Source organism: Schistocerca cancellata, chromosome 5 (assembly GCF_023864275.1).
Source record: "Schistocerca cancellata isolate TAMUIC-IGC-003103 chromosome 5, iqSchCanc2.1, whole genome shotgun sequence".
Taxonomy (NCBI): domain Eukaryota; kingdom Metazoa; phylum Arthropoda; class Insecta; order Orthoptera; family Acrididae; genus Schistocerca; species Schistocerca cancellata.
In genome coordinates this window covers 435,598,235-435,670,323 of record NC_064630.1, presented here as the reverse complement: position 1 = coordinate 435,670,323, position 72,089 = coordinate 435,598,235, and the positions used below count along the sequence as shown (strand labels likewise).

Below are 72,089 nucleotides of genomic sequence, written 5' to 3'. Positions count from 1 at the left end.
TCAACAAACCTAAAATTAAACAATGGAAACTGCAGGTAGGAATTCAACAATGTAGGATGAGAGATTTCTACTTACTGTAAAGATAACATGCTAAGTTGCACACAGGCACAATTGAAAGGCACTTGCACAAAAGCTTTTGGTCTCAGCCTTCCCTGCACCATCCAAACTGCTGCTTCCATCCCATGTCATACTTGCATTCTGGCCTGAGGTGCCGGTTGGTGCGTGAGGTGTTCTTGCATATGTGAATGGAAGGAATGTGCTTTTTTTTCTGACGGAATCTAAAACTAGATATCCTCCTTTTCTAGATCTACATCACATTCTGCAAACCACTAAAGCGCATTGCTGAGTGTACTTTCCACTTTATCAGTCATCAGGGCTCCTTCTCGTTCCCTTCACATAGTGAGTGCAGGAAGAATGACTGTTGAAATTCCTCAATGTGTGCTGTAATTAATCCAATCTTGTCTTCACGATCATTACATGAGCAATACATGTAATATACCACCTAGAGTCATCATTTAAAGCTGGTTCTTGAAACTTTGTAATAGGATTTTACAGGATAATTAGCATCTATCTTCAACTGTCTGCCAGTTCAATTTCTTCAGTATCTCTCTGACCATTTGCACTGCCCTTCTCTGTATACATTCAATACACAGTTTGTACCACATGATATGAGTGTGTCACACTTGAGAAATATTCTAGGATGGGTTGCCCAAATTATTTGTAGTAATTTCCTTTGTAGACTGAGTGCTTTCTACAAATAACCCAAAGTCTGCCACCTGCATTACCTATGGCTGAGCCTATGTGGTCATACAGTTTCATATTGCTACAAAACCTTACAGCCAGATATTTATATGAGCTGACAGATTTCAGCTGTGACTCATTGACATTATAGTTGTAAAACCCTATGGTTTTTCTTTTTATGAAGACCTCAGTTATAGATTTCTGAACATTTGAAGCAAGTTGCCAACCTTTGAAATCTTATGAAGATCTGACTGAATATTTGTGCAGCTTTTCTCAGACAATATTTCATTACAGATAACTACATCATCTGCTCGGAGACTGATGCAATTATTAATATTGTCTGCAATGTCTTTTATATGTGACATGAACAGCAAAGGTCCAAACACACATCCCTGTGGCACACCTGAAATTACTTCCAAACCTGTCAATGACTCTCAATCCGAGATAACATGCTAAAACTCCCTGTCAAAAAATCCTCAAACCAGCCACAAATTTAAATTGATATTGCATATGATAGTACTTTGGACAAGTGTCGATGTGGTACCAATTCAAATATTTTCGGGACTTGTGAAACACTGCATCTATCCAACTGCCTTGATCCATGGCTTTCAGGATACCATGTGAGGAGAGTGTGAATTGGGTTCCACATGACTAATGCTTTCATAGAGGAGGTCATTCTCTTCAAGATACTTCATTATGTTTTGATTCAGAGTATGTTCTAATATTCTACAACAAACAGATATTAATAATATTTTACAATAGTTACTGATCCTGTAGACAGCCATGTCCTGTGCTTTCTTCCAACTACTGCACACAGTTTTTTGTTCATGGGATCTATGGCAGATTATAGTTAAAAAGAGGCTGACTCTTCTAATATGGAAACAGTCATTCACAGCATACAACTGTTAAGAGAATTTTAGCAGTGCATCAACCATAGACCGAATAGTGGCAATAGCAAGCTGATACAAAGTTACAAGAAAATAAATCTTGGATTCTAAAAAAAAGTGTAAGTAGAAAAAACATTTGATGGAAGTGGGAATGGGCACTTCCGAAGCCATGTATATCTATATTGTTAGGGATCAGCATGAATTGCCAAGTTCTGCTCAGGCTAACCATCAATTTATCGCGCCAAACCACAAATCTGCCCCCACACTCACCCGTAAACTTGTTCATATCCCCCCCCCCCCTTCCTCCTTTCACTCATTCTACACTCACACCTTCCTCGAAACAGAGTTTATTCTAAGTTCCGTCCATTCCTCCAAGGCATTTTGTGCCATACACAACTACCTTTGACTGTACCAGAGTAATTGCACCAGTGAAATTCCTATACTGTGTGTGAGTTGGCTCATCCTATTCACTGTTAGCTACTCTTCCCTCCAATCCTCCCTCTCTCCTCCCTTGCCCATTACACCCAACACAATCCCTAATCTCAGTGCAGCTACAATGCAACACAGTATAACTGACCAGGAAAATGTAGCCATGGAGGTGTGAGTGTTCTGAAGGAGGACCTAAAGATTAGCAATGTTTCCAGTTTTGTTCATGTGCTCATGAACCACTCAAAGCCTCAGCAATACAGTGTATTGCTACCTTTACTCCTGCCATTACCTATGTTACACCAAGGATACTAACTTAAGAATAATCTATATGAGCCATGCTGGCTCGTATCAATATCTGCTTCAGAGCCTACTGGCATGACTTCACCATTCTGGTGTGCCACGAGCGGATGCAACTGCGTGCCGTTGCGAGGGGATGACAGTGACAGGGGTGAGGTGGGGGGGGGGGGGTGGAAGGGGATTAATTGATTGACTGAGGGAGGTTATGGGACTAAACAGCACGGTCATCAGTCCCACAATTCAAAAGGTGCATCACGAGGCATCTGTTAATAATGGCCGTATTCAATTAGAGGAGTCAAACTATAAAGTGAGGAAGCTAAAAACGCATGCCGTAGGAGGCATAAAAGGGTAAGTCTAAAAATTGGAAAACCAGAGGGATAAAAGAGCGGTCTTTGCACCGGGAACTAGTCATCGCTCCCAGGCCCAGAAAACATGAAGAAGCCCCGACCACAACCACACTGCCCCTGCTCCAGGAGGAAAGCAAAAGAGCTTATAACCGAAAATAAAAACCACTTTCACGAAAGAAACTGAGGACAAGTTCATTCATCCATGAAATGTCTGCTAATATTAAAGACAAAGAATTTGGAAGGCCTTACTCAGTATGAAGGGGCAAAAGAAGGGGACATTCCACCAGTATATGGGATACAGTCAGTTTTGCTCCACAACCGCATTATGCGGGTGGCTCGTTACGCAAGAGAAGACAATGGGTGAGCCTAATATGACAGATGTGTAGACAGCATAAGACAGTGGTCTCCTTCTGAGAGGAGTGGAAAGACGAGTGCCAAACTGCAGTAGTCTTCTTGATTGTACAAAGTTTATTAGTGAAAGCAGTAGAGCACCAGTTGTCATTCCACGTATGGGCAAAAAGAGATTAGATGTGAATCTGCGTATCTGCACCTGGAATCATGGAGGGGAATGGGGATAAGTATCTGCCCCTCTAGCCGGACGGTCAGGCAGTTCACTTCCTGGGATTCCCAAATGACTTGGGACCCAGAGAAAGACAACTGGGCAGGTGGCTGGCCAAGGGCAGAGAGAAGTTCACAGATAGCAGAGGCCCAAGGGTGATGAGAGTAGCATCAGTATATAGCCTGCAGACTACTAATTGAGTCTGTACATATTGAAACACCATGGAGGTAGGCCTGAGTAAGAAAATGGAGGGTCCTGTTAATGGCTAACAGCTCTGCTGCGAACATACTACATGGTCCCGGCAGTAAGTGATGTTCCATACCAGTTGGAGATTTAAAGGCATATCCCACCTTACCTATCATTTTAAAACCATCAGTGCAGAAGATGGTAGCACCCTGGAATACCTCAAGGAAGGAATATACAAGACGCTGGTGTACTACCATAGTTGGTGACAGAGACCTTAGAATCCTGGAACAGGTTAGTCCTAATCCATGGTCGAGGAACCATACATGGAGGGTGGTGTGGGACAAAATACACAGGGCACATTCCAGTGGGTCGAGTCTGAGATCTTGACGGGGGGAAGTTAGACCCATTCCAATCAGCAATCCCACCTGAGGTTAGGTATCAGCAGGCAGACATCCCTCATCTGCAATGAGGACAGGGCACGTGGGATGGTCAACAAATCGTTGAATGGTAATTGCATAAGAAACCCGGAGTTGGCTCTGTCATATTTGTAGACGGGGAATCTCTGCTCCTGTGAGGAGGCTGTTGACAGGACTAGTGTGAAAGGTGCTGGTAGCCAAATGCACCCGATAATGATGAACAGGGTCAAGTAGTTTCAGAGTGGAAGTAGCTGCCAAGCCATAAACCTGATGACTGTAATCTAGTTTCGACAAAATCAGAGCACAGTAAAGATAGAGAAGAGTAGCACAGTCTGCACCCCAAGATGTGCAGGCCAGGAGGCGGAGAGCATTAAGCTTCTGCATGCATGTAGTCTTCAGGTGACGAGTATAGGACAGCCACATCAGCTTTTTATCAAAAAGAAGGCTGAAGAAATGGAGCTGTGCTACAACACCTATGCGCTGGTAGCCTAAATGAAGTTATGGATCGGGGTGAACTGGCAACCATGGGAAAGGGCCCATGCAAAGGCCCATTAGATGACACCTCGAGCTGGCATTCAACAGATGCTACCGAGGGGGAACTGCGTCAGATGCAAATATAGACATACAATGCTGGGGTTACCAAAGGCCCAACAGACAGTACAAGCCCATTGATGGATATGAGGAAGAGAGTGAGACTTTACACAGAACCTTGTGGGATACCATTCTCCTGGGTCCGAGTGTTGGGTGAAGTAGTTTTGATCAACAGGGAACCCGACAATCTTATTGAGAGACTCCACTTTACCGAGCTTGTCCTTGATATTTTCCACAAAAAACAATGGCTTTGTGGCAGTGAATGTGTACCCATCTGTCCTAGTACAGACCAGGTAGCGGGGAAAGAATTCATTCCAAAATGGCAAGACTGCTCCTCCCAAACCCAGGGTGTAGACTGGGAAGGGAACGCTGCAGGGTCATATGAAGCAACACTCAACGAACATTTACCCCATGGAGAGATGACCGTTGGAATATGGCCAAATTTTTGCAGCTTGATACGCTTCATGCGCGAAGCATCCACCCTGATACCACCCACTCTGATCAGTGGGGCTCTCCCCATGGGTACTACCCATGTACAGCAAGGGCCATTTGCCATGGCAGCGTTGCCAAGAGTTCAAATGCTCCAGGATAACAAGCAACCACTCTTTGTCATACATGGGTAGGCAACAGCTCATGTATCAGTTGTGTGATCCCTGTGTTGTCAGGGAGCTAAGCCAGATGGGTACATAATAGCCCCACCACACAGACTGGCTACACGTGCTAGTGACCTAGCACGTGGAGGGGCCACACTCAATCACATGGTTGCTGATGTTGCAAACTATTTTGAGGAGGGCTGCTTCTGCCTTCTACTTCATTGTATTGCTCTCTGGGATTTTATTAATGTTACTGTGTGTGTATTTGTTTCAATATAGCCTTAACGTCTTCCATGTGTCATTGTTCCCCTATTAACGTCTTTGTTACTCTACCCCATTAATTTGTACAAATTCCCCTGCAAGTCATGATCAGTGACTTCATAGTGTATTTACAGTTATTTTACTAAGCTAAAGCTATTGGGGCATGTTTCTCGTTTAATACTCTCCTCTCTTGGGGACTAGTATTGTACGAGTTTCTGCTCATTTGTGTGCTGTTCATTTAATGTACGATAATGTTTTAATGTGTGTTGGTTGTAGCTATCAAACAATGGAAAACCCGAGATGGAATAATGAAAATATTATGAAAAGGATTGGTGCTACTCCCCATATAGCACAGATGGGGAGTCGCAGATAGGCTCAACAGAAAGACTGTCAGCGAGTGAGGGCAAGGGGAAAAGTAAAAAGACAGTTGGTGTGCTTGTGGAATAGAAGGCTGTGGAGTGAGAACAGGAGAGGGGATAGGTGGGTGAAGGATGATGCCAAACAAAGGATGATGCCAAACAAAAGATGATGCCAAACAAAGGATGATGCCAAACAAAGGATGATGCCAAACAAAGGATGATGCCAAACAAAGGATGATGCCAAACAAAGGATGATGCCAAACAAAGGATGATGCCAGGAGGGCTATGGGAACATAGGGTATATTGCAGGGAGAGTTCCCACCTGTGCAATTCAGAAAAGTTGGTACTCGTGTGAAGGATACAGGTGGCACAGGCTGTGAAGCAGTCATTGAAATGAAGAATGTCATGTTGCATAGTGTGCTCAGCAACTGAATGGTCCAGCTGTTTCTTGGCCATAGTTTGTTGGTGGCCATTCATGGAGACAGGCAGCTTGTTGGTCATCATGCCCACAAAGAATGCAGCATAGTAGTTGCATCTTAGCTTGTAGATTGTATAACTGGTTTCACAGATAGACTTGCCATTGATGGGATAGGTGATGCTTGTGACCCGGCTGGAGTAGGTGGTGGTGGTGGTGGTGGTGGGAGCATGTATGGGGCAGACCTTGCATCTAGGTCTAGTACATGGATGTGAACCATAAGGCAAGGGGTTGGGAGCAGAGGTTGTGTAGGGATGGATGGGGATATTGCCAGTGGGCAGTGGAATACCACTTTGGGTGGGGTGGGAAGATAGAGGGTATGACATTCCTCATTTCAGGGTGCAATGAGAGGTAGTCGAAACTCTGGCAGAGAATGTGGTTCAGTTGCTCCAGTCCTAGGTGGTACTGAGTGATGAGGGGAATACTCCTCTGTGGCTGGACAGTTGGACTTAGGGAGAAGGTGATGATGATGATGATGATGAGCGTTTGGCGTCATTGGCCGGGAGGCCCCTCGCGGGGCAGGTCCGGCCGCCTTGGCGCAGGTCTTATTACATTCGGCGCCACATTGGGCGACCTGCACGCCGGATGGGGATGAAATGATGATGAACACAACACAACACCCAGTCCCTGAGCGGAGAAAATCTCCGACCCAGCCGGGAATCGAACCCGGGCCCGGAGGACGGCAATCCGTCACGCTGACCACTCAGCTACTGGGGCGGACAGGGAGAAGGTGAATGACTGGAGACATAAGGCACAGGAGATCTACTTTTGTACAGGGTTGGGAGGGTAACTACAGTCTGAAGACCTCAAGTGAGACCCTTTGATATTTCAAGTGGGACTGCTTGTCACTACAGGTGCAATGGCCGCGGATGCCTAGGCTGTATGGAAGGGACTTCTTGGTACGCAATAGGTGGCAGCTGTGGAAGTGGAGGTATTGCTGGTGGTTGGCAGGTTTGATATGGACAGAGCCATCTTTGAGGGTGGAGGTCGACATCAAGGAAGGTGGCTTATTGAGTGGAGGAGGACCAGGTGAAGTGAACGGGGAAGAAGGTGTTGAGGTTCGGGAGGAATGTGGATAGGTTGTCCTCACGCTCAATCAAGATCACGATGATGTCATCAGTGAATCTGAACCAGGTAAGTGGTTTGGGACTCTGGTTGTTTAGGAAGGATTCAACTAAATGGTCCACGAGTAGATTGGCACAGGCTGGTGCCTTACAGGCGTCCATAGCAGTGTCACAGATTTGATTGTAAGTGATGCCTTCGAAGTAGAAGTAATTGTTAGTGAGGATACAGTTGGTCATGGCGATTATGAAGAAGGTTGTAGGTTTGGAATCCATCAGACACTGGGAAAGGTTGTGTCAACAGTGGTAAGACCATGGGCATTAGGTATGTTAGTGTAATGGGAGGTGGCATCAATAGTGACGAGCAGGGCACCATGTCGTAAAGGAACAGGAACTGTGGAGAGTTGGTGGAGGAAATGATAGTTATCTTTTATATAGGAGGATATGTTGTAGGTAATAGGCTGAAAATACTGCTTTGTGAGAGCAGAAATTCTCTCTTTGGGGGTACAGCAACCGGCTGTGATGGGGCATTTTGGGTGGTTGGGTTTACGGACTTTAGGGAACACGTAGAAGATAGCAGTGCGGAGATCCTGTTGAATTTCTGGGATGGGCAGGGTTTGTAAGGGGATGAATCTGACAGCTGGCAGGGTCCTTCGTCTAGGGAATCCTTGCGATTCAAAACAATTGTGGTGGAACCTTTGTCAGAAGGTATGATTGGGATCAGTTTCTAGGTGGTGGATCGTGGACTTTTCTGTAGATTTAAGGTTAGTTTGCATGTTGAGAGATTTGGGGAATAATGGGGAGGTAAGGTTCAAAGGTTAAGAAACTCAGGAAAGTTAACAGGGGGTAATTTGGGGGCAGTGTGGATAGACCACAGTTGGATGGAGGAGAGAACCGAGGCACGCAGGATTCAACATTGGTCTTGGGTTGAATCTGACTGGTAGAGTTGGTGGCAAAAAAATGTTTCCACTCTAGGGACTGGCAGAAGGAGAGAAGGTCTTTATCAAGTCCTGCATGACTGAATCTGTGAGTTGGGCAAAAGGTGAGGCCATTAGAAAGGACTGATATTTTGTGTGGGGCTAAGGCTTTTGGAGGAAAGGTTCATGACTGTGTTTCTGGTCTGCTTAGGTCCTGGAGTCTGTATGGTGGTGGGAGGGGTAAATGTAGTAGGTTGGCGTGGCAATGTTCGTCAGCGAAGAGGGAATGTGGGGGAGGTTTGAAGGTTGTTGTAGACATTGTAGTGATTCAAATTCTGAAACCACTCAACCTTCACCACCTCGAACACGTGATATTTTAAAGATAAGTAAGAGAGAGAGCCTATTTACTGCGCAACACATGTCTGTGTGTGCAGGATGGACATTCATCATGGGAAGACAGGAGCTGTGTCAAACGAACGGGGCCAACAAGTATTTGCTGCTCGCGCCATAGAACCTGTATGGAAAGTACAAGGAGTAATTACGTTTTATTCCTTGGTGGTCGAATAATTGTTGTAGACAATTGAAACATGTTTTGAGGATGGGGGATGGGGTAGAGAGAGGGGAGGAGAGAGAGGGAGGGGGGGACAGGGAGGTGAGTGGGGGGACAGGGAGGTGAGTGGGGGGACAGGGAGGTGAGTGGGGGGACAGGGAGGAGGGGCCGAGGGACGGGGAGAGAGAGAGAGAGAGAGAGGAGGGGGAGAGAGAGAGAGAGAGAGAGGAGGGGGAGAGAGAGAGGAGGGGGGGGAGAGAGAGAGAGGAGGGGGGGAGAGAGAGAGAGAGAGGAGGGGGAGAGAGAGAGAGGAGGGAGGAGAGAGAGAGAGGAGGGGGGAGAGAGAGAGAGGAGGGGGGAGAGAGAGAGAGGAGGGGGGGAGAGAGAGAGAGGAGGGGGGGGAGAGAGAGAGAGAGGAGGGGGGAGAGAGAGAGAGGAGGGGGGGAAGAGAGAGAGGAGGGGGGGAGAGAGGAGGGGGGAGAGAGAGAGGAGAGAGAGAGGAGGGAGAGAGGAGGGAGAGAGACGACGAGTAGAGGGGGGCAGCGGGTAGACGAGGGGGCGGGCAGCGGGTAGACGAGGGGGGCGGGCAGCGGGTAGACGAGGGGGCGGGCAGCGGGTAGACGAGGGGGCGGGCAGCGGGTAGACGAGGGGGCGGGCAGCGGGTAGACGAGGGGGCGGGCAGCGGGTAGACGAGGGGGCGGGCAGCGGGTAGACGAGGGGGCGGGCAGCGGGTAGACGAGGGGGCGGGCAGCGGGTAGACGAGGGGGCGGGCAGCGGGTAGACGAGGGGGCGGGCAGCGGGTAGACGAGGGGGCGGGCAGCGGGTAGACGAGGGGGCGGGCAGCGGGTAGACGAGGGGGGCGGGCAGCGGGTAGACGAGGGGGCGGGCAGCGGGTAGACGAGGGGGCGGGCAGCGGGTAGACGAGGGGGCGGGCAGCGGGTAGACGAGGGGGCAGCGGGTAGACGAGGGGGCAGCGGGTAGACGAGGGGGGGGGCAGCGGGTAGACGAGGGGGGGGGGCAGCGGGTAGACGAGGGGGGGGGGCAGCGGGTAGACGAGGGGGGGGGCAGCGGGTAGACGAGGGGGGGGCAGCGGGTAGACGAGGGGGGGGCAGCGGGTAGACGAGGGGGGGGCAGCGGGTAGACGAGGGGGGCAGCGGGTAGAGGAGGGGGCAGCGGGTAGAGGAGGGGGCAGCGGGGTAGAGGAGGGGGGCAGCGGGTAGAGGAGGGGGGAGCGGGTAGAGGAGGGGGAGCGGGTAGAGGAGGGGGGAGCGGGTAGAGGAGAGGGGGGGAGCGGGTAGAGGAGGGGGGAGCGGGTAGAGGAGGGGGGGAGGGAGCGGGTAGAGGAGGGGGGGAGCGGGTAGAGGAGGGGGGAGCGGGTAGAGGAGGGGAAGGGAGCGGGTAGAGGAGGGGGGGAGCGGGTAGAGGAGGGGGGGGCGGGTAGAGGAGGGGGGCGGGTAGAGGACGGGGGGGGGCGGGGTAGAGGAGGGGGGGAGCGGGTAGAGGAGGGGGGAGCGGGGAGAGGAGGGGGAGCGGAGGAGAGGAGGGGGGGAGCGGGTTGTAGAGGAGACGAGGGGGCAGGCAGCGGGTAGACGAGGGGGGCAGGCACAGCGGTAGACGAGGGGGGCAGGCAGCGGGTAGACGAGGGGGCAGGCAGCGGGTAGACGAGGGGGCAGGCAGCGGGGTAGACGAGGGGGGCAGGCAGCGGGTAGACGAGGGGGCAGGCAGCGGGTAGACGAGGGGGGCAGGCAGCGGGTAGACGAGGGGGCAGGCAGCGGGTAGACGAGGGGGCAGGCAGCGGGTAGGACGAGGGGCAGGCAGCGGGTAGGCGAGGGGGCAGGCAGCGGGTAGGCGAGGGGGCAGGCAGCGGGTAGGCGAGGGGGCAGGCAGCGGGTAGGCGAGGGGGCAGGCAGCGGGTAGGCGAGGGGGCAGGCAGCGGGTAGGGCAGGGGGGCAGGCAGCGGGTAGGCGAGGGGGCAGGCCAGCGGGTAGGCGAGGGGGCAGGCAGCGGGTAGGCGAGGGGGCAGGCAGCGGGTAGGCGAGGGGGCAGGCAGCGGGTAGGCGAGGGGGCAGGCAGCCGGGTAGGCGAGGGGCGGCAGGGCAGCGGCGGTAGACGACGGGGGCAGGCAGCGGGTAGACGAGGGGGCAGGCAGCGGGTAGACGAGGGGGCAGCGGGGTAGACGAGGGGGGCAGCGGGTAGAGGAGGGGGAGCAGCGGGTAGAGGAGGGGGCAGCGGGTAGAGGAGGGGGGCAGCGGGGTAGAGGAGAGGGGGCAGCGGGTAGAGGAGGGGGCAGCGGGGGTAGAGGAGGGGGCAGCGGGGTAGAGGGAGGGGGCAGCGGGTAGAGGAGGGGGGCAGCGGGTAGAGGAGGGGGCAGCGGGTAGAGGAGGGGGCAGCGGGGGTAGAGGAGGGGGGGGCCAGCGGGGTAGAGGAGGGGGGCAGCGGGTAGAGGAGGGGGCAGCGGGTAGAGGAGGGGGCAGCGGGTAGAGGAGGGGGCAGGCGGGTAGAGGAGGGGGGCAGCGGGTAGAGGAGGGGGCAGCGGGTAGAGGAGGGGGCAGCGGGTAGAGGAGGGGGGGGAGCGGGTAGAGGAGGGGGGGCAGCGGGTAGAGGAGGGGGGGAGCGGGTAGAGGAGGGGGCGGGAGCGGGTAGAGGAGGGGGGGAGCGGGTAGAGGAGGGGGGAGCGGGGTAGAGGAGGGGGGAGCGGGGTAGAGGAGGGCGGGAGCGGAGGGTGAGCGGGTAGAGGAGGGGGGAGCGGGTAGAGGAGGGGGGAGCGGGTAGAGGAGGGGGGAGGCGGGTAGAGGAGGGGGAGCGGGTAAGAGGAGGGGGGGAGCGGGTAGAGGAGGGGGGAGCGGGTAGAGGAGGGGGGGAGCGGGTAGAGGAGGGGGGAGCGGGGTAGAGGAGGGGGGAGGGGGAGCGGGGTAGAGGAGGGGGGAGCGGGTAGAGGAGGGGGGAGCGGGTAGAGGAGGGGGGAGCGGGTAGAGGAGGGGGGAGCGGGTAGAGGAGGGGGGAGCGGGTAGAGGAGGGGGGGGCGGGTAGGAGGAGGGGGGGCGGGTAGAGGAGGGGGGGCGGGTAGAGGAGGGGGGGAGCGGGGAGAGGAGGGGGGAGCGGGGAGAGGAGGGGGGAGCGGGGAGAGGAGGGGGGAGCGGGGAGAGGAGGGGGGAGCGTGTAGAGGAGTGGGGAGCGTGTAGAGGAGTGGGGAGCAGGTTAGAGGGAAAGTGGGGGTGGTAGAGGGAGGGGGAGTGGGGTGAGAGGTAGTGTGGGAGGGGGGAGAGGTAGTGGGGGGAGAGGTAGTGGGGGGAGAGGGAGTGGAGGAGAGGGAGTGGGAGGAGAGGGAGTGGTGGAGGGAGGAGAGGGGAGTGGTGGAGGGGGGAGAGGGAGTGGTGGAGGGGGAGAGGGAGTGGGGGAGGGGGGAGAGGGAGTGGGGGAGGGGGGAGAGGGAGTGGTGGGAGAGGGAGAGGGAGTGGGGGGGGGGGGAGCGGGTTCGTGGGGGGAGAGCGGGGTAGTGGGGGGAGAGGGGGTTTGGGGGTGAGATGGGGGGAGAGGGGGTTTGGGGGTGAGATGGTGAGAGAGATTGGGAGAGTGGGGAGAGAGGAAGGGTGAGTGGGGCGGAGAGGGCGGGAGTGGTGGGGAGAGTCTCTCAACGTGGAAACTAACCTTACTTCTGCAGAAAAATCTGCAATAATTTCTTTTTGGCAGCAGTGGAAATAACGAAGTATCCAGCCAATTCAGATGACTTTTTTAGTCTCTGGATTAGTTTGAGACAATTGCAACATTTCTTGATCATTGAGGAAAGTCAGTCCATTGTACCGTTTTTATTTTTGAAATAACACTATTTCATGCTTTTGTGCTATCAGCTAATTTCGCCCTCTTGGAGCATCAAGCTACCCCTGTCACAGTGAAAAAATGTAGTCACATATCTTATCTTCCACAATTTATTTTATTTCAAGAATAAAAGTAGACTACACAGGACAATGACTTCTCTCAGTTAATTTGCCCAGGCAATGGACCCATACACATGAACAACATTTCTGTTGCAGTCAAAAATGAAATACCACACGATAATCCACTTTATCAATGGGGTGCACCAACTTTGTTTTAGCTGCTCTACTGGCACATTACAAGGGTTGGTGTGGGGCTTTCAGTGTGTGTACCAGGACTGCAGACATTTACTTGCGAATAAATATAAAAATTACGTAACTTCATTTTAACAAGACCCTGCAGAGCCAACCAATTTACATGGCCAGTAATTTACAATGTTTGAACACTGTTTTGATTGAATGTATAATTTATGGAGAGTGACAGTTGGTGACTAGCTGCAAATGAATAACTAATGGTGACTGCCTGAATGCTTCATGGAGACTGAGTAAGCTACTATAAAAAAGTGCACAATTTAAGATTGCTCCTGTTAGCCATGCACCAAGTCTCAGATAGGAGTGCACGAATAGTAGGAAATTTTCTGTAAACTAACTCCATATTTCATTTGACATACAAGACAGGGATTGTAGGCAATGTCTATGCACATTTTGCATGGTGGTTATTCTGTTTAACTATCGGCTAGGTATTGTTTACTGGGTTCTACTTTTATGAGCAAATTTTCAGATGCACATTTTCCTACCATGTTTTCTTATGAAATATTCCAAGTTTTTTTACAGAAACAAAATTTTATATATAACAATAGGAAGTCCAGGATAGTGTGACAACATTACAGGAGAGATGGATCACTATTCACCATACAGAGAAGATGAGTTGCAGACAGGCACAATGATAAATAATGCTTGAAATAATGCTCCTGAAGTAGAAAGAACAACAACAACAACACACACACACACACACAGATATGGCCAGTCACTGGGTGCAGCAGCCTGTCCACCGCTGCATCTGATGTGAGCAGCAATCTCGCTGGAGTGGGTAGTGCAGGTAAGGAAGGGGAGTGAGTGAGTGACTGACGGGCTCTCTGTTGTGTGTGTGTGTGTGTGTGTGTGTGTATGCGCGCGTGTGTGTGTGTGTGTGTGTGTGTGTGTGTGTGTGTGTGTGTGTGTGTGTGTGTGCGTGTGTGTGTGCGCGCGCGCACACACAAGTGCATACTTTTTCCTACTTCAGGATAAGGACTTTGTCCAAAACTTAAATATTTAGGGCATTACTTTTCACTGTGACTGACTCAAAGCTGCCTCTACACAGGGAGTAGTGATCCATCTTTTTCATACTATTGTAGATATTACAGTAACTTACACACTTTCCCAGTAATATTACTCCTATGATCTCTCAGGTTTACTTGACAGAATCGATTTTCACTGTAGTTTTGGATGTGCAGCCGAATTGTTGTTTCTATTTTTCTGTACATTTTTTCTGCGACAATCCAGTTTTCTTCAGGTGTTGTAAGCTGCATTATCATGCTTCCTGGATTCCAACCAGATTGAACTATTGTTGGTGTCACACTGCTATTTTGGTTCTTTCATGCTCATTTGTTTCTGAGAACCTGCACTGTTAGTCTGTGAAACAAACATTCTCTCAGCATTTTACAACTCTAATGGATTAAATGCCTAGTGAGATCTTAATAAATTGAGTGCCACATCCCACTTAAATTTAAGTCTCTGTAGTGGCTTATTAGGTTTTCTGACATATTTATTTTGACAAACACCTGATTATGATGGTCGTCTTATATTTCATTTCATGATTATATTCAAGGAAGTTCTCTAGAACAGCTGATTTGCATAGTAGTCTTAGTCAGATGTGTCATTCCTTCCACCTCTCCCCCATTGTTTCAAGAACCTACCTCCCCCCCACCCCCTTACATAAAAAACACCACACAGACTGAAATGTAAAATTTGGAGTGCAATCTTTCTTAAAATTCATCAAATCTAAAGTAATTTCTGCTCTCTGTCGGAGCCAAGATTAGATCTGCTCCAAACTTAGTGTAAAATGTTGAAGCTAGCCACACCTACCTCTAAATGGCAATCCTTCATGCAAATCCCATAGGGACTACTTACCCTTGGAGTACGAACTAGCCTTCCAACTAATAGCTGAGCAATGGAATGGAATGTTATGGTATGGTATGGTATGGTATGGTATGGTACAGTACGCAGGTGTGCATGGCATGAAGTATCATGTGTGTGTTGCATCCTGAGGATATGTTGCCTGATATGAAGTGGCAGCTCACCAGTCTCAACAAAGTATGGGGCTGGTTTGAAAGGCTCCAGTGGTCAGCCTAAGTCCTTCATGGTGCACCAAGTCCAACATCTTTAAATAAGACGGTCATGCAGACTCATAAACCGTGCACCCATAATCAAGCTGAGACTGCTCAAAGACTCTGTACAACTGGAGTAGACAAGTGTGATCTGCTCCCCATGTGCATGAACTGTGGATAAGACATTTGAAAATTTTGAGTGCTTTCAGGAAGCGTCTTTTCAGGTCCATAAGATGTAGCAACTATGCAAGTTCTGAGTGAAATGCGAGGTCCAGAAACCTCACCCTGTCTTTAAAATTCCTGCAATTCAGGAACATTTAACACTGAATGGTAACTGTTAAAAAGTATGTCGAGAATTTGGAACCCCCTCTTCCCTGCCCAGTTGCCGAACCAATGAAGTGTCAGCTGCAACTGATGAATTGTTGAGGCAAGGTTCGGAATGGGGAAAAAAGGCAGAAGAACACTGTACAAGACATTAAACAACAGACATGATACTAATAATAGCAGTGGCAAAGAGAGAGACTTAAAACACTACCTTGAAGGACACTGTTCTTCTGCTCTATGTAGTCAGAGAGGACGTCACTGACAATACCCGAAATAGTGGGATGAAAGGAAGGACTGCATAAACATGGGACAGCGTTCTCAGAAACACCATTCATGGAGCTGCTTGAGGTTAAAAGGAGTAAGGATGAGTTCTTTACTGTGCCCCGAGATGTGCCATAACATACTGTAATGGATTCCTTTCGTGACCAAGTAGCATGTCACAAGCTGCAGCTAACGCAGAATCCGGAAACTACACTGAGGAGGGGCAGCTGTATTCTTCATCTGTGGTGGAAGTGAAGCCCCAACTCCCCCCTCCCTCAGCAGCTACTCTTTAGTGCTGGTAAGCTAAATCCTGACTGGCAGTGGCGGTAACTGTGGCAGAAAAGTCAACACTTAAAATTAAGTTACATTATACAGAGGAAACACACATTATCTTGCATTAACAAGCAATTCAGTAGTCTTCACTGTTGGTTACACAACAGCTCTTTACTTACACCCCAGGGGCTCGGCATTCATTCGCCAACAACAGGCTTTGTGACCCTGAGTACCTGAGCTAGGGACTGGTAATTGCCACCAGTCCTCTTGTAACAGTAGGCTTTGAGCAGGCTTCAGCGACCACTGTACGGCACGGCAGTGGAACGTTGTGTGCCACTAGGAATGGGAATCTTGACTTGACAGTCCAGATCATGAGGATGGTAGAAACCTCTACAAAAAACCCTCACTCTCAAGGCGAGTTGCACATGGATGAGATGTGTGACTGATGAGATGGAAAATCCATTAGCAGTGAACCTTTGGGAAATCTGCTGCATCTAAGTGGTGTCAGGCATAGCCAGGCAATCGGGGCTCTGTCAGGTGGACTCTTATTTCTGTAGTCGCTTATGGGACTTCATGAAGCTTAAACATCTTTCTTCTACACCCAACATACGGCTAGTCAAGTTGAGATGCCTACACCTTGGAATGCATCCACTCTTAGTAACAGACAACATCTCGTGGTTAACAACATATTTATCATTGTAAAGCTTGTAGAAGGTTCATTTGGAAAGGTTTCTCCTTTCTACACCCATAAAGCTCTAGAGAGCCTTGCAGGACAACTTAAATCTATCAAGAGGCTTTGTAATAGCACAGTCCTCATTGAGAAACTGCAGGCTAACCAATTTAACAAGATATTGAATGAAACTTCCTGGCAGATCAAAACTGTGTGCCGGACCGAGACTCGAACTCGGGACCTTTGCCTTTTGTGGGCAAGTGCTCTAACAACTGAGCTACCCAAGCTTGGGAAGCTCAGTTGTTAGAGCACTTGGCGAATGGCAAAGGTCCTGAGTTCGAGTCTCAGTCCGGCACACAGTTTTGAACTGCCAGGAAGTTACATATCAGCACACACTCTGCTGCAGAGTGAAAATCTCATTCTGGAAGATATTGAATCCTAAATTACTTGGAGAATATCTTATCAGCAGTGAGTTCCACACTGGGATCAATTGTTGTAAAAGAGTTGTGATGTGCCAAGGCATTATCATTATGGATGCCAAAGAACTTCAACAGGAAAAGGCAAATATGAAGATCACTGAAGTACACAATGTCATGAAAATGGTTACTGTCGAACTCCAGAAGTCAGCATCTTTTATTCTGACATTCAATTGAACAAAGTTGCCTGAATATATTCCACCTGACTTTCTGTGCTTTAAAGTTAATCCATTTGTATCCAAACCAAAGCACTACTTTAAAACACTTCGGCCATACCACCATGGGTTGCAATGGTCAGGCTGTGTGTGGAAGATGCAACTTCACTGCCTATGAACGCAGCATCCAATGTACTGCCCTGCCCACCCTGCTTAGAGCAAAGGATTTCCTGTTTTTGCAGAAGAGAAGAAAATCCAGGAGATTAAAATGACAAAACACCTCTCCTATGTAAACATGAAGAATGTTTACTGGCCTCACAGCCTTGAGAACGCCTGTGCAGAAAACTAGTATCAGCATCCAGACCTGGACAGTTTATCAAGGCACCTCCACATGCACCTGTAAATGCAGCTGTAAGCCTGTATTGCCAGTCCAACAACCCAGCCTACCCACCACAGCAGTAGTTGTGGCTACAGAGCCAAGTGTCAGAAAGGAGAAAGGACCCTTATGGCAGACAGTAGATGAGACCAAGCAAACTGTTTGTGGTAAAACGGTTATGCCATCATCCCCAAAATCCAAGCTGGGAACGAAAACCATGAAGGCAGAATGTTCAGGTCAAAAGCCATCTGACTATGCGACCTTGATCCTGTTTGATGGATCACACTTTGACCAAACTTTTGATGGTACAGGTGTAAAGTCTGCCAGAGGGAACTGACAAGTGACAAGACCCTCATGAGCCCCCCCCTCCCCCTGATGCAATCCCCTCTCCACATAGGAATGACAAGGCGAAAAATAGAGGAACACTTCACTACGAAAATAGCTTCCATTCTGTGGCGAAATGTGAATGGTTTCAGGGCACAAGTAGAGGAACTACGTCTATTAGCTCAGGGTAGACCACAGTTTGTGTGTCTTCAAGAAAGACATTTTAAATTCTGTGATTCCCTGAGATATACAGCTATATTCTCTACAAGGACGACCTCAGTGGAGAGTGAGCTAAAGGCCAAGTGGCTATTTTCGTCAACAACAGCTACCACTCTTCGCTTCTCTCTCTCACTAAAGACTGAAAGCAGTCACTATATTAGTACACAGGCATCATCAGTTATCTGTGTGTGCACTTCACCTGCCCCCACATGAGGTGCTAGATGAAGAGGCTCTCTAAGACCAGCTTAATCAGCTCTCCCACCTCTTCATCCAGTGTGGTCATTTTAATGCACATAATGTGCTCTGAGGATGTGTACCAACTTGCCCCAGGAGTAGAGCAATTGAGAGCCTTCTCTTGTCCTCACATTTATGTCTGTTGAACATGGGTCAACATCAACATTGTTGCAAGGTCACTCACTGCCATCGATCTCTAGTATGCTCCCTAGCCCTTACACACACTTCACAATGGGAAGTGTGTCAACAACTTGCATTCAAGTGACCACTCGCCAATATGAATCTGAGTGATGCTCAAAAGACATCTTCCGTGATGAATGCTTTGTAGCCCAGAGTGGATGCTTTACAGTCAACTTGCTGTGTTCAAACACCACAACAGCTTTGAGGAATGGGATATCATGTTACCCAAATGATCCACCACACTGCTGAAGCATGCATTCCACAGTGTTTGCGCCAGCTGAAAAGGCAGTCTGTCCCTTGATGGAGCGACGAATGCCGCATTACAATCAGGTCTGTACAAGTGGCTCTGCACCAGTGCCAGCCAACTAGAGAGAACCTGGCAGCTTTTTGGACAGCGGGCTTGATATGCTTTCAAATTATTAGTGAGAGCAAGAAGAGATTGTTGCAACAGTTCATGACCACCATAAACTGTTTCACTAAAAGTACAGTTGTATGGAAGGCCATCATGACTTCTGGGAGAGGTGGGAGGTACTCAGTGACTGCTGTGATGAAAAATGGAAGTCTCCACACCACCCTTCAAGACATTGCTCAGACTATGGCAGCAGATTCTGAAACATTGTCTAAGAATTCACTGTTGCATTTCTTGTTTATCATCAGTTTATCATTTCAAATGTTTTTGAGTCTAAACAATTTTAGATCTTATTTTATCCAAGGTGGATTGAGAACTATGTTGTTGTTTCCAGAAATATTCTGCTTATTCTTTAAAAAAGTGTGGGTAGCTGGAGTTTTTTTCCTCATTGACAATTCCAATTAACCTTTAGAATTTGTAATAGTGGTTTGCAATAAATTGGAGGACAGGTTTTATTGAAGTCAACAAACAACCAGATTGTATTTTTTTCCAGTGCATCAAAATAAATTTTAAGTGCAGAGTTTTCTCTGAGCACAACCTATTAAGTCTAAATCCTGCCTGAAGTACTTCAGTTCCTCTACAAGATGTTAAGAAGAGTATGATGTTAATACAGTACAAATTTGCTTCATGTTTTATAGAAATATCGCTACTCATTTCTCAAGTTATCAGTTTTATTTCCATTTAGATACTGAATAATTTGATCTTCCTTTATGGATTAAAAGGAATATTTTGTGATTGATTTTAGCCATTTTACTCTTGAACTGCTTGTATGCTTGGTGTCATGAGTTAATTTTTCATGTTCATATTCTCAGTATTACACATGGTGTTTCACATGTTTCTGTTGCAACATTAGTTTTATTCATTGCGTTAAGTAATTTTACTTGTAATCATCACCAGTTTTTCCATTTTATCTCTGTCCAACTCTCTTATGAATGATGAAGTGTGTTAATTTCTTACCAGATTCTTGCATAACCTTGTTCACAAATAGTGATGTAACTGACTGTTTGACAAATGAAAATAAATAAATAAATATATATATATTTAAAAAGAAAGATGATGAGACTTACCAAACAAAAGCGCTGGCAGGTCGATAGACACACAAACAAACACAAACATACACACAAAATTCTAGCTTTCGCAACCAACGGTTGCCTCGTCAAGAAAGAGGGAAGGAGAAGGAAAGACAAAAGGATATGGGTTTTAAGGGAGAGGGTAAGGAGTCATTCCAATCCCGGGAGCGGAAAGACTTACCTTAGGGGGAAAAAAGGACAGGTATACACTTGCACACACACACACATATCCATCCACACATACACAGACACAAGCAGACACAATAATGTCTGCTTGTGTCTGTGTATGTGTGGATGGATATGTGTGTGTGTGCAAGTGAATACCTGTCCTTTTTTCCACCTAAGGTAAGTCTTTCCGCTCCCGGGATTGGAATGACTCCTTACCCTCTCCCTTAAAACCCATATCCTTTTGTCTTTCCTTCTCCTTCCCTCTTTCCTGACGAGGCAACCGTTGGTTGCGAAAGCTAGAATTTTGTGTGTATGTTTGTGTGTCTATCTACCTGCCAGCGCTTTTGTTTGGTAAGTCTCATCATCTTTCTTTTTATATATATATATATATATATATATATATATATATATATATATATATATATATATATATATATATATATATATATATATATCGACCTGCCAGCGCTTTTGTTTGGTAAGTCTCATCATCTTTCTATATATATATATATATATATAATAGAGGGAAACGTTCCACGTGGGAAAAATATATTTAAAAAGAAAGATGATGAGACTTACCAAACAAAAGCGCTGGCAGGTCGATAGACACACAGACAAACACAAACATACACACAAAATTTTGTGTGTATGTTTGTGTTTGTCTGTGTGTCTATCGACCTGCCAGCGCTTTTGTTTGGTAAGTCTCATCATCTTTCTTTTTATATATATATATATATATATATATATATATATATATATATACCTAAAAACAAAGATGATGTGACTTACCAAATGAAAGTGCTGGCAGGTCGACAGACACACAAACGAACACAAACACACACACAAAATTCAAGCTTTCGCAACAAACTGTTGCCTCATCAGGAAAGAGGGAAGGAGAGGGAAAGACGAAAGGATGTGGGTTTTAAGGGAGAGGGTAAGGAGTCATTCCAGTCCCGGGAGCGGAAAGACTTACCTTAGGGGGAAAAAAGGACGGGTATACACTCACACACACACACATATCCATCCACACATATACAGACACAGGCAGACATATTTAAAGACAAGCATGTCTGTGTATATGCGGATGGATATGTGTGTGTGTGCGAGTGTATACCTGTCCTTTTTTCCCCCTAAGGGAAGTCTTTACGCTCCCGGGATTGGAATGACTCCTTACCCTCTCCCTTAAAACCCAAATCCTTTTGTCTTTCCCTCTCCTTCCCTCTTTCCTGACGAGGCAACCGTTGGTTGCGAAAGCTAGAATTTTGTGTGTATGTTTGTGTTTGTTTTTGTGTCTATCGACCTGCCAGCGCTTTTGTTTGGTAAGTCTCATCATCTTTCCATATATATATATATATATATATATATATATATATATATATATATATATATTTTTTTTTTGAAAAATTATGTTACTGAGTAGTGTTAGACCAACAGATATGTGGCAAGCTCCAGTGATCACTGTACACAAATACTAGTACAAAAAAAGAAATTAATTAAAAATATTGAAATGGTATTTAAGGCCAGACCTGAGGTTTATTAATAACTACTATTTACAGGAAGACAAATTCTGACTGCTTCCTTTCTTATATACAAGATGTCCCTTAGTTCAACAAATTGAAACCTTGATTAAAAATCAATTTATGTTGTGTAGTTTAGACAGCTCTGCTTCTAACTGAGTATTTCTAATCAATTGGGGTTTATCATTCTATGAAGTTATACCATTGTACATTAAGACACAGTTATATAATTTTCAAGAAACATTCCACGTGGGAAAAATATATCTAAAAACAAAGATGATGTAACTTACCAAACGAAAGTGTTGGTATGTTGACACACACACACACACACACACACACACACACACACACACACAAAATTCAAGCTTTCGCAACCCACGATCAGGAAAGAGGGAAGGAGAGGGAACGACAAAAGGATGTGGGTTTTAAGGGAGAGGGTAAGGAGTCATTCCAATCCCGGGAGCGGAAAGACTTACCTTAGGGGGGAAAAAGGACAGGTATACACTCACGCGCACACACACACACATATCCATCCGCACATATACAGACACAAGCAGACATTTGTAAAGGCAAAGAGTTTGGGCAGAGATGTCAGTCGAGGCGGAAGTACAGAGGCAAAGATGTTGTTGAATGACAGGTGAGGTATGAGCGGCGGCAACTTGAAATTAGTGAAGGTTGAGGTCTGGTGGGTAACGGGAAGAGAGGATATACTAAAGGGCAAGTTCCCATCTCCGGAGTTCTGATAACTTGAGAAATGAGTAGCGATATTTCTATAAAACATGAAGCAAATTTGTACCGTATCAGAACTCTGGAGATGTTTGTGTGTGTGTGTGTGTGTGTGTGTGTGTGTGTGTGTGTGTGTGTGTGCGCGCGCGTGTATACCTGTCCTTTTTTCCCCATAAGGTAAGTCTTTCCTGGGATTGACTCCTTACCCTCTCCCTTAAAACCCACATCCTTTCGTCCTTCCCTCTTTCCTGTGGCTTGCTAAAGCTTGAAGAGTGTGTGTGTGTGTGTGTGTGTGTGTGTGTGTGTGTGTGTGTGTGTGTGTGTGTCAACTCTAGTAATTATTTTGTGATTTTATGTCCCCATTTTATGTTTGTTAGATTTTTGAATTCTGTTGTGTAAATTTGCATATGTTATCATGTAAATTCAAATCACATTATTCTCTCCCATTGGGTTTTGCTACTGCAAAGTAGCCATTTCTTCGCAGTGGAAATTTGATTTTAATTTCTGTCAGGCAGTACTTTGTAAGTTAGAATCATTTCTGTGCAAGCAAAGATGTCAACAGTAATGCTAGGAGGAGAGATGAAATGTCTGCAGCTGCCCTAAGCAGTGTGGGAGATCATCCAACAAAGAAGCTTGGACAACTGTTACCAAAAGTTGCAACAACATTTAGACTGTTTGTATCATTTTGTAAGATTATGAAGTATGCGACAGAAGTATTTACACAGTTTTCTGAAACACATGCAATCCAGTGCTAGCTATTTTACATTTTGTTACAAAAAGAGCTTTTTCATATCAAAGTGTAAATACCTAATAAATTATGAGACAAAACAGCTGACCAGTACTTACCTTCAGGTGGTGAAATGTTTAGTGCTGAAAGTAAAAGACATGACACTATCCTAGGGTCTGACACTATTAGTTTTTTCCTCCAGGAGGAGAGAGGGTTATGTTGGGGAAGGTTGAAAGTGAAAGGCAAGTCACTCAGACCCCAGGATGAGAGGGGCCGCCCTGTACTGAGGACATGGGTAGAGTGTACATGTCATCTAAATACATTACTCACACATAGATCAGTTGCAATAAAAATTATTTGTTCTGAAAATCTGAATAGGGCATATGTAAAATTCTCTTTTTACTACTGATCATTTCATTTCTCTCTCTCTGTTGGAGCAGATGAAAAGACAAATTAAATTTTAAAAATCTTAAATTCGAGATGCTGTCATTTTAAGCAAATTTCTCCTCTGTAATTGATGAGCTCAGTGACCTTCTATCATAGGATAATAGCTGTAATTATTTATTAGGAACTGGTTTAAGCGTATTACACTGAAACATCACAGCACTTTCTTTTGAACATTTTTACATTGTTGCAAAAGTTCCACATTCTTTCATTTTAGTGACTACAGTACATAACAAAAGCATGTAACATTATCATTTCTGTTGTTCTGTGTAGTTAAACTATTGAAATACTTTGGTACTTGATTGCAAACCTGGTTTTCAAGTGTCAGTTTTGTAATGAGATGATTTTTACAGTCTTATATTGAATATATATACATGCATCAATTGACAAAACCTTCTTTACATCACACAATTAAAAAAATGCTATTTCTATCTACAAGAAGGCATGCCAATTGTAATTTGACAAAATATGCACGACCATTCATTTAATATATGAAACAATATCAAATTATATATTCAAGTTTTTGGAAGAATGAATTCTTTTCACCACACTTATACACACATACTTTGCTTTTATGACAAAGCAACTTCATAGTAAAATATCAACTCTGTCCAGGAAATCCTTGTTAGCTGTAGAAACTGAATTGGTACAAAGTGGACAGCACCTTACCATTAACTCTGAGAACTATATATTCCTTAATAATAAATGCAGTGCACCAACCCCCCCCCCCACTTTTTTATAGTTTTGCTAATTTTAGTTGCTTCTAACAAACAAAACATGGTTATTGTGAACCTCATGCTTCAAACAACAACTATGTTTTATCACTGTCTTGCTCAGTAGCTCCTACTTTTATAAACAATGAGCAGATGCTCCATTTTCTTGCTGTCAACACAGAATATATGAGGAGCAGCAGCTCCCATTTAACAATTATATGGCAGTGGTTGCAGTTTTTGGAGTAATTTAACCTAATGGATTCAAGTATTTGTACCAAGCCACCTCTCACGGAAAACCCCCATTAAAATAATGCATATAAAACAATTAGCGTGAACAAATTATTTAAAAGTATACTGTCCACCTTTACTTAAGCGATCAAATAAGAAAAGTTGAAGCTCTCTAAAACAAGAATATCTTAGCAATGCTCCTGATGTAATAAAAATTGATTTTCCATACAATTATTCAAATTATACCCTTTGTTTATTTCTGAAGTCAGTGTTGCTTATTACCTCTTCTTCTAATAACAGAATGAGCTAATAGTTTAGATGCTAAATTCAGGACTGCTCTCACTTACACTCACATACCCATGCTCATGGACAGAAATTAGTAGCACCTGGCTAGACATGGTAGCTGCCTCCATCTGTTCGCTCATCTGAAAGCCACGAGACTGCCCAAGTGGCAGACTCCTGTGACAACCAGACAATATTGTAAATGAACCAAGTCTCAAACACACCCAGCAGCACACCAGCTGTTACATCCAAAATGTGATGTCGCTGCAACAGCAACCTTGACAGGCAGACACTGCCTGCCCATGCTAGAATAGGTCCCTGGAAAAGAAAATGCACAGGCCACACCCACAGGAAGAAACACGCAACCATTGTAGCTCGGGATGCATGTCCAGATGGAAATGAAAACTTATCTGGTCCAACTACTCCAAACATGTCCGATTTATTGGCCACAGGACGTCTTCGGCGTGTCACAGCTTTTAACACAGCTACCAACACTATGTCCAACAGCAGTCCTACAAAAATAAACAACAAATTAGTGATAAACTAGGAAATAACTTTTCAAATCAGCATATTTGAACTACAGTACTTTCTCCCCAGACACACAGAGTAACAAAATGATACTGAGTCTTTTTATTCATGTCTAAAGCTGTACTGTCAAGACAGCATATCTGCTCAACATTGTCACTTTGAAATGATAAGTGATACATTCTATATGAAGAACTGTGCATGTGGTTATTTACAGAAACTGAATGCTTAATAGAGAAAATGTATCCCATCTAGGACCATCACAAGTAGAATGGCCAACTGTTTTGCCAAGCAACTATTTACTTGGGACTGTTGGAAACAATAGAGTATGATATTACTATGAATTGTGTTAATGTTGTCTGTCATTTATTTGTGAAAACTATACAATATTACTTTAGTTGTGATGTTGCCGCCAGCTAAGATGACAGTCATAAAGTCTGTTTAGTAAGACAATCTGCTACATGGGAATGATAAGTGATTGGAAATTTGAAGGCAGTTTATTTTGGCTCAAACTATATAAATTTCTAAAGCTCATCAAAACAAAATGGAATATGGTAATCTCCAGGGAACAACAAAACAACAGGGTGAGCTGCCCAGATGTTGGATGGAAGGGAAAGTAACCAAATCACGGGACAGGAAGACTAATTTAGAAATGGTATATGAAGCAGCCAAGGATTCACAATTGTACTGTACATAAGTCACTTCAATACGCAAAGAATGAAATATACAAAAAGACAGGACAATTGGGAGAAAAATATAGTGGGTCAACTGTTATCCTTAAGGCTGTCTGTCCTTGTTTATATATAGTTTTCAAGTGGTAAAAGTAGGTATGGAACATGTGGTACAACTACATCAAGATATACGACCACAGGCAAATTGTTACATCTGCATTACTTGCCCTTTTACTGGTCATGCAACAATATAACAGCAGAGACCTGTGTCTTCCTTCATCTCATTCTGAACATCTCTTCTGAACTTCAGTGACAGGCACTGGATTTAAAACAAAACTACTTGTTACACTTAACATTCATTAAAATAATTTTTGCCTTTGCTTTTTTCCATCTCTTTGACAGTCTTCTGATCCCCTCTTTCCTATTTGAAGTTCTGCACCAATTCTTCATTTTCCCTTGCATTTGTGTGGTTCCTTCCACTTTGTATACTTTTAGTTTTGCCCTCATCTGTGACCTATTAATTACCTATGGGTAACAAGCAAGCTTACTGCCAGTTCTGTGTATGACCAAGTTCTGGTATACAGTTTCAAGCCAAAGACCCATGTGATAGCAATGTCTAATATGTGTTATTTCCAGTTTCAACAATGAGACTAATGATGCCCAGTTTCCACCAACTTTAAACACAGTGCACTGTTATTCATAGGATGATGGAAGAGAATTGCTAGGTATCTGGGTACTGAGTTTTGCCATTACAATTTTTGCCCTCTGGGATAACAATGACACACTCTGATAGCAAAGTGCATTAAAGCACTCATTCCATGACACTAGGAGGTGCGCTGGTACCAGATCGAATTAGCCTTGAGGATTAATGATGGAGGCCAGTTTCCCGCCCAGTCTGGATGTTGCTTCTAGTAAGTTTTACATATCCATGCCTCAGAAACACGATGTGTAAACATTCTGAGAAAAGATGTTGTATTTGACCTTGCACATACACTACATGCAGACAGAAGGGGGTACACAGATTACTTCCACCCAGGGGAATAGTTGGCAGAAGCTTTAAAATGTCTATGGGAGTGGCAACCTAATGATGATAATAGCCTGTATGTGGGTATGGTTGATTTTCTGTGAACTGGCGAAATGCCATAGCAGTTCTGACCCAGCATTGGATGGATAAGCGCATCAGAAAGGAAGGAAGTGGTACCAACAATTCACATTATCATCTGAAAATATGAGAAGTGCTCTGTTATAAAATACTGTGGAGTTTCAGTTACACCATTCAGTGCAACATTGTTAAGCCTTAGTGACATTTAATATCTTGTTTACTGATACTTAATATGTTGTTTAAAGTGTTGTGTATGGGATTAGCATAATTCTGCTGTAGTAAAATACAGTATGAAGCAATGAAATAAAGTGTATTTTGCAAAACTGAAATGAACTGGTGCTCTCACTTTGATCAAAACACGAAGTCACATCTGATGACACACTTGCAAAACTTTATGTACTGGGCCCATGGGTGGGCATTCTTACACCATTGATTACAGTAATAGCAAATGGCATGCACAACCAGACCCAACTAATGACATGCCAAATGATACTGTGCTGTCAAAAATGTACAAAATGTAGCATGTAATAACAGTTGACCTCTGCTGCTGCAGATAAACTTAACTTCAATTATGCCACCAATAATAATTAGCTAATGGCCCAAATCTACAAATTAAAAGAGTACTATAACAGTAAGATATTTACAATAGAAGACACATTTTTTTATATGGTGTTTTACAAATTCTTTTCCTAAGATGCACAGATTTAGTCTTCTGGCCACTAGTATAGTTTGCTAATCACTGGATTCTGGCAACTACTGAGTATGATAAAATATCTACATGAATAGATTTTACCAAACAGAGAAAAAGTATGAGCAATGGACAGGGACATCATCCACCAACTCCACCTGCTGTACTTGTAATGACAAGTGCACATGGTCAAAATTATTGTGGTGCAAAGTTTTTCCAGTCAAAGACTACCAGAGATATCATTCACTGATGTTTTTCTGTACATTATGCTCATTAAATGTTAATAGTAAATATCTTGTTAAATGAGCCAACACACTATTTTTTCCTATTAATCCTAATGTCCCCCTATCATATCCCCTGTGGCCCTACAGAAATGCTATCCACATCCTCTGTGTACACCTACATGGTACTCTACACCACAGTCTCATCTGTCACCCTATCCTCTGCTCTTGTTAATTAAGCTACTCTGCCATGTCCCAGCCAATCACCACCACCACCACCACCACCACCACCACCACACCACACCACCACCACCACCACCACCACCACCACCAAATGAAGACAATGAACAAATGTACTGTTTAAGTAATCTGAAGTTTCATTGTCAACATGTAAAGCAACAGCTGGTATCCTTGACAACATTTGCTTCATCAGTAAAGCCTTAAACAACAAAAGTAATTCAGCTTTCATAAACAGTCCATATTACATTTGTCACTTTGCTCATTTACAAATGTCAAAAATCCACCACAGCTGCTATTTTAGGTGAATTTACAAAGCCAACAATGGTTTAATTTTACACAAACATCCTTAGGTGATAAAGGTGATGTCCTGCACCCAATGCATAATGCTGGCTGTGTTTATACGAAGTACAATCAACGAATTCACATTGTACTTTTATTCCAACCAGTATCTTTTAATGTTTCACTGGGCAATTATGCATATTAAATCATGGCAGTGGTACATTTCTGCCATTTTGTCACCTGAAGAGTTTCATATAGAATGAAATCAGCTGTGGAAGCACAACATGATCAAGATTATTTCAGCCATTTACATTTTATCATTGGCTTTCAGTGCTACTTTGATTTCATTTACACAATGATTTTGAAGAATGACAACCTTTGAACATATAATGGCACAAGTATAGTGTTAAAACAAAAACACATTCAACACTATTCATGCTTACATATTTCTTTTAAGCATTAATTGCACTGTATCACCTAAAATCCTTATTTAGGTAGTACAAATGTTTCATTTTTATAAGCACTTTCTATGCCCTAGTTGAAAAATCTATGGTAAACACGAAGTATATGACAGAGAAGTGGTGTAGGTGATACAAATAACAAAGTAAACATACAAAATTTAAGCTTCTTAAAATCAGAAATGAATGTTGTTGTACTGGTTATTTATTATGTGGATGATTTTCAAAAGGAAGTGAACTTTCAAATCGAAAACATTACCACAAATGTAATTATCAATCATACATATCAGCCCTTTTCCTAAAAACCACATTTAAGCGCTCCACACTGGAAAATATCTACATCTACATACATACTCCGCAATCCACCATACAGTGCATGGTGGAGGGTACCTCGTACCACAACTAGCATCTTCTCTCCCTGTTCCACTCCTAAACAGAATGAGGGAAAAATGACTGCCTATATGCCTCTGTACGAGCCCTAATCTCTCTTATCTTATCTTTGTGGTCTTTCCATGAAATGTAAGTTGGCGGCAGTAAAATTGTACTGCAATCAGCCTCAAATGCTGGTTCTCTAAATTTCCTCAGTAGCGATTCACAAAAACAACACTTCCTTTCCTCCAGAGATTCCCACCCGAGTTCCTGAAGCATTTCCGTAACACTCGCATGATGATCAAACCTACCAGTAACAAATATAGCAGCACGCCTCGGAATTGCTTCTATGTGCACCCTCAATCCGACCTGACAGGGATCCCAAATGCTCGAGCAGTACTCAAGAATAGGTCGTATTAGTGTTTTATAAGCGGTCTCCTTTACAGATGAACCACATTTTCCCAAAATTCTACCAATGAACCGAAGGCAACTATCCGCCTTCACCACAACTGCCATTACATGCTTGTCCCACTTCATATCGCTCTGCAATGTTACGCCCAAATATTTAATCGACGTGACTGTGTCAAGTGCTACACTACTAATGGAGTATTCAAACATTACAGGATTCTTTTTCCTATTCATCTGCATTAATTTACATTTATCTATATTTAGAGTTAGATGCCATTCTTTACACCAATCACAAATCCTGTCCAATTCATCTTGTATCATCCTACAGTCACTCAACGGCGACATCTTCCCGTACACCACAGCATCATCAGCAAACAACTGAAAAATATATTTTATAAAAGGAAAGTGTTATTATCCTGATGAGTCATTATCACTGGGAGTGAGAAGCATGGTCGTGACTGACATAGAAATGCTACTGCAACAGAGACTGAAGAACTGTTTATACATCTTACATCAAAACATGGCTGAGAATGGCTGAAAAATTGGTGTACCCTTCAGTTACTTTTGAATCACCAGTATACGGTGGGCAAAATAAAACTGGCCCAAAAAATATTTACAATAAGATTGACAAGGGATTGACCCTTGATGAACATCACAGAAAATGCTGGAACTGGCCACCATTGACATCAATACAATGCTTTGCTTGATTTATCAAACTACAAGAAATGTAGCAGCTCTTCCTGAAGGATAGCAGCAATAACATTTTCGATGTTCTTCTACAGCTCTTCCAGTGTGTGTGGAGTATTTGAGTAAACCTGACCCTTCAACTCACCATGTCTAAAAGTGACATGAAAAGAGATCAGATGATTGAGATGGCCAGGACCTTACACTACCTCTGCCGATTGTCCTCTCCTTCTTGGACAACTCATGCATTCATGACAAGATTGTCAGGGTGCACACACAGAGATAGTGTGTGTGTGTGTGTGTGTGTGTGTGTGTGTGTGTTATGCACACATGCACGCTGTTGCTCCATTTTGCTGAAAATGTCCATACAGCTGTTCGTCTTCTCTGAATTGATCTACAACTGGTTTAAACAGTTTCTGTGCATACAGGTTAGCGTTCACAGTTTGGTGGAAGAATCATGCCATAATGTGGACAATAGATATTGTGCACCAAACACAAATCTTAAGATTATGCAATGGCTCTTCAGAGTACTAATGGGTATTCTCTGATGCACGATGGCGCATGTTCATGTTCATTGAGTCTACATACCCTAACAAACTGAACCAAGGCTCCTCTGAAGAAAAAAAAAACTGAGTCCCAGACAAGCACAACAAAAAGACTGTTATACATTTAAGCTTTCAGACAAAAGACCTCCTTCTAAAGTAGGAAACACACATACACACACATGCACACTGTCTCTAGTTGCTGAGCCCTCAGCAGTCACAGACAGTGGTCATGCAAGTGAGAGTTGTGCTTGTGTGAATGCCTTCTAGTTGAAAGCTAACATGTATAAGTCTTTTTGTTGTTCACGTCTGTGATATAATGTCTCCTCTACAAAGTGAAGAGCTATTTATCCTTTTCCTATACTGTCATTATACCAGCAATAAATTTTATAATATGTTATTGATCATGTCTTTACACAGAGAAAACGTTTGTTTTTTGCGTAACTGCTTGCTAGTCTCTCTGAGAATATCTCAATGAATATCATCACTAAACTGATTAACATATTTAATCAGATAATCTTCATAGTTGAACATATTATTTAGAAGGGGAAGCTTGGAAGGACTGACAGTAATAAAGCAGATATACCTACTTCATACAAATGGAGAGCATTTTCCACACAGTCTTATGATGAACACTCACAATTTTCACTCTCCAAAGATGGTACAATGTTCATCACTTCATAAACCACTAAATTCAAAATTAACCTCTTCCTCACTATCCATTCTTGAACACACTATGTAACCAACATACAAGACTGAGAAACTACTTTTTACTGTTGACTTCCAACGGGTGACGATTAGTAGCCACAATTGGAACATAGCAGACAAGCTAGTGAAGTACAAACATGGTTTCTTGCCTAAATTCTCATCTAAAAGCATTTAATAAATAGAGTTTTAGTTTTAAGGCGTCTTGTTACATGAGTGACACTGTGATATTAAATCTTGGTTAAATAAGAAACTTGAGGTAACTCATGACATTATGATAAAAACTTAAAATTCAACAACATACCAATGAGAAAGTTCATCTGCATTTGGTAGAGTGATGGGTGATCCCACAGCCAAATAAAGGCTAGCCATGCTGCTATCCATGGTACACCGTGGCATGATACCTGCAAATCATATATACCATATATCTTCTGTAGTTGACAGGGAATGTGAAATGTATGATCTTCTGACGTCAGTACAAAATGTGAAAAAAGAGGCACAAAGCTGTGACCTTTTTGTGTATGTTCTCTTCCTCACTAGTTAGTTATAATAGTAGCTTACATGTAATCACTGCATGCCTGCATATTTAGAACCACATATACTCAATATGAAACTGAAATATAACAACAAATAATATAAAATTGTGGGTCTTACTTGTAAGGAAAGAAGCAACTCCAATGACATCATCAAACAAAAATCTTTAAATCAGCTGACTAATTTTTGAACTAACACAAAAAGAAACACGGGGAAAGATAGGGGCCAACTATGACTCAGTAGGTCATAGAAGTTACTCAAAAATTTGCTGAATGTAATGTAAATACAACAGAGGAATCTTAAAAAATTTCTTGTCAAGGGTGTCACAAAAATTTGTTGTATTTACTTTGTAACTAGCATGTGAAGAGTTATTTCTGCTTTTCACAAATTTATTCCTTTTGTTTCAATTGCTGCTCATTGTATACTTCACTAAAGATGTGAGTAGTTTTAGTATCACTGATATGTCCCAGACTATATAAAGTAAGACACTCCTGAATCATCTTTCCAATATCTAATCACTGAAGTAAATTTTGTAGTACCTCCTGTAATCAAATAATTCAGCTTCAATTTCTTTACAACATTTCAGATACAGTCTATAACATAAAAAATGATGCTTTAAATACTGGAGGTCTGGGTAGTATAAGGAATTACTGTTTTACTTGAGTATGCTACAAATCATGTCCAGAGCTGATTTTAAAGTACATGCTGGTCATAAGCTCTGTCACTAAAGTCAACATTTTTCCAAATTTATTCAACACATGCTAACCAGTGAAGATACAAGATCAGTTACAAAAGCTTTCCACCTGACTGATTTCTTGTAACAACTGAATTCCTGAACACCATCATCGTGTGATTTTACTTTGTGTGGCATTAAACGTGTTGGTCTGCATGCTAGACCTTGAACTGAACCATGTCCTTGCCTTCTGCATGTGGTACTCTTGCCAAATGAGCCACACTGACATGACTCACGACCTTCTTCCAAAGCTTCCATTCCTACTTTGAAAAACTTGCACAAGCCCCCAGTATATTTTGATAAACAGGAAGTGCAGAGTGAAATGATTTTCTGGTGAGATGTCTTACAAGGAGCGTCCCAGACCCTGTGAATAATCAATTTAGTCACGTTTCTGCCTACTGATTGGAGTTTGCTTGACAGTAACTTCACTTAAAGGGCTTAGGTTCCTACACTTTCATTTTTGAAAGAAAAAAAAAATGTTTCAGAACATGTAAAATCACTAGAACACCCAGGAAAATATGCACTGCAAATACTGAGCAAACATCAGAAGTGCTCTGCCCTAGAGTGATGGGGAGGAGGTGGTGGGAGGATGACACTCATTGCACTCTGAAGTACAGTATTAACAGTGTTACACATTTTTAGTCAGCACTACTACACTTTCTTAAAAACTAGTGCCGAAAGAATTTCTGCTAGCAGATCCAACATTTCAGTGTTACAAAAATTATAGGCTGATAGAAATGTGTAATAACACATACTTTGAGGTTTCAAAATCCAGTAAATTTCAAAATACTTTTTACAAGTTGTATCTCCAACATGTTTTGAAACCTGATGTCAGAGACTTACTAGTGTACTCGTGGGGAGAGCATACTACCATAGCTTAGTTATGAATTTGCAACACTGTCACACACTTCTTGAAATTCACTGAGAACAGCATCATCAAGCTGATGCAATAAATATCTATACCCTCATAAATTATCTGTTGTCAGCCTGTCCTCCTGTTATAAATGTGTGCACTTCCCAGAGCAGAGAGGGCAAACTGAAATCTTTCCTTCTCAGTATGGCATGATTGTATAATTTTCAAAGCTTTCTGTGAAGCATTCTACCACACTGCTACTTTATGTAGGTGGTTGATGAAAAGATCTAGTTAATATTTTAGGATTGGTTTTGATGATCATCTTCACACAGATTATCTTAGTTATTATGGATTTTCCTTATGGCAACAAACATGCTGCTACAATTGGTGGTCAAGCAATCCTTGTAGCATTTATTCCATTCAGAATTTATTATTTTGCTGTTATTTATGTACAGATTTAAAAAAAGCTTTCTGTACCAAGTCTCCTGTGTACACTGTCACCATTAACAAGTAAGGGGAATTTTGAGATCTTACTCTGAACATTTCTGCCATTAATTACAGTAGCTTTAAATTTCTGTTTGTAACCCTCCATAATACAGGGTGATATTCTGAAAGGACTTAACAATTTCATTTATGCACAGAATTTTACTGAGATGACACAGACGTATGATTAAGGTGCCATCTTGTAGCGAAATTTCATTCACCTGCAATCGTAGTACTGAATTTTGCCATTAGGAATGACAAAGTTGAAAATCAAAATTGCAGACTTCGCGTGACCTTGACATGCTAACTGTGTTGAATGAAAGAAACATCAGCAACAACAAGGGTTCTTGGAGCTCCTCAATCAACTTTCTGGATGTCTCGAGAGTGTCACAAAAAAGTTACAGCTGAGACCATACAAATTGGCACTGCAGAAGTGACACTGGATATTCTGAATAAAGTGTGGCAAGAAACTGACTTCAGATGGAACATTTGCTGTATGACCAATGTCAGTCATATCCAACTAAAGTGAAAGTTGAAGTGAAAGTAATTGCATGGGACAAAATCTTTCAGTAATTTGCTGTGGCACCTCAACTACCTGTATATGTCTTTCTCAATAAAATTTTGTATGTAAATAAAGTTGTAAAGTCCTTTTAGAACCACCCTATATTTACAGTGGAAATGCTCATGTCTCTAAGATGTACAACACCTATCTGCACTTCCAGTAAACAAACCCTCATGTGCATGGCACACATACTCCACTATCACAGTAGCTCCTGCTGGAGTGTAGTATGCATTCTGACATAGTGGAAGAGTGCCCTACAATTCTTAATTTGATAATACAGGTCAAGAAATCTACACAGATTTGATAGAACTTCAGAGCTAAACTGCCCAACTGGAGAGTGTCATTGTCAGTTCTGAGGCCTAGGCTACAAATTATTTTGAATTGTGCTTTCACCCCATAAGTGAAGTTAGCAATCTGCACAACTTCAGTCAAAAGAAAAAAACACCTGAGAAGGTCCTCAGCTGCAACAAATGTGACTGGCAGTTTATATCGGAGCTTATTCCAAAGTTCAGGTGAGAACTCCAGCAAGAACGTTTTTTAGTTTTGTAGTCTTCAGTCCAAAGACTGATATGATGCAGCCTTCCATGCTAATCTATCCTGTGTAATGATAATTAAATGGACACCCTAGCTGCAAGCAGGCGTTGATATACTTCATTGGGGACATGTTGAAAATGTGTGCCCCGACCGGGATTCGAACCCGGGGCACACATTTTCAACATGTCTCCAATGAAGTATATCAACGCCTGCTTGCAGCTAGGGTGTCCATTTAATTATCATTTCATTTCTAGCAAAGCTGCATGGTCATTGACGGTAACTGTTCTTTCGGGAACAGATACTACCGTCATATATAGTATCCTGTGTAACCCTCTTCATCCTGCTTACTGAATTAATGCCTAGGTCTTTCTCTACCAAGTCTATATTGAACTTCTGATTCTTCAGTTTCTCCCAGTATATTTCTTGCTTGGAACAGTCCACAGGTGTACTGCTGGTCCATAGTGTCCAATGGGCACAATATTTCGGCAATCAGGCATGTCGCCATCATCAGGTGCGCTGACAAACTGAGCTCCTGAGGGCGGGCGGCCATCTTAAATCCCCTCCCCCTGCGAGGCGTTCTCTTCGTGGTCCGCACCCGTGGCCACGCCTCGGCAGTCGCTGAGAAACTGGCGTCGGTGTCTGGTATGTTGGTAGTCCATTTCGTGATTTTTGGATGAACAGTGTTCTGTGGCCGCTGACTTGTTGGGGTATCTAAGTCAAGTGTGCCTCTGGTGTTCTTGACAACGATCTTTGATGGTGCGCATTGTTTGTCCAATATAAGTCTTCCCACACTGACACGGAATCTGGTATATGCTGGCCTTCTGCAAACTGACATCGTCTGACACTTCCTAATAATGCTTGTGTTTTATTGGGCAGGCAAAAGACAGTTCCTATTTGGTGTTTCCTGAATATTTGCCCTATTTTTCCCAATAGTGCACCAGTATATGGTATATAGGCAGTGGCTATCTCTTCATCCTTGACTACTTCCGTCTCCACACACTGTACTGTAAAGGTGGGGCGGAGAGTGCGTCTAATCTGCCGTTCCGAGTTTTGGCTGAATACAGTTTTGAGGTGTTCCAGCTCATGGGGCAGACACTCTGTGTCAGAGATGGTGTGCACACTGTGCACCAATGTTTTTAGCACCCTATTCCTCTGCAAAGGGTGGTGGCAGCTATCCGCATGCAAATACAGGTCAGTGTGCGTTTTCTTCCTGTATACCCCATGGTCCATGGTGCCATCCACTCTTCTTTTGACCATGACGTCCAGGAATGGTAATTTTCCTTCTGCTTCGGTCTCCATAGTGAATTTGATGTTCGGATGTATGGAGTTCAATGTGTAAGGAAGTCTAGGAGCTCGTCCATTCCATGTGGCCAGATCACGAATGTGTCATCCACATAAGAGAGAAAACAAGTATGTTTCCATTTGGATGACGCCAAAGCTTCTTCCTCGAAGAAACTCCATATAGAAATTCGCGACCACAGGCGAGAGTGGGCTCCCCACTGCGACTCCTTCTGTTTGTTTATAGTATTCTCCATTGAAGAGGAAATATGTGGAGGTCAGAACATGCCTGAAAAGGTCAGTCGTCTTCTCGTCAATTCCTGAGCAATAAGCTCCACTGACTCTTGAAGAGACACCCTGGCGAATAATGAAACAATGTCAAAACTCACCAGGATATCAGAGTCTTTCAGCTTGAAGTTGTCCAGACATTTTACGAAATCCACAGAATTACAAACGTGATGAGGGCATTTACCCACATAAGGGCTTAGTAATTCTGCCAGGTATTTGGCCAGCAAATATGTAGGTGCCCTAATGTTGCTGAAAATGGGGCGTAACAGTACCCCTTCTTTGTGGACTTTAGGGAGTCCATAAAGTCTTGGTGGTACAGGTCCTTGAGGCGTCAATTTCTTGGCAACACCCTCTGGTAAATCCATGTCTTTGAGAAGCGCCCTAGTCTTGTTCTCCACCATCTTTGTGGGGTCAGAGTTGATCTTCCTGTAAGATTTGCCATTTAGCACGCTCTGCATCTTCTCAGTGTAGTCCGTATGGGAACTAACAATTGTAGCATTGCCTTTGTCAGCTGGTAAGACAACAATCTCAGGGCTCAAATGTCTGCCCTCTCTCTGCTGGTAATATTCGACTTGATTGGTTTAGTTCTCGTCAGAGCACAGCAGGTTTCCTGGCATACTGCTTCAGGTGGTAGTTGTGCAGCAACCTATTCAACTACACTGATAATGTCCGCTACCGGTGTGACCTAGGTGTGGGAGCAAAATTAAGTCCCTTCTCCAGAGGGGATTTAAGACGGCTGCCCGCCCTCAGGAGCACAGTTCATCTGCGCACCTGACGATGGCAATATGTCTGATTGCTGAAATATTGTGCCCATTGGACACTATGGACCGGCAGTACACCTGTGGACTGTTCGAGTACATTGGACTTATTTCCCAACCTAACTTATTTCCCTAAGAGGAGGGGGGGGGGTGGGGGGTAGGGGGGGGGGTGTGGGGGGATGGGGGGCAAGGGGCTCCAAATTACAAATTTTTTGATTATCATTATCTTTACAAGCCGACAACATTTTACATTTCTATTACATGCACATTCCGAATAAAAGTTGATAAAAATTCCTTTAAATCAGTGTGTCTCGAGCAATTAATTTGTCGCATGTGAAAATCAAATCAGGTTTTTTTATGTTATTCTTGATCTGTTACCTGATAAGTGAATGGTGGAAACTGGCATGTCCAAATATGCCCTAAAATATTTTTCACTGCAAAATAAAATTACGGATATACACTGTCGGAGTTTAATTGTTAAAACACACTGAAAAGATCTTTTTTAGACATTGTCCAACTTTTGCTATATGCAGAACTACTACTAACATACAGGTAGGTCTCTACAGCCTTTCCTTGCTAATGGTAATGACAATTTGAGTAGGATGTACAGCAGGCCTTACTGCAGGGGTAAACAGATAATATTTCAAATGGTTCAAATGGCTCTGAGCACTATGGAACTTAACATCTGAGGTCATCAGTCCCCTAGACTTAGTACTACTTAAACCTAACTAACCTAAGGACATCACACACATCCATGCCCAAGGCAGGATTTGAACCTGTGATCGTAACAGCCGCACGGTTTTGGACTGAAGCACCTAGAACCGCTCGGCCACAGCGCCCGGCAGATAATATTTCACTTCTTAAGATTTTGTTATAATGCACATATGTATGTATTTTTATAATAATTCCTTTCAAGAACATGTATGTGTTTGGTTAATCTTTCCTCTTAAGAATAATTTACGAGTCTAAAATAATGCCCAGGATTGTGCGCAGAAAACTATTATCAATACACAGTTTTAGAATTAATCTAGCTCATCTAGAAAGTCAGCATTCACTAAAAATGCAACCTCAAATTGATAGATAGTATTTAAAAAAATGCAGTTACATACTTGATGGTACTTATAAGTGAAACTTGAAATGATATAGCCAATATATAAAAACACCACTGTATGAAAATAAGCAGTTGCAATCTCTGCAAACATTGTATTTAAAGGGGCAGCTATAGAATTGTAATAAAAACTATGTACGAGCTATGTCAGTATCATTATTGTAAGTGTTGTAGGGAATAGCTAATGAGGACTCAACCATTTCATGGTATTTTTGTTCCATACAATTCAAGGAAGAATATGAACAAATTACTGAAAATAGTGGCAGCTGACATTTTGTGACAGGTGTGTGCAACATACACGATACTCTGAACATATGAAACTGAACAGGTAAGGACAGGTAAGGCAATTCGGCAATTCTGCTTACAAGGAAGCACTCCAGCAAAGAGAAGACAGGTAGTGTTTGCTAAATGTATTGTCATATTTCAACTAAAATCAAGATCAAATTCCAAAGCAGAGTCGTCAATGAAGTAAAACACTTACAAGGAGAAGTCCAAAGTGGTGGGATCATCTCTTGGGAACCATCTATATTGTGATGTATGTTAAGGTCCCAGGTATCTCACCTGTAGCCATTCACACAGCCATTCACTCCTCGTTGGGCTCTCTTTTATGAGTAATTAAAAAAAAAGGAAGGAATTTCCCATGGTCCTCTACAGCTTTAAAAAAGAAATGCTATACAGACTGGATATGTGGCGTAACGGTTAAGGTGCAGTCCTTACACGCAAAACGTTGCAGATTTGAATCTTGTCACGTGTTTTGAAACTTTTTATTTTTAAATCTTTAATGAAATGTCTTTGATCATTATTTTGATTTGCCTGATTGGTTTAAATATAATTTCTTAAATTTATATTCCTCTGTCACATCATTTTAATCACTTGACAACTTTTTCAATTGCTCTCATTCTTTCTCCAATCATTCTTTCGCCACTTGGAATCCTTATTTATGTGATTTTATCTATTTTTATGTATTAACTTTGATTTAATTTCTTCTGTTTTATCATCCCATTTTTGTATATGTTATTGCATTTATTATTTCTCTTCTCATTTTGCTTGAATTTTGTTTTACTATAATCCCTTCTGTCGTTTAAATCTTCATCTGTATTATTTTCTCCATACTACAATAAGAATTTATGTTTTAAAACTACATCTTTTAACAAAAAATACATTTTAGACAGTAGTGCACAGTCAATATAAATAAGTTATTTTGTATTTTTTTTAACCAACAGATTGGCATTTTCAAACATTTAAATAAATGGGGCACAAAAATAATTCACATGCACAAGTGGAAAAAAAATGGTAGGACGAAATAAAAAAGAACACTTGGAAAAGTTAACACAATGTTTAAAATGATGTGAAAAATACATTTACAAGTCAATTAATTGAAAAAAAGTAATAATCAAAGTCATTCCGATAAAGTTCTGAAAATGAAAAATTTCAAAGCACCTGACAATATTTGAAACCACAACCTTTTGCAAGTACCTTAACCATTATGCTATGCACCTAGTTAACACACTTTTTTCAAAAAGACGTAGTGTTATAAAAAATACCTGAACTTTTGTTCATCAATTTCTTGCAAACAAGGTCTCACTGGGGAATATCTGGGATCTTAATCTACAGCACTGTATAAGGGGGTGTTGCCTTGGTAGCACTGATAGCAAGTTTATAATAAACACCAATGTAAAGCCAGAACAGAAATGAACACCTGGCCAGATAGTGCTGCTAGTTACACAAGCACAGAAAACTTCAGAATATACAAAAAAAAAAAAAAAAAAAAAATACAAACATAAGACATTTCGAGAACCTTCCAGAAATGATAAATACTAAATAACAATTTCTGGTGGCCAGGCTTGAACTGGCAACCTGCCACCCAAGAATGTTAACCACCATGCCACACTGCATGCACCACAACTCACGGCATTGCTCCCTCTTCTATAGCAACAGCAACCTGCTGTTTCAGGAGTTTTAAGTGGATCCGACAAGAGATGGTCCTCTCTATGGTCATGTTGTCACCTTCCCTTCACTATGATGAGCATTGGAGGTAAACCCTTTTGTCATAGTTCAGTGACTGTCAAGTGTGTCTTTTTCCTAGAACAAGAAACTCTTGTCAATTTATACTTCAGGACCACAGCGAGGCCTCACAGGGAGTACATGGATAACATCTCTGCACTTTTCTCTTCTTGATGAAGTTTCACAGTCCTCGACTTCATATATGACATCCAACAAGTGATGAACAATAGGATATGGACCAAAGTAATGCTTTAGTAATGTTTCCGAGAACACCATCCACACAGGTGTAAAAATCCTTACCAAGTTTCCCAGAATGTATCTAACTGGCTGGTGCATGGCATTATAACGCTCTTGTTCCTTCTTCTGAGCATCCAGCATCTGTACGTGAGCAGCTGTCTTGTTTCTTTCATCCTGATGATAAGATGTTTCATGTAGTCATTCTGAGTGCCATCTGGTTGAAATGGGAACATTGTATCAATTGTCATTTTTGGCTGGTGATCGTGGAGCGGAAAGAATGGTACGGAGCCTGTTGTGTCATGGTTCACTGTGTTATAAGCAAATATCACAACCGGCCGTATTTTATCCCAATCTCTCTCTTCAACATCAACGTACATCATGAGCATATCATCTAACATCTTGTTAAGTAATCTGTGGGTGGTAGGCAGTTGTCATACTGTGGATGATGTCACAGTGTGAAATTTCCTCCAGTACTTGTCTGGACTGGAAAATTTTTCCATGGTCACAGATCACATGGTGTGCTCCACACTTCAAAATAATAACTTTTACAAAAAACACACTTAGCAATTTATGCAGCTTGTCAGTCGGCACAGCTGTGGTGACAATGTAGCTTGTGAGGTAGTCCGTGTACACAACTATTCATCAATTCCCATTTCTCAACTTCATGAACCTTCCCATGAGGTAAATTACAGTTCAGTAGAATGGCGATACTGCTGGCAGAATGAGTACCAGATGCTCCGAAATAATTACAGCATGTGTTTCCATTGCTGATATTCCTTACAATTGCTACATAGGATCTAATGAGTCGAAGATCTGATGTCTGATTCTGCTGGAGTCTTCACTAATTCCAGGTGACTAGGTGTTGGGACATTGTGGAAAGACATCAGAGGATTCCTTGAAAGGCAGTTGGCATACTTGTGCTTGCATTTCCTTCTGTATACCATTGTACATTGTACTCCTGAAGCCTAGTGCACCCCCTCACCAGACAACTCTAGGGATCCTGTAGGCTAGTCTGTCGCTTAGAGAATGATGGTTCATTACAACTGAACGGTTTGCCCAATAAATATGGCTGAAAACTGTCAAGGGCCCAAATAACTGTAATGCTCTCACTCCCAGGTTGTAGGGCATGTCATTTCACAGAGTACTCTGGAAGCATAAGCTGTCAGCTTTTGTGCATCTTCTGAACTTGTACTAGAACTACATCTATACCATAACTGCTAGTGTTGGTGTGAAGCACTGTGTGTGCATTATCATCATACAATGCTAGGACTTGAGAAGACATTACTGCCGCCTTAAGGATAAGGAGAGATCTTTATTGCACCTTGTTCCAGGAAAATTTGGCATCTCCCTGCGGCTGTTCTTGTAAGGGATATGCCTTGGTACAAAAGTCCTTTACGAATCGCAATGGTACAAGCACATTCCGAGAAATCTTTTAACATCACGAATGTGTCGAGGAGTCAGAAAATCTGATTACTCTTATTTCTTCTGAATCAGGATAGCCTCTATCCACCATTCACTCCATGCTCCACGGTCTTAATTTCTTGGACAGCAGAAAGACACTTTCTAATTCAGGCAGAGGCCTGCAGTCTGAACACACTTCAACATGGTTATCAGGTGGCTTCAAAGTTCTTCAAATGTCTTAAAAAAATGTCAATGTCATCCAGATAGTGAAGACACATCGCCCGCTTAAGGTGTTGAAGCAGGACCATTTGTTTGAAGACAGCTGGATCGATACACAGTCCAAATGGCATAACTTCGAACTCAGACACTATCAAGTGTTATGAAGGCAGTCTTTTTCATTTCAGCCTCGTCAACCTTGATTTGCCTGCGGCCTGTCTGCATATCCATAGCAGAGAAATACTTTACTCCTTTCAATCAGCCTAGGGTGTCATCAATTTGCAGCAATGGGTAAACTTTTTTGCGATTTTGTACAGTCATCGGTAGTCAATGCAGAAACGCCAAAGTCCTTCTTCTTCCTCTTCTTCACAAAGAACTCAGGAGAGGATGCAGGTCTCTCTGAGGGTTCAATGATGCGATCTTGCAGCACTTTTCCTGCTTCCTCCTGGATTATCCGTCATTCAGCCCGTGATACCCTACAGCAGCACTGGATAATTGATGGATGAACCTCAGTGTGGATATGGTGATTTAGCATGGGCCACTTGGTCTGTTGTCTCTACAATTCAGAGCTGAAAACACTTTAAAATTAGCGTAAAACAGCTACCAATCACGAAGTTGTTCCTTGGTCAGGTCAGAACCTATTAGTTTAATAGAACCTTTGTCCCCTGCATCGTCTGTGGTGGCAGCAGAGCACGACTGTTAATGTTCTAAGCTGCCCTCCCTGGACTGATCTGGCTGACCTGACGCACTTACTTTTAGGGATGAGTTGTGGCTGCTCATGTCTATTAGGGAACCAAAGTTGTCCTTGGCCACCTTGAAAGCTCATGACTGTACTGGCATGCAGATTTCTTTTGTGAGCCTTAGTACTTTTTTTGCAGCTGACAAAAGCTTCATGGTTTACCCGAGCACCTTGACTGATGACAAATTATTCTTGTTGATAACAGTGGAATAACAATCTTCAATGGCAAATACACTGAACAGCCAAAGAAACTGGTATACACAGGCGTATTCAAATACAGGTATGCAAACAGACAGAATACGGTACTGCGATCGGCAACGGCTATATAAGACAAGTGTCTGGTGCAGTTGTTACATTGGTTGCTGCTGCTACAATGGGAGGTTATCATGATTTAAGTGAGTTTGAATGTGGTGTTATAGTTGACACACGAGCGATGGGACATAGCATCTCCGAGGTAGCGATGAAGTGGGGATTTTCCCGTACAACCATTTCACGAGTGTACCGTGAATATCAGGAATCCCATAAAACATCAAATCTCCAACATTGCTGTGGCTGGAAAAAGATCCTGCATGATCAAGGCCAATGATGACTGAAGAGAATCATTCAACATGACAGAAGTGCAACCCTTCCGCAAATTGCTGCAGATTTCAATGATGGGCCATCAACAAGTGTCAGCACGTGAACCATTCAACAAAACATCATCAATAGGTACTTTTGGAGCTGAAGGACCACTTGTGTACTCTTGACGAGTGCGCAACAAAACGCTTTACGCCTCGCCTGGGCTTGTCAACACCAACATTGGACTGTTGATGACTAGAAACATGTTGCCTGGTCGGACGAGTCTCGTTTCAAATTGTATCAAGGGGATTGACATGTACGGGTATGGAGACAACCTCATGAATCTGTGGACCCTGCACATCAGCAGGGGACTGTTCAAGCTGGTGGAGGCTCTGTAATGGTGTAGGGAGTGTGCAGTTGGAGTGATTTGGGACCTCTGATATGTCAAAGTACAACTCTGACAGGCAACGTGCACGTAAGCATCCTGTCTGATCACCTGTATCCATCCATGTCTATTATGCATTCTGCCGGACTTGGGCAATTCCAGTGGGACAATGAGACACTCCACATGTCCAGAAAGGCTACAGAGTAGCTCCAGCAACAATCTTCTAAGTTTAAACATTTCCGCTGGCTACCAAACTGCCCAGACTGAACTTTATTGAGCATATTTGGGATGCCTTACAACATGCTGTTCAGAAGAGATCTCCATCCCCTTTTACTCTTACATATTTATGGAAGTGCTGCAGGATTCATGGTGTCAGTTCCCTCCAGCACTATTTCAGACATTAGTCGAGTCCAAGCCATGCCGTATTGCGGCACTTCTGCATGCTTGTGGAGACCCTACATGATATTAGGCAGGTGTACCAGTTTCTTTGGCTGTTCCGTGTAGCTGCCCACAGCAATCATTGTCGTGTGCTTGTTGGAATAACTCCACCAATTTGGACCTCTGACCTTGCACAGTCCATGACTGCTTGTAATGCCTGTGAAAAATCCCATTTATGACTAAATTCTGCTAAAATTACAAATGGGAAGAGAATTTTGTATGTTATTGACAGTTATTCTTGCAATACATATCCCTGTCAACTGGACAAATTTCCTATTTGTGACCTTCAGCACAATCAATTTGTATCACTGAACATAGTCTCATTCAGATGGCGAAGATATAGGAAACAAAGCACTTGAGGTAACTAACACCCAGACATGTTGCCAACAGCGATGACATCAAGGAGATTTCCTGACATCTTGGAGGATTTTCATCTATTGTGGCTTCACTCTCACCTCACTTACCTTCCTTGAATTTGGCAGCTAAATGAGCAGTTAGTACCTCTGCATGGCCACGAGGAATAATTACAGTGTGTTGGAGTGTGATCTTGTCCAGGGTATGGCAATGGACTTTGTCACAGGTTGACTATAATCCTATTGCAGTTGACTGGCATGAATATAACTGTTGTGACAGTTGATGTCTGGTAGCATAGTACTTGTCAAAAACTCACCTTTCTTTTTCTGCAATAATGTACAGTGTGTTCTGAATATCCACAGAGGAAACATGCTGGTGTGTTGCCCTCTGTCTTGCAACTGTGTGTTGTTCTGTGGGATATTAAACTTGGTGGAGGAGTTAGTTGTATCTGCATTGGTCAGGTGCAGGACTCATTTAACGGCATTTAATGGCCACGTCCATTCTTCCTGGTGTTTTCAACTGGTGACAGAGATTGATGCTAAAGAACAACACAACTCCCATTCAACATTCTCTGTTACCTCCTACACATGGGATCAACATTCATAGTTACTAGCTCTTGCATACTGGTCCAACAGTTCTGGATGCCACAAAATGCTGTGCATCTCCTTTTACGACCTGGTGTATGAGGGAGGAGAGGTTGTGTTAATCTTCCACAGCTGCCATAGAGGCCACATTCAGGAGTTGGCTATACTCCTTTCTTCTCACTATTTTCTATTCCATTCTCTCGATGCACTGACAGCACTTCACAAATACCACAGTTTGTGACATCCATTACCAGAATAGCTTGGTACATGTCTTCTGTGACCCCCTTTCATAAACTGTGAGATGTTTTGTCATATGTGCACTCACAATGCGATGTAGGGCCAAAACATTCTGTAATGTAGGACTGTGTCCTTTACCCGTGATGTGGGGCTCTGTTCTTCAATTATTCTTCCACTAAATGGACTTGCTGCTGATTATACCAAATGATTTCCTTAGTTTGGCCTGCAATTTATCCCAGCTATCGAGCTTCTCTTCATTTGCATCAAACCACTGCTAGGCTCTGCCATCTAGTAAAAGTACACATTTGCCCAACATATCAGGTCATCCTACCTGTCATATTGCGACTTAGTCGACTTCTTTCAGCCATTCTGTCGAGTCCTAACCAGTATTTTTGGAAAACTCTAAAGAGTTGATGTGCAGCTGACATCTTGTTGTTTAGGAATACATTGGTATCCTGAATGTACGGACCTTAGGAACAATGCACTGCTTGTATTCTACTTCCTGTCTGTGTAGGCAACAGCTTTTACACTGCCTAACTGGAGCCATAGTGATGTAGATGTTAGGGTACACGGTGTACCCTCCACATGTAATGTGATGATGTAACCAGAATCAAGGCCAAATCCAAAAGCAGCCTCATCAATGACAGGGAAGAACCTGTTGCAAATAAAACCATGTTTGTTACAAACAGTCAAAATAGAACTGAACTACTGGCAGGAGAGTGCTGCTGTTTATACAAACAGAATGTTTCAGAATATAGAAACATTACAAAGATAACAAAGTTTGAGACCTTCCAGAAATAACAAATAATATACAACAAATAATTGGTGGTGGTCCTGTTTGGACTAATGATCTGCTGCAGACCAGCCAGCAATATTAACCACCACACCACACTGCATGCACCAAAGTTCATGGAAAAATTTTCAAGAACAAGGATGGACATCTCAATTACCAATTCAATGAATACTAGATCATGAAAGATCTTTCTAAATCTTGTCTGGAATATCCTGCTCTATGGAGATTTGGATAATAGAATGGAAAAGAAGAAAGATTAACATAAGTGGATGCAGCGGGGTACTTCAAAACATCTACGCATTGTGGCTCCAGTTAGGCAATATACAGCAACACTGAAATCAGTTGCGTCATTTTTTAAGGAACCATCCTGGCATCTGCCTTAAAACCTAAATCTATGTGGTTGGACATGGATTTGAAGTGCTGTCCTCCTGAATGTTAATCCAGTGACTTAACCACTGTGCCACTTTGACAGTACCTGGACAGTGACTAAAACCACGAAATTGAAATGATGAAAATCTGGGTATCTGAGAGAGTCATTCCAATGATTTTGCTGGAGACAAATATAAAGTGCATGTCCTACAAGAAACAGATGAAGAAAATCATGGAAAGGAGATTTTGATAAAACTTGTGAACCAATACTGAGATATAATAAACTGATGATGATTTTGGATATAAAATACTGGGTAAAAGTATCTAGGTAGAACCAAATAATTTTTTTTAACTTTTTCAAGACACTAAGATACCGAAACTAGCAAGCAAGTAAAAGTAAAATATAACTAAAATTAAATGATACTCTGTAACACAGTACTTACCTCAAGAAATTTGTAATGTATTCTCAGTGATCTAAGTGGTAAAAAGTGATTAGCCCAGATACAAAACTGATTAGTAAGATGAACATCTAAGGCCAGGAGCTTTTGCAGAGCTGGTGGGATCTCTCGCTTCTGGCCCATGTTTGTGAACTCTGAAAATACAAAGGACATAAAATTAGTTATAATATAAGAAACTTCTTATGAAGAAACAATATTACAATAAAATTATGGTCTCAGACAACAATGCAACATTTATCTTCAGTGGTTTAGGGAAAATATGGAAATTCTTAATTTGGATGGCTGGAAGAGGTTTGAACCAGTCTTCCTGAATGCAAGTTTAGCATGTTACCTCTGCACCAATTCACATGGCATCATGATCGAATACCACTGCTGTAAATGTTATAATACACATATCTTGAAACATGTTAATAAGTTGCTGGCATCAGAACTACAATATGCCAAGGTCTTTCATTTGTATTTGTTTTATGTTTAGTAATATCAGTAATTTTTAGCTAGATATTGTGTGAATAATGTTTGCCTTTGTGCTGCAAGGACAATACCTCATGTTACTAGGAATGTGTACATTATTCATTACGCTGTGGACAAATTCAGGAAATAAAAAAAGCTGGAACACAGATATTTATTTAATTTGTTTTCTGTGTGTTTAAAATTGTATACCTTTATTTTTGTTTGAGGAGATTCATAATTTGCTAGTGGACAATTACGAGTGTATGCTGAAAAGTAATGCTCCTAATTAGTCAGCGCCAGTTCGAGAACATTTTACCACACAGCTCATAATGTGCCATCCCCCCACTCCCTTTTACCCTCTCACGCTATCACCCATGTCAGTTTCTGCTACTAATTGTGATACATACTGTACGTAAATCTTGCACTTGGTGCCCCTCTCAGATTGGTACCTCATGTGGCTGTTACTACCTACTACCTGTGATGTTATCATATACCGAAATCTTGTGCCTGTGTTGCATCTAGCCTCCACCCCCCCCCCCTCCCCCCACCTCGCCCCCTTGTCTCCTGTATATCATCTGGTACTCCAAGCGGCAGTTGATTTTGGCATGGACCATAAATCAGTCCTCATTACAGTACTTCATTTTGAGTTTTATCTTATTAATGTAAATAGTGAACATTTTTCTACAGTACAGTATTTCAATTATTTTCTTTTCTGGATATCTCACAGTTAAAATTCACTTTTAGACAATAATAAGTTTCAGATGTACACAATAACACACTTTTTTCACAATTCCATAGCACAAGAACACTTTTCTTGAACAAAGCTTTTGTCACATGTACCAGCTTACTACTGATAACTTATTTGCTTCAGTCACGCTGCATATACCTTCTTCATACAAAGAGAATTCTTTCCTTACTACTGGAACTGTCTTTTACAATGCTGACAAAGCACTCACTACTATTATCTATTATTACAGTTAATTTTGTCTAGGTTTGCTTTGTCTTTGCACCCTCACAGAGAAGACTATTAAAAACCTAATGATCAACTAGTGAAGCATTTACAACAAAGTCCCAGCATTTTACGCATTCCTAAAAAGCAGTAGGACTTTCATAATACTGGGTACAGTGTGAGCATACCATACTCACATTAGCATTAGTTACTGTTTTGTTTATTTTCTTTATTTAATTATAGCTGTATGTTCGTTAATGTTGGACAGGAACAGTAATGCAACAGCAAAACCAATAACCTCAGGAAATAATACTAGCAATTTTTTTTTTTACTAACAATGCAGGACGTGCAGGGTGAGAAAACGGTTGTCGTTCTCTATCTTGTGTACATTCATGATCACTATTGTGCACATAGAAGAAATTCTGATCTCAAATGATTTCATATTGTGTATTAGTCAGTGATACTAATCAATTATTTTTCATTCATATTATTTTTTACTAAAAATGAACTTCATAGAAGTCCATCATTTATTAAATCAACATGGCTAAGATAAAATTTTGTTCATAATTTTATTAGGAACCTTTAGTGATCATTATTCAGAACCTCTAGCTTCAATTCATAATAATTAGTACAGTCAAATAATTTTGGTAATAAAAGTAACATTAGTCACAGTTATTAGGACACCAGAAGACAGACAGCTAAGCGACAGGTGCTTCAGGATGTTATTCCACGAAAATCTTTATGTCCCATCTGACAATCTTCACAACAGCACAGGGTGAGGTTCAACAGAGCTTACAGCATGTAGAGTTGGGTTAAGTGTGCTGGAGAATTGTAGAAGAGTGTGTGGATTGAGCTTTCCTATTGTGGTACACTACAGAACTGTTCAACATTATTAGCACTTGTTATTTTGAACTGCCTTATGCCACCAAAAATATTAGTGTGATTGAGGATGTAAAACCAGCTGTGGAAAAGGTTGTGAACTTTGACACCAGTAACAATTTTGAAGTCAAAGCAATGAACTTTCAGATCTATTTCAAATCGCAAAGCCAGTACCAAGCTCAACACTGGAGATTGCAACACCACTGTCTAGAGGTTCAGCAGCAAGTAATAATGACATATTTTATTTTCTGCAAGAAGTAGATTTTTGGTTATGTTTTAGGGTGCAAAAACAACTGAGTTCGTAAGCGTCTTATATCATAACCTTACAATACTAATAAATAAAAGAAGTTAAAAGCGAATATGTGTTAAGCTCAATTGTCGAAAGGTTGGTTGGTTGATTTGGGGGAGGCGACCAAACAGACGGGTCATCAGTCCCATAGGATTATGGAAGGATGGGGAAGGAAGTTGGCCATGCCCTTTCAAAGAAACTGTCCCAGCACTTGCCTGAAGCAATTTAGGGAAATCACAGTAAACCTAAAACAGGATGGCTGTATGTGGGTTTGAACCATCGTCCTCCTGAATGCAAGTCCAGTGTGCTGACCACTGCGCCACCTCGCTCTGTCAACGAAAGAAAACAGCTAAATCCAAGGACTTCTCCTTGGAGGAAGCTCCACAAAATATGCCATAAAGACAGCGGAAGTCCTGAACCAAAAATTAAATGTCCTTTGCCATATTGATACAATGGACAAATAGTAAAACGTGGCCAACAGCCTGCACGTCGTTCGCTAAAATGTCTGATAACTCAGACAGCAAACATACACTAGAATGTAAGCAATTAAAAAGGGCATTCAGTCAGAAAATGGCAAACAGTCAAAGGTTGATGAAAATGAGCATGAAGTGGTAGGGGATCACCACTCAACAAAGGCAATAGCTAAAAAGACAGTGTCCAGTTTGCAACCTAGTTCAAATGACCTCTTCATAATGAGAGGGCTGAGAGGAGGTCAGCCACGCCGCTGGGAGAGGTTTAATTCCCCGCAACCTGTTCCTGTGAAGAGAGGACCAGCGGTGATGCCAAAGTGACACTATGTACTGACAGACAGCAACATGGAGATCATCCAAAAGAATCGAAGAGCTTGCAAGCCGAGGTAGGACTGCAGCCTTGGCAGAAGCCTCATTTCCTGTCAGACTGACAGGACCAGGAAGCCACATGAATGTCATGGTGGTTCCCTCAACAGCAAGCAAGTGGTAGCTTTCTTGCACCTGTTGCACTAAGGGATGGACTGTGTACTGCTCTCAGAGTTTCTGAAGGGCACTGAGAGAATCAAGAGCATATGGTAATTAAAAAGCATGTGTTGCTGGATGTAATGGGTGGCCTTGGTAATGTCCAATTCCAGCGGGTCCTTACTGGTTTCAGTACTGGAACCATCACACTTTCTCACCAATGAGATGGAGACTCATCCTCATTCCAGATGCGATTAAAAAGGGCAAGAATGTGACACTGGCAATTCAATGACAGATGCTTCAGCATTTGGTTGTGTATGCGGTCTGGTCCTCAGGCTGTATCGGCGCAACGAGCTAGGGCACTGGAGAATTCCCACTCACTGAATGAACTGTTGCATGGCTCCAGGTAGTGGGGTAGTCAAAGATATGTGCAATCGCTCCACCCACTGTTTATGAGCTGAAAGGTGGGATGGTGGTTCTCAGACGCAGATGCGTGAACATAATGTTCTGCAAAATGTTGGCGACAACGCCTGTATCAGCACAATGGCACCATCTAAGGAAATACTTGGGACAACTGCAGGGGACTGAAAGCTGCAGAGTTGTCTGATCTGTGTCCACACCTGACATGGAAAGGTACGCGATCCAATACTGGAAACGTACCATTCCCAAGATTCTTGCTCACATCGTTTCATGAGGCAGCAGATTTGGGCATGGAGCCATTTAAAGGCAATGAGATGCTCCAGTGAAGGGTGCCACTTACAGTGTTGGAGAGCCTGCCTATGATCTCTAATGGCTATAGCAATCTCTACAGTCCACCAGCATACCGTCTTTTGACCGGAGGGGAGGGGAAGGAGGGGGTGGCTTGGTTGGCTGACAATGGAATGGCTGCTGTTGTATGCTGAATAGCCACATCGATATGGCCTTGTAATCAGGAGCTAAGAAGGACAGCACAGATAAACCCATCCCAGTCAGCTTTATGGAGAACCCATCTGGGTGGCTGTCCAGGGAAGCAATGCTGACAAAGGGACAGGAAGATTTGGAAGTTGTCACTACCACACAGGTCATCATGGACTCTCCAGTTGGTAGATGGTAGAAGATCAGAGCTGTAAAAGGAAAGATCAAAGGCTGAATAAGTTCTGTGTGCCAAACTGAAGTGTGTGTGTGTGGGGGGGGGGGGGGGGGGAGGGGGAGGGAGGGGGGGGAGGCACAGAGTTTAAGAGGCAAACATCGAGCTGTGACAGTAAAGTTTTGATGCCTTCACCATGGAAAGTGATCATTGCTCCACCCCACAGAGAGGTATGGGTGTGGGAAATTGCCGAAGACTAGGAACGGTGGGGGGAGCTGAGAAAGTAATGCAGCAGTACATCCTGGGACATGACACTGGGAGGGAGATAAATGTTGCAGATGGTAAAATCCTAATGTGCCCTTACCCAAACAGACATGGCCTCCAAAGGCGTATCATGAGGCACTAGATCACTATATACAGAATCCAGGACGTATGCTACAAACTCCACCCGATAGCATCTCACAGTCAGTTAAAATAACCTTGGAAGCCACAAAAGGCAGTGGCACGAATTGCTGGAAACCATGTTTCTTGGATGGCAATACAGAACACAGGGTAACTGCTTAAAAGTTGCTGTAACTGAGCCAGGTAGTGGAAAAATCCATTACAATTCCACTGCAGGATCAGACTGTCTGAATACTGTGCTGGCACCGGTTGAGATGTCAGGGAACCACTGACACAGGTTCTGCAGTACACTGCCTGTTGAGATTTGGTGCCTCAGAGGCCACCTGAATCTTCACCTTGGACACAAAGGAGTACATGTAGAGGAGGAGTACACAGGGGGCCACCAGAGTTTCCTCTGTCTTAGACATCTTTCTTTCGTCGTCCTTGTCCTGCTCCACAGAAGACAAGAACTGGGAAGGTTTCCCTGAACTGGTTTCAGGGACAAAGGAAGAACAAGAATTCCGACAGCCAGTGGTCTGTGGTTCCTTCAGCCATCGGCCAATGTCGGGAAGTGAGGGTCCCCACAGGATCTCTTCCTAGCTAGGGAAGCCAGAGGAGAACGGGGCACCTCTGGCTGGGGGTGGGGACTAGTGTCCCTGGAAGAATGCTTCTGAAGAGGTGGAAGCGGGGGACAGAGGTTATTGGGCAACTTTAAGGGACCACTGTCAGAGGCGCAACTGAGTAAACCATTGTCAACAGAGAAGGTGCCGAAGTTGCAGCTGTAGCATATGACTGTCGTTTATGAGATGATCATACTTTTTTTCTGGCCTCCTGATATGTGGACTTGTCCAGAGTCTTATACACCTGGATTTTCTCCTCAAGCTTAAAAATGGAGCAATCTGGTAAGCAGAAAGAATCTAGCTCATCACAGTTTACACACACGGAATGTTCGGGTGCAATGTATGTTCACAATTTCTGAAGACAGGGCAATGGTCCAATGGGAAGTAATACGTCCAAACTTCACACTCTTTAAGCATCTCATAGGAGGATGAACATTGGGTTCCACATCACACTAGTGATAATCACCTTGACCTTCTCAGGTGACGTGTCACCCTATAAAACCAAGATGAGAGCCCCAGTGGCAACTCTATTTTGTTTTGGTCCCCTATGGACATGGCAGATGAAGTGCACACCCTGTCCCTCTAAGTTGGTCCATAGCTCATTGTCAGATTCCAAAAGAAGATAATAGTGAAAGATGATGCCCTGGACCATACTGAGACTGTTGTGGGCAATGACAATCACGGGGGATTATTCTCTCATTTTCTCCTAGTCCTACATTCCACAGCAAGGCATGGGAAGGGAATACACTGGGATCATATTTCGTTGCATCACACGAAGCCTTTCCATTCGATGATACTGCTGGGGCCATCTGAACCCCCACCCCCAACAGGATGGTTACTGTGCTGGGTCTTGGGCATACTATGACAACAGGAAGCAAGGGTGCCATAATGGAAGGGCACAGAGGTGGAGCATACATCACAGTGGGTGACCTTCCCTGCACAACCCATACTTCCTTAAAAATTGAAAAGATGGCATGTCAAATCCAATAATGGAGACCATATAATTGTTAATGGAAGGTGAAAATAATGCCACGAGTGAAACTGGAAATCAACACTATAATAGTGAATTAAGTCCAAGCTGAGTCTGCACAAAAAGGACCATCCAATAGATAGGCAGAGGAGGTAAGAGATTAAGTTTAGGTCTGCAGTACAGAAAGAGGAAGTAGTGCTGTGAAGGCTGGGGCCCCATGTTAGCCAGGCGCTACTCACCAAAGAGTGGTGAGGCCCCTAGGCAGTGTGGTTGTAGTGTTGACACTGGCAGCAATGCATCAGGTTTGGAATTACGGTCGGACCATGATGACTTCACATTCTGCCTTAATTTTCGATGAAAGAACTAATCAACCAAATGTGAAAAAAAGAGTGAAAGTAGGCACTATGTTTGCACCAACCTTTTTCATTACCCGATGACTGCAGTGATGCCTTGATCAGAGAGATAAGTTTGGATTTCTCCCTCGGTCAGACCATCAAGCAGCCAAGTGTATATAACAGCACGTGAAGAATTCAGTGTACAATAGGACTTGACATAAATAGGATAAATGGAGGAGTGATGCAGTAAGCAGTTGCTGGGGTTGAAAATCACAATTGGTCTCTAGAAGCAAGGACCCACTATGTAGGCTAGAGGAGGATTTCACAGGGCCTGCAATTGCATCAATACCTTTCTGAATAATGAACGGATTAACCGTAGCAAAAGACTGATCTCATTCGGTACGCAATATCATGAGGAACCAAGTTACAGTTGAGAGAGTCTTGGAATCTGTAGCCTCATTCTATTTATCTTTAGTAGACTCAAACTGAGATGGTGATTGGCTCATTGCAAAAAAATCTGCATGATTGTCAGTTCTTTGATGGTATGCTCCTTTCCACTGGAGGCCCTCTTAGAGGGGGGCTCACCTGCCTTACATGAGTTTTCACACCTCCGGAAGTCCTGACAGAGAGACCATTTGGCAGCTGGGAAGGTAACAGCTCAGGCAATCACCAATATCTGTGCCTGATCTGTGCCAGAGGGTATTTGCAATCCCCACCTATTGATCTGGTGCTGGGAATGAAGCATTACCCTGTTACCCACAACACAACAAATTCATGGGCCGGCCTTCTGGAGTGCAAAGGAAGGAAGAAGAAACAAAGAGAAAAATCAATCATCATAGCAGGAGAAGGGGAGGATATGGAGAATGAAGAAACAAAGGCAAAACAAATAAGGGACTGTTCTGATGGTGGGCTATTGAAACTTTGGAACACATTCACCGAAGAGCGTTGACCCCTCCGGGGGAGGGGGTCTGCAAGAAGTGAACAAGAACATCAGCACTATAGATAAATTCACCAGGTGACCCAAAGATTCTCTCGATAAGAAGTTTGAACAAAGCCATAATGAATTAAGGAGCATGATTAGTGGTGTTCAAAAAGGAAATAAATAATTCAATTAATTCAAAACAAAGGGCACTGTGCTCAGAATTTTAGACCAAGCAAAACACTTAACTCTGAGATAACTGATGTTAAAACAAGTTCCCAATAATCTGTGACAAGCATTGATCCAACACCTTGCTGGTCAAGTGAAAATGCACAGCAATGGAACTATTAATGTAGAAAGGGAATGTGTACAAAATAAGAACACTTAATAATTACACTAGTTACTGTGTCCAACAACAATGCACAACTTTGGAAAGCACTGTACAACAAATTCGAAAGGCAATTATTGAACACTAAATGTGATCATACGAGTCATAGAATCGTTACATTAGTAAGTTATAGAGATAGATTTCTTGAATTGTCATTCATAATTCCAAGGAAAACATTCTTGTTGCTGTTGTTGTCTTCAGTCCTGAGACTGGTTTGATGCAGCTCTCCATGCTTTGTGCAAGCTTCTTCATTTCCCCGTACTTACTGCAACCTACATCCTGCTGAATCTGCTTAGTGTATTCATCTCTTCGCCTCCCTATACGATTTTTAACCTCCACACTGCCCTCCAATGCTAAATTTGCGATCCCTTGATGCTTTGGAACATGTCCTACCAACCGGTCCCTTCTTCTCATCAAGTTGTGTCACAAACTCCTCTTCTACCCAATTCTATTCTACTAATGAGGAGTCATTAGTAATGTGATCTACCCATCTAATCTTCAGCATTCTTCTGTAGCACCACATTTCGAAAGCTTCTATTCTCTTCTTGTCCAAACTATTTATCGCCCATGTTCCACATCCATACATGGCTACACTCCATACAAATACTTTCAGAAACAACTTCCTGACACTTAAATCTATACTCGATGTTAACAAATTTCTCTTCTTCAGAAACGCTTTCCTTGTCATTGCCAGCCTACATTTTATATCCCCTCTACTTAGACCATCATCAGTTATTTTGCTCCCCAAATAGAAAAACTCCTTTACTACTTTAAGTGTCACATTTCCTAATCTAATTCCCTCAGCAGCACCCAATTTAATTCGACTACATTCCATTAACCTCGTTTTGCTTTTGTTGATGTTCACCTTACATCCTCTTTTCAAGACACTGTCCATTCCATTCGATTGCTCTTCCAAGTCCTTTGCTGTCTCTGACAGAATTACAATGTCATCAGCAAACCTCAAAGTTTTTATTTCTTCTCCATGGATTTTAATAATACCTACTCCGAATTTTTCTTTTGTTTCCTTTACTGCTTGCTCAATATACAGATTGAATAACATCAGAGAGAGGCTACAACCCTGTCTCACTCCCTTCCCAACCACTGCTTGTCTTTCACGTCTCTTGACTCTTATAACTGCCATCTGGTTTCTGTACAAATTGTAAATAGCCTTTCGCTCCCTGTATTTTACCCCTGCCACCTTCAGAATTTGAAAGAGAGTATTCCAGTCAACACTGTCAAAAGCTTTTTCTAAGTCTACAAATGCTAGAAACGTAGGTTTGCCTTTCCTTAATCTTTCTTCTAAGATAAGTCGTAAGGTCAGTATTGCCTCCCATGTTCCAATATTTCTACGGAATCCAAACTGATCTTCCCCGAGGTCGACTTATACCAGTTTTTCCATTTGTCTGTAAAGAATTCGCATTAGTACTTTGCAGCTGTGACTTACTAAACAGGTAGTTTGGTAATTTTCACATCTGTCAACACCTGATTTCTTTGGGATTGGAATTATTATATTCTTCTTGAAGTCCAAGGATATTTTGCCTGTCTCATACATCTTGCTCACCAGATGGTAGAGTTTTGTCATGACTGGCTCTCCCGAGGCCATCAGTAGTTCAAATGGAATGTTGTCTACTCCCGGGGCCTTGTTTCGACTCAGGTCTTTCAGTGCTCTGACAAACTCTTCACGCAGTATCTTATCTCCCATTTAATCTTCATCTACATCCTCTTCCATTTCCATAATACTGTCTTCAAGTACATCGCCCTTGTATAGACAATCTATGTATTCCTTCCACCTTTCTGCTTTCCCTTCTCTGCTTAGCACTGGGTTTCCATCTGAGCTCTTTATATTCATACAAGTGGTTCCTCTTTTCTCCAAAGGTCTCTTTAATTTTCCTCTAGGCAGTATCTACCTTACCCCTACTGACATAAGCCTCTACATCCTTACATTTGTCCTCTAGCCATCCCTGCTTAGCCATTTTGCACTTCCTGTCGATCTTGTTTTCAAGACGTTTGTATTCCTTTTTGCATGCTTGATTTACTGCATTTTTATATTTTCTCCTTCCATCAATTAAATTCAATATTTCTTCTGTTACCCAAGGATTTCTAGTGGCCCTTATCTTTTTACCTGCTTGATCCTCTGCTGCCTTCACTACCTCATCCCTCAGAGCTACCCATTCTTTTTCTACTCTATTTCTTTAAGTGGTTCAAATCGGTTCAAATCCCCTTCGCATGTGTGCAAAATTTTGAATAATACTGAAAATTGGCAGAGGTTCAATAAACCACCAAAAATGCATCTACAGAAGACGTGTTACAAGCAAAGTGTTGCAACTGAATTCTTAGTTGCAGAAAAAGAAAGCTTTGTGCACATCCATAAATTTTTGTGTGCAGTATTTGGTAATGATGCAGTTGCAAATTTATTGCTTGCTAAATAATACTATCACAGGATTTTCCGAGAGTGAATATTGTAATCCAGTTCAGGTTGTGGGCATGAAAGATGGATCTGTAAGAAGCGTAACTGAAGTGAGAGTCAGAGGTCATACTGTTTTGCTGCAAAGAGATCAACCCAAAAATTAATAAGCATTCCACAAAAATTTAAAAGATTCGATTATTTTACATAAAGTTTGGGAAGGTTTCAGGAATTAAGAGCTACTATACATTTGTACAAGTTGGAGTATTGTGTGCAAATAAGTGAAGTCTCTCAGATGATTAATATCACCCAATGTCACCAAGAAAGATCCTGCGAAAAACAAAACTGAACCAGATACCGCAAATGTGTTTGCAATACTAGTTTATTCTGATGTAACTTCCATGACATAATAATGTTTACTGATTTTGTTACCTTCAAACATAACTTCTATGTTCTGAGCTGCTTTTAATTTATAATTACAATTTCTGAACAAAGAATGTGATAATACCAATGTTTAATACATTTCTGCAATTGATTATCTGTCATATATAATTGATTTTTAAGCTTTTGTTGTGTTTCACATTATTTTGAGTAATGAACTGGCAACTTTAACAGAATTTTGCTACGTCTCGCGTTTTACTTGGATTTATTATTTTCAACCACAGCCAAAAGACTTGTTTCCTTTGTCCAAGGATGAGAGCACGTCATGATCATGATAGCATGTATGTATAGTTTTGTTTATTTCCATTACTGAATTATTGCTGCCATCTACTACTCTCACACAGAACAAGATGTAATCGTAAACTTTAGAGTAAACTTCATCTCACTTGTGGATTACTTTATATGTGGAGGGCATTACAAAACATCCTGTGAAAATACTGAGTGTTTTCTCTGAACTCTGCGTAGAGCAGACCTGTCCCAAATAGGACCAACAGGGGATACTGAAGAATACAAAGAAGGGCAGCCCAAATGGTCACTGGTTTGTTCAGCCCAAGGGAGAGAGTCATGAAGATGCTGTAGGAATTGAACTAGCAGACACTTGAAAATAGCGTATGTCTATCATATGAAAGTTTCTAGAACCAACTTTAAGTGGTCAATCTAGGAATATATCATAAACCTCTACATATTGCTCCCATAGTAATCATGAAGACAAGATTAGACTAATTACAACACAGAGGCACTTAATCATCCTTTCCGTGATTCACAGTGGTTTGCAGAGTATAGATGTAGATTTAGTTTTGAAGCCCACGCATGATGGAAACAGACCTAACCTCATTGAGCATGTCCATTATGAAACTGGTATACACGACAAAAAGACATTTGTAGCAACAATTATTATTAAAATACAATGGGAAACTAAAACAAGCAGAAATATTTACATGCTGCCCCGTAAGCCAAATAAGGAGCCAGTGATGTCAAACCTTCAAGAGGAACTTGAAACATTTACCCTGGGCAAGAGCATGTAGAGGAACTGTGGCTCACATCTAAAAGTACAACTGACCAAGCACTGTCTAGGTGTGTACCTCATAGAATACTTACAATGAGAGGAACAGTCCTTGGTATACAGTCTCTGTAAAGAAAACCCTAAGAAAATTGTGACTACTGCATAAAATATGTAAAACAAATCATAAGCCTATGGATAGAGAGATGCTAAATGAAACATATTTTAGATTGTCAATCAAAATAGCAATGAGAGGAGCTTTCCACAACAACCGTAGCTGAATCTTACTGAAGGATCTCTCCTAAAATCCAAGAAATTCTGGTCGTACGAGGAGCTTGTTGGTGGCACCAGTGATGAAGTCACTCAAGTAACAGGAACTGAAATTAAGGGCAGTAAAGCAAAAGCAGTAAAACTGAGCTCTGTTTTCAACTTCCTTTCCTAAGATTCAGGATCACTGCACCAGTTTAATTTTGACACCAGTGCAAAATGTGTGTTACAGATATTAGCTGTTGGTGACGGAATAATGTGAGCAAATTACATCAAGGTCTTCAGCGTCTGTGCGAAAATATGATGGGACTGGTGTGGTTAAGATCAATGAAGGTTAAAAAGAAACAAGAAACTATACCGGGAAAAAGGAAAATTTTCTGGGAAGTTATTTTATGACACACTCAAAAATAATTCAATCAATTTAAAATATTCATGAACCAGAGACACTGTGACACCAAAACCTCCATCTAAGACTTAGGTTGGAGTTCAGACAAATACACACAATTCTAAATGCTATGCGACACTCATCCCACCATTAGCTAAGACAGAGGACAGGTCCCCACTTACACTAGTCACTGCCCTCTGGTATGAATATGAAACACACACTATTAAAACTTTAATTATGGTCAGCTGTACACCACAGACTATGAGAGCATCTTGCTGATGTAGGAAGCCATGTGTTAATGAGCAGTGTCCAATTTGGAGGTGGGTCAGGCTTTACAATAGATCCCTCAAACAAAAATTTGTACTCAGTAGTTGGAAGAAAACAGAGGTCACATCTGTCTGCAAGAATGACAGCACAAGTGATCACTAAAACTACTGCCGAATATCCTTGACATCATCTGCCTAACCACAATTTAAACTCATAGGTAGTGAGATTTCCATGACAGAATGACCTTTCAAAAACATTGGTCACATGAAACCCAACTTGCACTTTTCTGATATGACATTGAGAGTAACAGATCAATGAAAATCAATGCAATCATGTACATGCAGTATTTCCTAACTTCTGGAAAGCATTTGGGTCATTACCAAACCAACACTTATGAACATAACTAAAATCACATTGGACAGCAAATGAAGCTGTGGATTGGGGATTTATTGGTAGGAAGAACAAAGCTTGTTATTTTGGACTGACAGATATCAACAGATGAAGTACCAATATGCTCCAAAAAACCTCATACAAAAATGTGAATGTTTTATTGACCACAGAGGTAAGGGGTCAAGTGTTTTGGATAGCCTTTGGCCTAACAACCATTTGCATATCTATCAAAAGAGTGGGCATTCTGTAGCTATCCTACAATACAGGGTCAAAATTTAAACATTATACACATCAAATTAATTCGTTCTTTTGCATTAGGTGTGGTCAAGGGTGAACATCAAGCAGCTTGTATTGCACTATACTTTCATGAGTGGTTCCTGAGGAAACCCCAAAAAACTATGATTTTCGGGTATGAAAAGTACCAGATGTGGAGATGGCTAATACTGTAATGTCTATTCATGGCACATTTTTACCACATGTTCTTAGGAAGGTATTCTTGGGGAACTGAATTTTTTTATATCATTATCCATTCCAGATTTACGCTACCTTCCAGAAAAATGAACATAATAGTGAATGGACAAGTTCTACTTTAATTCCTGGAAAGAAAAAATTAACAATTAAACGGGGTCCTAAGTCAACTGCGCCGAACGTAAAAGTACGACTGCAAGTTGACCTCATGATGATACGCAAAGAGAAGCGATAGGTTTAGTAGCACGCTCACGTAAAGGCACTAACACACGTACTATGTGCTCGCCAATGGATCCAAGTTATGTTTTAGGCGTTGACAGGCACATACAAGTCCGACTACAATTTGTAATTACAGTTATCTAGTCCTGTATCAACAGTTCAATGGCTGATACCTGACATATATACGACATTCATTAAGATATATTCGTCTTAAGATCCACACTATTTACTGTCAGCGTTCTTCGCTGGCATAATGGAATGAACCTATTTGAGAGACTTTTATTCGTGATTTATTTCATCGAAATATATCTTGATTACTAAAATAAACATTTGACCGGAACGGCAATATCACAAAAATTGTACACGAAAATATGTTTACTTAACTCACATTTGAGTATATGTACCTGTAGTCTAGCTGAATATCTTATCTTTCGCTTTTTCCAGATGTTTTATCTCTTCGCATAATCTATGTAAACAGACGTCAGTAACACGCACACGATACTACCAAAGATGACTATCGTCTGTATTTATTTTTAAAAAACCGAAGATATTACAAAATGATTTCGTGATCATTGACAACAAAGAAGTTAGAACATAGAATCTACGCGCCTCGGTTGACAACATAGAATATTCTTAAGGCCCGTCCACACGCAACGATCTGTCTGCGCAGACATCGGCGCAGATGTCTGTACATGCAAAAGATCGCTGCAAATGTGGTGTGTTCACACGACACAAACCCCAGTCTATTACTCGCCCGCCATCTGTCGGTGTAGAAAAGAAATATCAGTGGCAAGCGACTACGCTCCCCGTAAACGTCAAAAATTTAATTAAGTTATTTTGAAATATAGAAATGGAGGAAGTTTTGTCGTGGTCTGTGTTCGCAACTTGTGTTGCAAAAAACATTCAGACCAACCGCAGGAAACAGAGAAAGTGGTCAAAATGGTGTAGACAGTAGCTGCTAAAGCGAAAGCAGTTTTCTCACGTAAATTTACTGCGAGAGTTGCAGGGCGAACCTAACGACTGGCGAAATTATTTGCGGATGGATGTCGAAACTTATAATTATCTCTTAAAGCTTGTAACCCCTCATATTATGAGAAAAAATACTTGTATAGAGAAGGGCAATTTCTCCTCATGAACGGCTGGCGGTAACATTAAGATTCCTAGCAACAGGAAGGAGCTACAAGGATTTGAAATTTTCAACTGCAATATCGAAACAAGAGTTGAGTGAAATAATACCCGCAATTTTTCAATTAGAGCATTGTATGCTGCTGTCTTTTTGTCTCAGTCACTATATTCTTTACTTTAATCTTCCACAGACATGGGTGGTTTCTATATATTTCAATGAATTCACTTACAAACTCTCGAGAACACTGACGAGTATCAGCCATTTTAATGCCCTGTGAGCACAAATACAAACACTAGGCTGAGCAAACAGCTGTTTCGCGCCAGATTTGCGGCGATCTCCTGTCCACACGCTCCAACTTGTCTGCGCAGATGTGGTTTGAACCCACAGATTTGAGAGGTTTCGCTCAAACCTCCAACTCCAACTTCCAGGTTTGCACACACCTGAGATTGGTGCAAATCTTCTGTCCACACGCAACGATCTGTCTGCGCAGATGTGATGTGCGCAGACATTTGCGCAGACAGATCGTTGCGTGTGGACGGGCCTTTACCTCCATGGTTGACAATACGGCCAATTCACTGGAAAAGACTTTTTCAAAGTCTTTCCTCTGCAAATAAGGCCATTCATCTGCAAAAAAATGAGACTGTTGTAAAATATTCCTGCTGGAAAGTTATTTTTATTATTGAAGTTACTTCCTAATAAGCCAGTAAATTACATAATTTTTTTGTTAGTTAATATTATATAATATACAATCAAATAATATATGATTTTAAAGTTATTTACGATAGTCTATGAACAATGTTATTTATCGTAGACTATCTGGTTCGTTATGTTGTGTATATATATATATATATATATATATATATATACATTTTCAATATCTTGCCAGCAGCCATAAAAAGCTTAACAACCAATGAAATGCAGTTTAAGAGAAGCCTAAAGGATTTATTGGTGGCCAACTCCTTCCATTCCATTGATGACTTTCTCAGTAGAAGAAACTGAATTTCATTGGTTGTTAAGCTTTTTATGGCTGCTGGCAAAATATTGAAAATGTGTGTTCCTGAATAATGCACACCTTTTTGTACAAGAGTAAGTGACTTGAAATCCTTGTGAAGATTATTCAGTATTTCTAATACTGATTCCCTGAATTGAGCTGTTGGTTTGAAAAAGTGATATATTTTAATGACAAATTTCATTAAGGAATAAATATACTTGGAAGCAGTAGTTAGTCTCCCGAGTTCCCTAAACAGGCTTTTGCAGGATGTTCTTGAGTTCACACTACATATAACTCTTATTGCACATTTTTGTGCCCAGAACACTTTAGCTTGGTTTGATGAATTAACCCAAAAAATAATCCCATATGACATTATGGAATGAAAGTAAGCATAGTATGCCAGCTTTTTCATTTTTATATCCCATATATCTGACAGAATTTGCATTGCAAATAGAGATTTGCTATGACGCTTCAGCAGTTCTGTGGTGTGCTGCTCTCGGTTGAATTTATTATCAAGCTGTAATCCCAAGAATTTAACACTGTTCACTTCTTCTATCTGCTTGTCATCGTATGTTAGGCATATAGTCGTGGGACACCCCTTACAAGTTCTGAACTGCATGTAGTGTGTTTTTTCAAAGTTTAGTGACAAAGAATTGGTTAGGAACCAGTAATTAATGTCCAAAAATATTTTATTTGTTGATCTTTCTAAGACTATACTTGAGTTTCTATTTTGTAGTGTTTGTATCATCAGCAAACAAAACGAACTTGGCATCTGGTAATGTTACTGATGAAAGGTCATTGATATACACAAGAAAATGTAAATGCCCTAAAATAGAAACTTGTGGGGCTCCACATGCAATTAGTTCCCAGTTGGATGATGCCTGATAGCTTAATACATGTCTCTTTCCTAATAAGACCCTTTGTTTCCTGCCAGAGATATAAGATTTGAACCATTTTGCATAATTTCCTGTTACACCAAAATATTCTAATTTACTTAAAAGGATATTGTGATTTACACAGTCAAATGCCTTTGACAGATCACAAAATATACCAGTTGCCTGCATTTTTTTGTTTAATGAATTAAGCACATTTTCACTGTAAGTGGAGATATCCTTCTTAATATAAGAATCTTTTAGAAATCTGAACTGGGACTTTGACAGTATGTTATTTGAGATAAGATGGTTATAAAGCCGATTGTACATTACTTTTTCTAAAATCCTGGCAAGAGTTAAATTGGACAAAAATTTGATGCTATTTCCTTATCGCCCTTCTTAAACAGTGGCTTAACTTCAGCATATTTCAACCATTCTGGAAATATTCCACTGACAAACGTCTGGTTACACAGATAGCTTAACATGTTACTTAACTCAGAATAACATTCTTTAATTAACTTCGTTGATATTTCATCATACCCACTAGATGTTTTTGATTTTAAAGATTTTATGATGGATATTATTTCTGCTGGGTATTGAGGGTCAAATTCATATCATGGAAGTTACTTGAAATGTCTGGTCTGAGGTATTCCATAGCAGCATCTACAGAACTTGACAATACCAGCTTTTCAGTGGCAGCTATAAAACGTTTGTTAAAAAGTTCTACAATACTATACACATCTGTCACCAATGTATCATTTACTCTTAATGCTATTTTCCCTCTTCATGTCTGGTTCTGCCAGTCCCCTCCTTCACTATATCCCATATTGTCTTTATTTTGTTATCTGATCTTTTCCTTGTAAGATATTTGCTTTGATATCCGTATTACAGTCTTAAATATTTTGCAGTATTCCTTGTAATGCGCTATAGCATCAATACCAGAACTGTTTCAGATTGACAGATACAGTTTTCTTTTTGATTTACAAGATACCTCTATTCCTTGAGTAGTCCGTGGCTTCTTTGTAGACTAAATGTTACACCATTATGAAAGAAATGTACTCTGCTTGTAAAAACTGACTCGTCCCATATGCTTGTAAGCCCAATGGAGTAGGACCTATGATATATGAAGTTAGTTAGTTAGTTAAGAGTCATGACCTATGGATTATTTTGCACTAACAGTTATAATGATGTGGAATGAGTCATTTTACTTTCACATCGCAAATTAATTTGTAAATATGGATACCTGCTGAACATTTACAAGATTTTTAAATTTTAAATTTTATTAATTTTTTTTAATATACAGATATGAGTTAGTGATTACTACCCACCACCCTTTGGAAATTACAACAATAGAATTCTTCAATGAAATATAAGGACTTATCAAGAAGAAACTTTCTCAGTTTGTTCTTAAATATTACTTTCAAGTATGTCAGACATTTTGTGTCACTGGGTAAATGATCAAAAATTTTTGTTGCAGCACTATGCACCCCTTTTTGTTATAAGGATACCCTTAGTGTGAACTAATGAACCTTGTTTTTCCTTGTGGTGTTGAAATTATGTATATGATTGTTCCTTTTGATCCATAGAGGACTATTTACAACCAACTTCATTGTAGTTGTTGTTGTTGTGGTCTTCAGTCCTGAGACTGGTTTGATCATTGTAGTTGTTGTTGTTGTGGTCTTCAGTCCTGAGACTGGTTTGATGCAGCTCTCCATGCTGCCCTATCCTGTGCAAGTTTCTTCATCTCCCAGTACTTACTGCAACCCACATCCTTCTACATATGCTTAGTGTATTCATCTCTTGGTCTCCCTCTACGATTTTTACCCTCCACATTGCCCTCCAATGCTAAATTTGTGATCCCTTGGTGCCTTAGAACATGTCCTACCCTTCTTCTCGTCAAGTTGTGCCACAAACTCCTCTTCTACCCAATTATATTCTACTAATGAGGAGTCATTAGTAATGTGATCTACCCATCTAATCTTCAGCATTCTTCTGTAGCACCATATTTCGAAAGCTTCTATTCTCTTCTGGTCTAAACTATTTATCGTCCATGTTTCGCTTCCATACATGGCTACACTCCACAGAAACACTTTCAGAAACGACTTCCTGATACTTAAGTCTATACTCGATGTTAACAAATTTCTCTTCTTCAGAAACGCTTTCCTTGCCATTGCCAGTCTACATTTTATATCCTCTCTACTTCGACCATCATCAGCTATTTTGCTCCCCAAATAGCAAAACTCCTTTACTACTTTAAGTGTCTCATTTCCTAATCTAATTAGAGAACAAATATGTTGTGAAGCTGTAGTCAGAAGCCATAACTCTTTCAACAGATGTCTACAAGATGATCATGGGTGAGTACGACATATTATTTTTACAGCAAATATTTGAGAAATGAAGATTTTCTTTGTTAAAGATGAGTACCCAAGAATGTTATTCTATATGAGGTTACTGAATGAAAATATGCAAAATATGTGAACTAAGTGATTTGACTCTTTCCATGATTTGTAATGATTCTGAGTGCAAATATGACAACTAAGTTGTTTTAGGAGCTACAAATTAAACTTTTTCCAGCTTAAATTCTCGTCAGTGTAGATCCACAATAATTTTGATGTTTCCACTCTATTTATTATTTCCTCACCAGGTGTCACACTTATCATTGGTGTAGTACCCCTAGATGTGCAGAACTAAATATGTTGTGTATTTTTGAAATTCAGGGCGAGACCACTTGCAGTAAACGAGTACACACTTCTAAGAACATTGTTTACCACTTTTTCTGTTTCTGTATGTATGTGTAGATTGATTACATTATTTGTGTCATCTGCAAAAAAACCTATTAGGCTTGTTGTCTATTAGACAGAAGATCATTTACACATGTGAGGAACAATAGTGGACCTAAGACTGAGTCTTGGGAACCCCATACATGATGTCTCTCCAGTCAGATTTATGTCCCCCAGATTATATTGTTTAATTTAGTAAGAAGAACTTTCTGCATTCTTTTGGTTGGATGTTAAATTTAACTAGGAGAAAACTGTGATTCATACAATCAGTTGCATTAGGTAGGTCACAGAAAATACCAACAAGCACTATTTTGTTATTTAATGTTTGTAAAAAAATGGCTGGTGAACATGTAACAAGCTGTGTCTTAGAGAAACTCTTCTGAAATCCAAACTATTATTTGCTGAGAATATTATTGTTGCTAAGTTGAGATAATACTCTAGAATACACCACCTTCTCAAAATTTTTGGAAAACTATGTCAGCAGCGAAACAGGTCAGTAGCTATTGACGTCTCTCCTATCACCTTTCTTATGGGGGGTTTCAGACTCTCAGGAAAAATGCCTTGAGTTAGTGATGCATTACATATTCCAGACAGACCATTCTTGTTATATGAGTACAAATCTTTGAAATTGTATTGGAAACATAATGAAAAAATATGACATTTTATTTTTGAGAGCATGTACAATTTTCTTAATTTAGTTGGTGATACATTCTTATGATTGAATTTTATGAAAGCTACTGTTTTAAGAGACTGCTGTGATTTTTCTCTTGAACTGTTTGTCTATATACTTCCTACTATATTTAAGAAATGATCATTAAATATATATGGTATCTGTAACTCATCATTCACAGCTGTTTTATGCAGTTCAGTAGTGATGCTATCCTGCCTGTGGCGGGTTGTCCAGTCTTACATTCCATTTTATTCCATATAGCCATAATTATGTTGTTGGAATTACTGATTTCTGACATTATGTGCATGTTCCTTGACTTTTTAATAACCTTTCTTAGTAATTTTGAACAGTTTTTGCAGTGGGGATCTATATTTAGTATGTTTACTTAATAACTATGATTTGAAAGACCTGTTTAACAATAACAGTCCTTGTTCTACTAATATAGTTTTTGGCAAGCTTTTTTCATCTTTTTTAAAAACTTTTGAGACCAACTTTCCTCAATACAAATGTAAAGTCAGTCCCAAAACAAGTAACACAAATAGCCATAGGCATCAGAATGCATGGTATACTTTTCAACTAGCCAATAGGAAAAACATATAGTTGATGTATTAAGATTTTTGTAGACTCCACAGAACAGATATGGCTAAGCTAAGACACTTAAGAGCTCGAAAGGATTATAAATATGCAACAATTAGGCTAAGAAACAACATAACTTGTTGAGTATAAAGTCATCCATAAATAACTGCAAGAAAGCATGGCAAGTAGAAAACTCAGTGGACAGAGACAAACAAAAAGAGGCTATAGCTGTATCACAAGTTGAATTTAATAACTTTTCTATACAGTCAGGTAATGAAATTTGTGAAAGTACTGTTAGGCCTTATGAAACTGTATCTGTTATCATAAGATGTCATAATGTAAACTATGCATTGAAAAACAGTTTTTTTCGAAGAAGTGACATCAGATGTTGTTTTAAGTATTGTAAGTAATTTTACACCTTCTGATAGTGTAGATATATATATGATCTTTGTAGTAATATATTACAAAAAGATAATTGGTTGTGTAGCATATCCTCTTAATTATTGTATAAATAAATGTTTAATTAAGGTGTATTTCCAGAGGTGTTAAAATTATCTAGAATTGAGCACACTTATAAGAAAGGAGAGAGTAATTATTGTTCCTCTACTTATCACCTAGTATCTTTGACACTATTTACATCTAAAGTTGTAGAATTCATCATCTCTTACCAGTAATGTGATTATTTGGAACACAATAACGTTCTTCCTGCTGCACAATTTGGCTTTAGGAAGGCAAATCTACTGTCTTTTAATTAAAGAGGTGATTAGTGCTTATAAGGAGAAAAGCTTTGCTCTGGCTACTTTTTCTAATGTTAACAAGGTCTTTGATTGTGTGGAGCATGATTTACTTCTTAACAGATTAGTTTATTGTGGAACCATTAACAACAAAGTTGGTAACATATTTAATAATTTCTCAATAACCATAAACAAACTGCATATACTGAGAAGGAGAAATCATAGGTAGCTGAAATCAAATGTTGTGTGCCGCAAGGTTCAGTTTTGGGACGTTTATTATTTATTCTAATGGTAAATCAGTTGCCATTTTATATAAAAAACACACTCCATTCTCTTCACTGATGATAGCACATTTTTCCATGTCAGTTCCAACTTTGACAGCCTTCAAACTACAATTAAAGGGCCCTATCAAAAGTTTGAGGGCTATCCAGAAAGTAATAGACGTTTTGAAATAAAAAATTAACAACATGGAAAAACCAAATTTTATTACATAAATTTTAAAAGTACACTCTTAAGCTGTGATGTTTGAAATTTTCCCGGCGTACTGTTTGTTCCATGAAAACACGGGAGAACTGCTGTAAGTCAGTAACATCTTGCCATGATATTTCGGCACAAAGTCTTTTGGCCATCTTCAGGTGAGTACAGCTGGAGATGGCCAAAAGACTTTGTGCCTCTTACAGTATCATTACAGTTACAGAATGATTACAAATCATGGAAAGAGTCAAATCACTTAGTTCACATATTTTCCATATTTTCATTCAGTAACCTCATATGGAATAATGTTCTTGGGTACTCATCTTTCACAAAGAAAATCTTCATTTCTCAAATATTTGCTGTAAAAATAATATGTCGTACTCACCCATGATAATCTTGTAGACATCTTGTAGAAATATCGTGATAAGATGGTACTGACTCTGTTCTCCCGTGTTTTTATGGAACAACACTCTTAAGCTATTTTTCTACATAGTCGCCATTCAAATTGAGGTATTTATTGTACTGTGGTACAAGTTTTTCAAGTATTTTTTTTGTTGATATTCATCACCACTTCATCAGTCACATGGCTAGGCCTACCACTGTGGTCATCGTGAGCACTAGTATGACCGTTTTTGAAAGCAGTGCACCATTGTCTCAGTCAGCTTTTATTGAGGATTCCTTTTCCATACACATCAGAAAGGTCATGATAAATTTCAACTGGTTTACAGTTTTTGCCACCAAAATCACAGAATACGCCTCACAAGTGGCGGGTTTTTCTATTACAGCACACATTTTAACACACCACAGAAAGCAAAATAGTAGAGACACTGATCACTGCTGAATGTGTACTGAATGTAGGAACGTTATGGCTCCAAGAAGGCGGCTGTAGCCCCACCCATTCTGTGATAGACCAAACCTATTACTTCATTGGTAGTCCTTGTATAAATCTGGTTTGGTTTTGATCTAATGGATTTTTGGTCAATGAGAGTAAAACTCAGTAAACTGCATTTAGTTTAAGAAATTTTCCAGTAGAAGACTGTTTAGATAGTGTTAAGTTTTCAGGTATTGTCACCAATAGTAAATTGTCTTGGGATCCACACATTAAATAAGTTAGTGCAAGGTTGACTTGAGTGATGTACATGTTAAGAAATGTAAAAAAACTCATGTATGTTTGGCTTCTGTAAGATCAACCTATTTTGCTTTTTTCCACAGTACTATATGCTACAGGCTTTTATTTTGGGACAATATAGCGTATTTTCATGGTATTTTAGTTCTTCAAAAGAAACTTATTTACAGACTTAGGAGACCTTGCCCACTACAGACCATTGTTTATTGATCTAAAAATATTAACTGTAATAAACTTGCACATTTACGCTGTTCTCTTGTACATGAAGAATAACTTACCAGAATGCTGACTTAGACAGGAGTTGCACTCTTATGGCGCTAGAAATAATAGACATACTGCCATATATTAACGTAGACACGGGCATACTGCCATAAATAAATATCATGTGACTAGGGCCTCCCATCAGGTAGACTGTTCGCCAGGTGCAAGTCTTTTGATTTGACGCCACTTCGGCGACTTGCGTGTCGATGGGGATGAAATGATGATGATTAGGACAACACAAAATCCAGTCCCTGTGCGGAGAAAATCTTCGACCCCACTGGGAACCTAACCAAGGCCCTTAGGATTGACAGTCTGTCGCAGTGACCACTCAGCTACCGGAGGCGGACATACTGTTTGGAGAGTGTATCATAAATTCTTGAAAATTGTTGATTTATGACACTTTGTTTAAATTGTTTTATCTTAGATATTGTACTTTATTGGAAATGTTTTATAATTTATTGCCATTTTAATTTTTATGAACCGATCTTTCTTGCGTATACACTGTATATGTATGTATATTTCTATCTCGACATTATCTATCACTTTAAAAGTTGAACAACACTAAAATAATAATTATTTATTTATTTATCTCATCCAATTTATTTCACTTTGTATTTGACTAGATAACTTAACAAAAATTGGGGTTCTACTTTTGGCGGATTTGACTACGATCTAATGTTTGCGGATGGGGGTATTCATTATCTTGAATGGAAAAAGAGAGGTGGCTTGTCTATTGTGTCCAGTGATGATGTTTATCTGTGTTAGGCAAATGACCATTTTTAGTGTAGGAAACCGTTTGAAAAATTAGTTACCTCAGCTTTTTGGGACATAAGGAATGATGTTTTTCGTCATCTCAATCAACATTTTTCAAACAATCCTCCCTTCGATAATGACATTCATCTATTGAAAAAAAGTTGTACTTGTTGAATATTTTAAATTAAGGCTGCATCATGAAGTGAGACTCTGCAGTGAGTAATCTACAACATGCTCTGAATAGGAATTTCAACAGGAAAATAATTTTGTTTAACAACCAATTAATTT

At 41.5% G+C, this 72,089-nt stretch overlaps 1 protein-coding gene across 2 annotated transcripts; it reads right to left on the bottom strand.

The window, feature by feature from the left end:
* Nucleotides 1–23,504: 23,504 nt before the first annotated feature.
* Nucleotides 23,505–62,098, bottom strand: LOC126188155 (polyisoprenoid diphosphate/phosphate phosphohydrolase PLPP6). Of its 2 annotated transcripts, none has more exons than XM_049929666.1 (4): nucleotides 61,827–62,098; nucleotides 47,405–47,553; nucleotides 31,820–31,919; nucleotides 23,505–25,135 (listed from the first exon to the last, which is right to left on the bottom strand). In XM_049929666.1, exons 2-4 carry the CDS (start codon nucleotides 47,540–47,542, stop codon nucleotides 24,732–24,734), a joined length of 642 nt encoding a protein of 213 aa, XP_049785623.1. In that variant the 5' UTR covers nucleotides 47,543–47,553; nucleotides 61,827–62,098; the 3' UTR covers nucleotides 23,505–24,731. The 2 variants fall into 2 exon arrangements, with proteins under 2 accessions (XP_049785623.1, XP_049785622.1); XM_049929665.1 differs by having other exon boundaries at nucleotides 61,843–62,097.
* Nucleotides 62,099–72,089: the final 9,991 nt, after the last annotated feature.

What these genes read in the sequence shown, in the direction of transcription:
- LOC126188155 (XM_049929666.1), bottom strand. Translation starts at nt 47,542, where the DNA reads ATGGGCCAGAAGCGAGAGATCCCACCAGCTCTGCAAAAGCTCCTGGCC. An exon ending in TACATTACAAATTTCTTGAG is followed by an intron (nt 31,920 to 47,404) that starts GTAAGTACTGTG and finishes TATGATTTGCAG; the next exon opens with GTATCATGCCACGGTGTACC. An exon ending in GCAGATGAACTTTCTCATTG is followed by an intron (nt 25,136 to 31,819) that starts GTATGTTGTTGA and finishes TTATTTTTGTAG; the next exon opens with GACTGCTGTTGGACATAGTG.